Source organism: Lynx rufus, unplaced genomic scaffold, assembly GCF_022079265.1.
Source record: "Lynx rufus isolate CCGP_SWC_20201006 ecotype Redwood Valley unplaced genomic scaffold, mLynRuf1.p SCAF_3, whole genome shotgun sequence".
NCBI lineage: Eukaryota > Metazoa > Chordata > Mammalia > Carnivora > Felidae > Lynx > Lynx rufus.
In genome coordinates this window covers 58,156,852-58,211,861 of record NW_025814845.1, presented here as the reverse complement: position 1 = coordinate 58,211,861, position 55,010 = coordinate 58,156,852, and the positions used below count along the sequence as shown (strand labels likewise).

At 38.7% G+C, this 55,010-nt stretch overlaps 1 protein-coding gene across 2 annotated transcripts; it reads left to right on the top strand.

Annotated features, from left to right (window-relative positions):
- Window positions 1-19,993: 19,993 nt before the first annotated feature.
- Window positions 19,994-54,266, top strand: G3BP2 (G3BP stress granule assembly factor 2). Of its 2 annotated transcripts, XM_047090857.1 has the most exons (12): window positions 19,994-20,188; window positions 36,617-36,735; window positions 38,904-38,985; window positions 39,809-39,982; window positions 41,353-41,443; window positions 42,360-42,462; window positions 43,064-43,244; window positions 44,220-44,318; window positions 48,677-48,779; window positions 49,984-50,112; window positions 50,669-50,787; window positions 51,273-54,266. In XM_047090857.1, exons 2-12 carry the CDS (start codon window positions 36,641-36,643, stop codon window positions 51,543-51,545), a joined length of 1,449 nt encoding a protein of 482 aa, XP_046946813.1. In that variant the 5' UTR covers window positions 19,994-20,188; window positions 36,617-36,640; the 3' UTR covers window positions 51,546-54,266. The 2 variants fall into 2 exon arrangements, with proteins under 2 accessions (XP_046946813.1, XP_046946814.1); XM_047090858.1 differs by lacking the exon at window positions 44,220-44,318 and having other exon boundaries at window positions 19,997-20,188.
- The last annotated feature ends 744 nt before the right edge of the window (window positions 54,267-55,010 follow it).

The following is a 55,010-nucleotide window of genomic DNA, read 5'->3' as shown; positions in this document are numbered from 1 at the left end:
CACCCATTTCTGTGGAAACTCTTCTTTCGAAGGTTGGCCAGTGAGAGCCTGGACATTATTTCAGTCTCTGTCTTGTGTGTCCTTTCTTTAGGAAGTGACTGTTAACAGCCCCCCTGTTTTTAAACTCCTTGCTCTCTTAGCTTGTGATGCTAAATGATTCTGTTCTATGCAGGTATTTCTGTGTGAATCTTTGATTCCTATGGTGGTTGCTTCCTATCCCTTCATCCCTTAGATGTGGATGCTTTTTAGGCTGATGTGCTTCTCTCTTAGCACTGACTTCTCTTGCCCCCAAATCTCTATTTCCAGCCTTCTTTCCTGAACTCCTGACACACATTTCTGGCTAATTTCTGGGGATGTCCGAGACATCTCAGTCCTGCCTTGAACTATAGGGGTGCACACCGGTACCCATTCCCCTAGGCTCAGACCCACCCAGTTCAGGAGACACCATGGCAGGAACTAAAGGATCACAATTTGGCAAACTTGGAATTGAGTCTGATTGCTGTATATATCAGGTGAGCCTGAATGGAGCCGGTGGCCCCCTGCGAGGGGCTGTGGTCATACAACCTTCCCTCTTGGAGACCTGAATGATGCTTGTCTTGCCCAACCAAGAACTTTGTACTCCCTGTAGTGTGAGACCTGTTTTGCGGAGGCCCTGAAGTGTTTATTAGTTTCACCAGTCCCTTCCCAAATAATCATATCCTGTTTTGTTTTATTTTTCCCCAGTCCCACTAGTGCTGTGTTTCCCACCTTCACTGTCAGACTCTTCTGGGAACTGTTGGGGCTTGAGTCACAGGGCCATTTTCCTGGACATTCACTAGGTCTTGACCATTACCCCTTCTGTGTCCTCCTGCCCCCATTTCCTTCATGCCTTAATTACTTCATGCTCAAAATTACTGAAAATCCCCCCAACTGTTGTTTCTGGAGGTGGAGCCTCCTGCCTTCTAGTGCTGTCTTAATTCCTTCCTGGAACTTGGTGAAATATAAAAATATACTTACCTCGGAGGGCACCTGGGTGGCTCAGTTGGTTGAGTGTCTGACTTTGGCTCAGGTCATGATCTCATAGTTTATGAATTTGAGCCCTGCGTCGAGCTCTGAGCTAACAGCTCAGAGCCTGGAGCCTACTTAGGATTCAATCTCCCTTGCTGTCTGCCCCTCCCCTGCTTGTGCTCTCTCATAAAAATAAATAAAACATTTATATATATATACACATATATGTGTACATGTGTATGTATGTGTATATATATGTGTGTATATATGTGTATATCCGTATGTATATACACCTATGTGTATATATACACGTATGTATATATACAGATATGTATATATATGTGTATATATACACGTATGTATATATACAGATATGTATATATATGTGTATATATCTGTATATATATATATATACGTACGTGTGTGTATATATACATACATACTTGGAAGTAGATTAAAAAGTTTTTTTTTAATGTTTATTTATTTTTGAGAGAAAGAGAGACAGAGCATGAGTGGGGGAGGGGCAGAGAGAGAGGGAGACACAGAATCCTAAGCAGGCTCCAGGCTTTGAGCTGTCAGCACGGAGCCTGACGTGGGGGCTCGAACTCATGAACCGCATATCATGACCCGAGCTGAAGTCAGGCGCTGAACCGACTAGCAGGTGCCCCGGAAGTAGATTTTTTAAATCAATAATTATTAGCATTCTTTTCATTATTTAATTTCAACTGTGTATCATGTGTAAGGTTGGAGGGCCTGATTTTACTAGTGTCCCATAAATTCAGGCCGGCACTCCTTTGACAAATGTGCTAGCTAAAGTTGTATGTAAAATATTTTCAAGCCCTCACCTTGATCATGTTGCTGCGTGGGAAAATGCCTTCAGGTAACTTTCACCCCAGGCCATAGTCCACACTTAAATTGGTGTGCTCTTTGAGTCTTCCCCAGTTAAGTCTTCCCCAGTTACTGTCTTTATTATTATTATTTTTTCTCCCCCCACCCCAGATTTATTGAGATATAATAGACACATAACATTGTGTAAGCTTCAGGTGTACAGTGTGAGAATTTGATGTAACTCTTCAGTACGAATAGGGGGACTCTCTTTCTCTTCTTCCTCTTTCTCTCTCCCATTCGAATTGATTAATTAATTATTGAACACTTAAGAGAGGCAAGCCCTAAGTGAAGGGTGAAGCAGGTTGTGGTGAAGGCTGCAGAAAACTAGAGAGAGGAGGCCCCACGCCGAGGGAGTGGCAGCTACTGATCTTCCCGCTGTCCACATGTGGATCGTGTGTCCAGTGGTGTCCAATCATCATCTTTTTCTTTTAAAAAAATTTTTTTTAAATGTTTATTTATTTTTGAAGAGGAGGGAGAGAGAGAGAGAGAGAGCGAGAGCGAGAGAGAGAGAGAGAGAGACACAGTGTGAGTGGGGGAGGGGCAGAGAGAGAGTGAGACACAGGATCCGAAGCAGGCTCCAGGCTCTGAGCTGTCAGCACAGAGCCCAACGCGGGGCTTGAACCCAGAACCGTGAGATCATGACCTGAGCCGAAGTCGGACGCTCAACCTACTGAGTGAGCCACCCAGGCTCCCCGAATCATCGTCTTTTTCAAGAGACACTGGACATCTGAATTTTGATGTGAAATCTTCCGACTTTAAATGTGAGCAATCAATTAAAAAACCTTTTAAACACTGTGAGGGCTAAGCAGAACAACTGTGAGCCGGATTTGGCCTGCAGTCTCCCTGTTTGCAATCTCTGCTCTCCAGAAACCCCTCAAAGCCCTTCCGTGTTCCCTGATACTTTGCGCCTTCATGGCTCTTCTTTTTGTTCTTCACGTTGCGTTATCTGGACTGCCCAACCCCATTCTCCATTGATCCAAATCCTAACTCTTGCCTGATCCTTAAGATCAAACTCAAAGATTGCTATGTGGCATGCTTGGCTTTTCAGCGGCAATAAAGACAGAGCAAACAGGGGAAGCCAAAATCAGAAATGGGTTGACAGGTGGTCTAGATACCAAATCCTGCCAGGCCAGCCAAGGCAAGGATCAGGTTCCCAATCCACAAGTCCATCTAACAGGGAGCCAGAGGACAAGAGGTTCAGTAACTTGGGTTAAGGACCCTGAGCAAGTACTAGGCATAGGACACGGAACATCGCATAGAAGTTGATAATAGTCACATTTTTTTTTCAATAGACTTCTTTAGGTTTTTTTTGCTTTTTTTTTTCTCCATTTCTTTTTTAAAAATTATGTTTTTTACTAGAATTCTCTAGTTTTTGAAGGGAAAGAGAAAAAAAAAGGAAGGACAGAGGCACCTGGCTGGTTCAGTTGGTGGAGCACACAACTCTTGCTCTCGGGGGTCAGTGAGTTCAAGCCCCATGTTGGGCATAGAGTTTACTAAAAAAAAAAAGGTAAAGGCAACTAACATTTTTAAAGTAAGCTCTGCGCCCAACATGGGGCTTGAACTCACTGACCCTGAGATCAAGAGACGTCCTCCACACACTGAAACAGCCAGGCCCCCTGCAGCTACCATTTTTTGAAAACCTACTGTGTGCTAGGTGGGTATGTGCCAAAGTCATACCTGAAGTTTGGAGAAATCAGATAGTTCATTCGTGCCATATAGTTAATAAACGGCACAGTGAGAATTTGGATTTTCCATTCTTTGTGGAAACCACTAAACCGGTGGTTTTCAATTCAATATTGGCTGTATGTTAGAATCCCCTGGGGAGGAAGTGTTTGTACGTGTGTATGTGTGTGTGCGCGCGCGTGGGTGCGCATGCTCACACATGGGTGGATGTTTAGTAGGCAATGTATCAGTGTATCCAGATTTTGATCCCTGGAGAGCTTTAAAAGAATTCAGATGCTGGGGCACTTGGGTGGCTCAGTCTGGTGAGCATTAACTTCAGCTCATTTCATGATCTCAAGGTTTGTGAGTTTGAGCCCCACATCGGGCCCACTGCTATCAGTGCAGAGCCTGCTTCGGGTCCTCTGTTTCCCTCTTTCTCTGCTCCTCCCCCGCTCATTCTCTCTCTCTCTCTCTCTCTCTCTCTCTCTCAAAAATAAATAAAACGTTAAACAAAATTCAGATGCCTGGTGGCACCCCGCACCACTTAAATAGAATCTCTTGGGATGGGACTCAGGTGATAATGATGTGCAGCCAAGGTCGAGAACCACTGAGTCTTTCCTACAATATTGACCCCTGTTGAGCATTGCTCACAGAGGGAAGGGAAGCAGTGAATAATAAATAGGTAGATGTCAGGGAGGCCAGTGGAACTCAAGTAGTGTTATTTTAATTAGCTGTTTCTTAAAGTGGAAATATATATTTGTACTCATTCCACAACCAGATAGCCCAGTCTGGAAGTCTAGGAATACATAGGGAGCTGTCAGTGGAACAAAGCAATGAAGAGTATAAAATACAGTTCTTCAGGGTGCCTGGCTGGCTCAGTTGGTGGAGCATGGACTCTTGAGCTCGGGGGTGTGAGTTCAAGTCCCACGTTGGGTATAGAGGTTACTTAAAATCTTTAAAAAAACTAGTAAGAGTTCTCCAAATATTGGTTTTGTTATTGTTTTTTAACAGTGTACAATTCAGTGCTTTTTACTATATTCACAGAGTTGTGCTACCATCACCACAGTCATTTTTAGAATGTTTTCATCATCTCAAAAAGAAACTCTGTCCTCTTTAGCCATTAACTGTCAGCCCTAAGCAACCACTAATCTACTTTCCTTTTCTAAAGATTTTTCTGTTCTGGATTCAAATGTTGAGGTTTTGGGGTTGTTATTCCTTTTTTCTTTTCTTTTTTTTTTTTGGAGAGAGAGAGCGGAAGTGCACATGAGCCTGGGAGAGGGGGAGAGAGAGAGAGATGTGGGACTCAGTCTCATAACTGTGAGATCATGACCTGAGTTGAAATCAAGAGTCGAATGCTTTACTGACTGAGCCACCCAGATACCCCTCAAGTGTTGGTTTTTAACCCAGGTGCTTCATTGATGCAGGACCCATGATGATCTTTGTTATTTTTATTTATTTTTTTACTTACGTATAGGAAAAAAAGCATAAACCATAAGTATACAGCTCAATAAAATTTTTCAGAGTTTCACAGCTTGTGAGTTCAAGCCCCAGTCGGGCTCTGTGCTGACAGATCGGAGCCTGGAGCCTGCTTCGGATTCTGTGTCTCCCTCTCTCTGACCCATCCCCTGCCTATGCTCTGTCTTTCTCTCTTTCTCTCTGTCTCAAAAATGAATAAACATTAAACATTTTTTTTTAATTAAAAAAAAAAAAGATTGGAACCTTCCTGTATGCCTCCCTCCTTCAGGGGGGTAACCACTCTTCTTCTGCCTTCTACAACCACAGATTAGTTTCGCCTTTCTTAAAATTTGTACCAGTGGATTTACAGACCCTTTTTGTGTCTGCCTTCTTCTACTCAACATTATGTATGTGAGAGTCACCCATATTATTGCATGTAGCCATGACAATCTTTTGATGTTAAATTCACCTAATTTCCTTCAGAACAAATTACCTGGAAAGGTTCATTGTGACTTCAAAATATTCTTCACATGATTTATTGAACAAGCCACCTCCCTTAGGTCGGTATGAAAATAATCTGTATCTGAAGGATTTGTTTGGGAATTTTCATTCAGAAGACTGACATTGTTGATGGCAAATGATAGCATCTCGGTATTGTAGAGCTAGTTGGCCAAGTCATTAAATTTGAACTGAATAAAAAAAAATTTTTTTTAAGGTTTTATTTTTAAATCATCTCTGTATCCAACTTGGGACTTGAACTCACAATCCTGAGATCGAGAGTAGCATGCTCTACTGACTGAGCCAGCCAGGTGCCCCTGAACTGAATAAATTTAAATATTTAGTAACATTGAACAAGCATAAGAGATTGACTTCCTTATCTAGGTCTGTCTTTCTGGGATTTTTTTTTCTTGGATCTTTTTATTTTTATTTGGGGAACTGCTTATGATTTTTCCTCCTATTTAAACTTCTTATTTTTCTCTTTCACATCTAATAATCAGTACTATAGACCAACCTCCTTCTTCGCCTAAGAATGTCTCAGGGTAAGACCAAACATCTACTAAGGAGATACCTACAAGTGTTGGAAAGTGCCATATAATTTACTCCTAGTTTCCTTGGCAATTTCTTCTCTCCTTGCACATTCAAAGAAGCTAGTGGAATGCTTGCTAAACATGGCAAAGTACTTTGCACAGAAATTTGTTCTCTGTGGAATTTCTTTTTATGGGCCAACAAGGTTTGCCCTTAACAATAAAAGCACAAGGAAGATCTTTGTGAAGATCAGGCCTTCCCTAATACATTTGAATGTTCAGGTCTCTTGGGGAGTCTCTGAAAGCGGGGAAGGAAAGCTGCAGGTTTTATGCTGTGCTCTCTTCCCCGAAATAAGCCTCAATGAGTAACTAGGATATGAGGTCAGTATCCTGGCTTGAGGCCAACCAGATCAGAAACATTGATAACAGAGGTTCTGTGGCATTTAAAATACACACAACAAATGTAATAACCAATAAATAAATGTGCTCACTTCACTAGATACTACTTCCTCGTGCCCCTAAAATAGCAATGATGTTTAGGCCTTAGATCAGAAATCTCCAAAAATGATTTGTTTGAAAAATATATCCCTAAGCAAACTGTCAGGCAGCAATCAATTACTTCTGCAGGTTTCTATGACCTAAGCGTTAACTCCAGCTTCCTTTGTGATTCCCTTAAGCTCCCACATTTTACAAGAAAGGTCATCAGACCCCTGGCAGTCCCCAGGGGGAACAAAAAAAAAAAGACTACTTTTAAATGCTTAAAAACTGTACAATTTTCTCAGTTTGCAGAGAAAAAGAGGAAATAAGGAGTTGGTTCATGGAAATTAAGCCCAGCTTTTCCAAGATGTATGTCTTACTATCTTTGCCCATCACAGAAATACACATCCTGTGCTGAAAGTTTGCACAATTATTTTTTCTAGGATTTATATACAGTGGAAAACCTAAAGGAAAAAAAATTAAATGCCATTTACCCCCACCCCTTCCCTTCTAAGATGTCTTGCCTGGCCTTGAACTTCATATTGTAGTTATTTATACCAAACTGTTGTACTTCCTAGGACATGTCCCATCACCTTTGCTGTTGCTGTTTCCTCCGCCTGGGACAGCTCTTGTCAGCCATTGCACTTTCTTCCGTGACTCTTTCTCACTTGGCCTTCCAGACTCTGCTCAGGTGTCATGTCCTGTAGGAATTCGAACCGCTGGTCTGACTTCATTGCCCCTTCTCTCTGTTCTCACTTCACCCTGTGCAGATCTCTGTCTTAAACCTTACTCTGTTACAGTGACATTAACATTCTTCTTTGCATGCATCTCTCCCACGCTACATTCCTCGAAGGCAAGTTATTAATAAAAGTGATAAATTGTATGACCTTTCTTCTAGTTTTCTTTCAAAAAATCATAATATTAGCTCATTTCCAAACTTTAGGTTTAGTTAAATAATCCTTATGGGAAACATATGCTGCTTTGTGAAATGCAGGTTATCATTATTTTGTCTAGTATTAAATAGAAACCGTTTAGATGAACATTCTGTCTAACTTTAAGGGTGCTTAAATACACTGTTGATGCTAACCAAATATGGACTGGAATACCCATTTTTTAAAAAAATGTCTCATTCCCTGCTTTTTCTGTGTGTGTGTGTGTCCGTCCCTTAACTCCTCTATTAACCCTTTATTCACTGCTACACTAGATTTTCTTCCTTATTTCCAAAGAACAGGTCCTTGTTTACGATGTTCACTGTCACTTTATAGATGTGGGCTTCCAAGACTACCCCTAAAAGAGACAGTTTATTTCCCCTTTCAGAAACACGTCTGAAGGCCATGTACCTGGCACCCAGAGAAGGGCAATGTCTGGGCCATGACCACGTGGCCTAACTGTAACCATGATGGCTTTATGTTCTATGAGATTGGAACGACAATGGTGCCTTTTCACAGAAGAGGAAACAGACTCAGAGGGCTTTATAACTTGCCCAGCATCATACAAGTTTTATTTTATTTTTAATTTTTTTAATTTTTTTATTTTTATTTTATTATTTTTTTTAACGTTTATTTATTTTTGAGACAGAGAGAGACAGAGCATGAATGCGGGAGGGTCAGAGAGAGAGGGAGACACAGAATCTGAAACAGGCTCCAGGCTCTGAGCTGTCAGCACAGAGCCCGACGTGGGGCTTGAACTCACGAACCGCGAGATCATGACCTGAGCCAAAGTCGGACGCTTAACTGACTGAGCCACCCAGGTGCCCCCATACAAGTTTTAAATGTAGAGCTGAGATAAAAACCAGACACTACCAGACGGCAGAATTTATGCTTTAAAAAATGTTTTTTAATGTTTGTTTATATATTTTTGAGAGAGAGCGTGAGCAGGGGAGGGTCAGAGAGAGAGAGGGGGGGGGGGGGGGACACAGAATCCCAAGCAGGATCCACACTGCCAGTGCAGAGCTCCACACAGGGCTCAAACCCACAACCTGTGGAATCATGACCTGAGCCAAAGAAATCAAGAGTCAGAAGCTTAACCAACTGAGCCACCCAGATGCCCCCAAAATAAATAAATATTTTTTTAAAATACAGTACAGGGGCGCCTGGGTGGCGCAGTCGGTTAAGCGTCCGACTTCAGCCAGGTCACGATCTCGTGGTCCGTGAGTTCAAGCCCCGCGTCGGGCTCTGGGCTGATGGCTCAGAGCCTGGAGCCTGTTTCCGATTCTGTGTCTCCCTCTCTGTCTGCCCCTCCCCCGTTCATGCTCTGTCTCTCTCTGTCCCAAAAATAAATAAACGTTGAAAAAAAAATTAAAAAAAATAAAATAAAATACAGTACAATACTGGGGCGCCTGGGTGGCTCAGTCGGTTAAGTGGCCGACTTCAGCTCAGGTCATGATCTCGCGATCCATGAGTTCGAGCCCCACGTCGGGCTCTGTGCCGCAAGCTCAGAGCCTGGAGCCTGTTTCGGATTCTGTGTCTCCCTCTCTCTGACCCTCCCCCGTTCATGCTCTGTCTCTCTCTGTCTCAAAAATAAATAAACGTTAAAAAAAAAAATCTGAAAAAAAAAAAGAAAAAAGTATTATAAAAAAAATACAGTACAATACCATAAAAGTGTTTCCTCTTCCTTATGATTTTTTAATAACATTTTCTTTTCCCTGGTTTAGTTGATTGTAAGAATATAGTATAGAATTCATATGACATATAACATCCATGTTAATCTACTGTGCATATTATTGGTAAGGCTTCCAGTCAACAGTAGGCTATTAGTAGTTAAGTTTTCAGGGAGTCAAAAGTTATATACAGATTTTTTTTTTTTAATTAAAAAAAATTTTTTTTAACGTTTATTTATTTTTGAGACAGAGAGAGACAGAGCATGAACGGGAGAGGGTCAGAGAGAGAGGGAGACACAGAATCTGAAACAGGCTCCAGGCTCTGAGCTGTCAGCACAGAGCCCGATGTGGGGCTCGAACCCACGGACCGTGAGATCATGACCTGAGCTGAAGTTGGCCGCTTAACCGACTGAGCCACCCAGGCGCCCCTATATACAGATTTTTTTAAATGTTTTTATTTATTTTTGAGAGACAGAGAGAGTGCAAGCAGGGAGGGGCAGAGAGTTGGGGGGGGGGGACTGATCTGATGCAGGCTCCCTGCTGAGAGCACAGAGTCCCATGTGGTGGTCAAACTCATGAACCATGAAATTATGCCCTGAGCCAAAACCAAGAGTTGGGCGCTTAACCGACTGTGCCAACCAGGCGCCCCATTTACGCAGATTTTTGACTACACGTGGGTCAGCACCCCAATCCCCATGTTGTTCAAGGGGCAACTCTACACAAATACATACAAAATGTTTATGGTTTCACGAACATCCTCTATCTCCACCCCTAAAAAATGTGCAGAGAACTCAGGGTTAAAAACTGGTTTAAAACATTCAAGGAAATACAGTTACTTAAATAGATCTGGAAACTCTTTTTAAGAATTCTTATGAATGCTTTTGTATCTTTTCCCAGCTCTGCTTATAGAAAAGCCCTCAGGCCCTCTTACAACTCTTTTACTTAAGGACTTGAAAGTTCCTTGGGTTTTCTATAGCTTTGGTTGCTTAGGGAAAAAACTTCTCCTTCCAACATTATTGCCCCTATGAACACACTTTATCTGGGACTGCTTTCTTGTGCACAAAAGGTCTTTGGTCACTAACTTTCAGTTGTCTTTCCCTTTTCAGGTCACCACAAGAACTTGGGTAATTGGGGGCCATGGCTCTGGTGTTAGTGATCAGGCCTGTTCCGCTACAAGGGCTCACTCAGCGAGTCTGAGTCAACAAGGCATAGGTCAGAGTGGCAATCTGAAAGAAGGAAGGTAGAGATGTTTTTAAAAACCAGGCTTCTGGCCTGACCAGAAGGATAGGACAGATGTTGATTCTGAGGAGGAGTCTTGCCTTAGTCATAAACCTCAGAAGCTGAGGGAAGGTTTAGAGAAGTATTCCACTGCCATAGCCAGAATCCAGAGAATTAGGTAGCCTAAGTGGTTATACCTGGAAACATGTGGGTAGAAAATAAGGGCTGAGACTGATCCTTTGTGTGTTGCACTCGACTGGTCAAGGTAGAAGAAAGCCAAAATGCTTTTACCGTGTATCAGCTGTATAATTTCTTATGACGATCTTTCCCCAGTTGGAAGAAGTTTCACAACTGCTCTCCTGTCTTTTAAGTTTTCGGTCTGCTGATGAATGCTTGTATTTTGTATACAGTTGGGTTTTTTACTAGCTGGAATAGTTTCTTTTTTTTTTTTTTTTTGTCTTTAGATTTTATTTATTTTGTTTTTAACTAATCTCTAGGAGCGTCTGGGTGGCTCATTCGCTTGAGTGTCTGACTTTGGCTCAGGTCACGATCTCACGGTTTGTGAGTTCAAGCCCCACATCAGGCTCTCTGCTGGTAGAATGGAACCCGCGTCAGTCCTCTGTTCCCTTCTCTGTCTATCCCTTCTCCTCTCGTGCTCTCTTTCTCAAAAATAAATAAACATTTTTAAAATATTTAAAATAAATAAACAAATAAATACATGAAATAATCTCTACACCCAACGTGGGACTCAGACTTAACAACCCCGAGGTCAAGAGTCACATGCTCCACCGACTGAGCCAGACAGGCACCCCACTACTTGGAATAATTTTGTGGCCTGGTTACAAGAAGAGACTTGAGTGTTTTACTAGAGTGAAACAAATTTGCTTTTAAAGGTACCATATGCTTTTCCCGCTCCTGGATATGACTATTTAAGACAGAGACTCAGGCCATGGTTTCTCTGTACTATCAAACCATACTTGACCCAAGAGGAGAATGGAGAGTGAAAGGATGGAAGGTGGTAGACCTAGGCTAATGTCTATAACTTTATGTAGCATTGTATTTCAGTCCCCAGATACTGAAGGTCTGTCTCCGTTTTGTAACAGGAATCAGACCTATATACCCTCTATGCCAGAAACTGTGCCAGGCACTGTCACTAACCCTCCCAACAACCCTAAAGTTGGCTGTTGATCCATGAAGAAATTAAAGTCAAAGAAGTGAACTAACCTGACCGGTGTCAAAAAACTAGTTAGTGAAGGGGGCACCTGACTGGCTCAGTCGAAGAAGCATGTGACTCTTGATCTCCGGGTTGTGAGTTCAAGCCCCACATTGGGTGTAAAGATTACTTTAAAAAAAACAAAAACAAAAACTAATCGGTGAGGAAAATAGGATTTCATCCCTTTTTTCCTACTCCTATGTTTAAGTGGAGAATTGTTCCCCTGCTTTGGCTTCTCCCAGTACGACTTCCCTTCTCTCCCACACAAGGAAGTCTGGCTCAGGGACACTGGTTGACAACAAGTTAATCCGTTGGAGACTGATTAACGACCCACCAGAATACTATATCACAAAGGGAGATATGCCTTTTCAATTAATAGGTTATCTGCTGACCAGGGCCCCTCCTCTGGGTTTAGGGTGCTTGGTGAGCATTCAGTCCAAGAGGAGAGAATTGGATGACCTCAAGGCATCTCATATCCAGACAATAAGCACACTTTGTAGCCAATTAGTGACAAGAATATTTGTGGCTGCCAAACATAATCTACCCTGAGCAGTAAGAGATCAACACTGGTGAAATTTTGCCCCTTTCGAAAATCATCATTTTCTGGACTCCAGGCAACTCAGGGCAGATGACTCCTCTTTTTATTGACATTATCGTTAGTTGTTGTACTTCCCAGGATTACTGTATCTCTTAGATCACTCAGCCTGAGGTGATTTTAGCTGTCATCATAACTTCAGAAGCATTGGATAGAGAATCCATTAGAATTTACAAACCATTATTCAGATGGTTTACTTTTGTAATCCCATAAACTTAATTCTTTGGGTTGATTTTTTTTTAAGGTTATTTATTTATTTTTGGAATCTCTACACCCAATGAGAGGCTCGAACCCACGACCTTGAGATCAAGAGCCCCACTCTTTTCCAACTGAGCTGGCCAGGCACCCCTCTTTGGGTTGATTTTTGATGAGGTTTTTGTCTCTACATTCTGAAGAAGTGACATGCTTCAGGTTTGCAGCCTTTATTCTCCCAATCTCTGGTAGCATTTAGAATCTCCTCTGCTTGAAGACTAATAGATATGATCAAAACCAGTTAGGTAGCTAACACCCACACATGTAGCAGGAAGTCATGTCGTTACATTTTATACTTAACAAATGGGCAAGCCACGCAAATGCGTTATGCACTTTTCTGGATATGTGAGGTATTTTAACACAATGACCAAATGGAGAGGAAGACTATCTCTTTACACCTTAACCTGTCCCAGGTTTACAAAGATAATGGATGGAAAGATTTCAGGGGAAATTAACATTTGATTCTTTCTTCAGGCCATAATAGCCTTTCTCCTTTTCTGCTCTAAAAGGAATAGATTCATCCTACGCTGGGGAGCAGGTTTCTCTTTGCATCAAAAAGCTTTGCAAGGGAGCCAGCTGCACCAAGAGAACCCTGAAATTCCTGTGTAACATGTTTTCAATCAGGAAGGCTTGCTCCAAGGCTGCGGAGGTTCATGGAAGTAGGATGAGGTATAGTGTCAGGAACCCTGGGGGCTTCTGGGGTCTCTTTCTAAATTGGCCACTTTTGCCCTTGTGCAGCTTGCCTACTCTGTGGATTGCTTGTGGAACTGAAATGAATTGTGTTTGAAAGTGTTTTGAAAACTGAAAAATGCTACGCAAATGTAAGTTTTACTTCCAAGCAAATCCACGAGAAGTCGGTGAAGAAAGGATCAGTTGAGAGCAATGGGTGCATATGCTATTTTAAGCACCAGACATTAAGTGCCCATGTTTATTGAGCATTTACCCATGTGCCGGGCACGGCACCCATCTAATTAGCCCATCTAATCTTCACAGTGCTCTAATAAGGTAAATAAATATTATTGTTCCCATTTTACAGATGAGAAACCCTGAAGCACAGAAAAGTGAAGCATCCTGCCTAAAGTAATATACGTAGGTAATATACCTAATAAGTGATGAGGTGAAGTGAGCACACAAATCCAGGCAGCCTGGTTGCAAAGCTCAGACCACGTTGCTGGCAGCATGATCCTTACTGAATTGGTAGCCAGTCCAAGACATTTGGTATGCCAGTCTCAAAAAGGTTAAATGTTATGTAAGTGTTGGAAGGCTAAAATCGCGATGAGTAACAATACTTTCCAAGAAAAACAAGTATCCTTTCAGGATTTGGATTTGACCCCTAATGCCTAGTCTTTGTATTTTGGGGTCCTACGTAAACCCTACCTCTATGGGGATGTGTAGCCTTTAAACATGCATGAAAAGTCATCCCTTACATACCTACTTCATCAGCAAAATGGTGATAATGGGGTTGGTTGGTCTTTTAAGATCCAGTTCGGTTGAAAATGGTCAAATAAGAAGGTTCAAAGGAAAAGCACGGTAAATTAAAATGACAGACAAGTATTTTATGCTGAAGTCTGTAATAAAAACAGGAATCAGTTACTCTAATTCTAGTAATTTTACTTTTTTTAGAAATTCACCTGCTAATAATGATTGGATCTGATTCTCTTTCCTTCTTTTTTTTTAAAGATTATATTTTAAAATAATCTGTGCGCCCAACGTGGAGCCCAAATTTGTAATCCTGAGATCAAGAATCTCAGGCTCAACCTACCGCGCCAGCCAGTTGTCCCCCTGCTTTTTTTTTTTTTTTTTTGTGATAGGAAAAAATGTATCAGAGTCATCCCATATGTCTGGCAGCATCTTTTCTTCACCAACGTCAATTGATAGATTTTTGTCTGATTTGTCTGATTTCTTCTTTTTATTTTTTAGAGAGAATGAGAGAGAGCATGAGTGGGGGAGGGGCAGAGGGAGGAAGAGAGAGAGAGAGAGAGAGAGAGAGAGAGAGAGAGAGAGAGAATCTCAAGCAGGCCTCATACTCAGTGCAGAGCCTGACACAGGGCTAAATCCCACAACCTTGGGATGATGACCTGAGCCGAAATCAAGAGATGGGAGGCTCAACAGACTTGAGTCACCCAAGTGCCCCTAATTTCTTCTTTATTCATTTCTTTTGTTTTACCATCTACATCTTTTGTTACACCACCTGTATTTCTGGTCAGATGATATAAATTATTTATGCATATGTTATGAGAGGGAAGGGAGAGCTGAGAGGATAAAAAATTAATACCATCCCGTAGGTACTAAGGCAATGCCTTCACTGTTTACTAATGTTTTTTATTTTGAAATTAACATATGACTATAGAAGAGTAGGAGGTACAGAAAAACATTAAGCTGACCAAAAGCATGAAACATGTTCCTACTTAATAGCAAATTGAGTACCATATTTTTTATTTAAGATTGCATCACAAATGTTTGGCTTAAGATTGAAACATAAATATGTAACATAAAAATACATTTTTGAGTACTGAAACTTACAGTTTAGACATAGATTTGTCAGGAATATGTGAATTATTTAACCATTCACTTCTGGATATTTAAGATGCCTCTTTTTTCTTAGTTTATTTTTTAAATTTATTTTTAAGATGCCTCCAGTTTTTAAATGATGAAAACAAATAATATCACAATGATATTTTTCAAGATTTTATTTTTAAGTAATCTCTACCTACACACAGTGTAGGTCTTGAACTCATAACCTCAACATCAAGAGTTGCGTGCATCACCAACTGAGCCAGCCAGGTGCCCCCACTATGAACTTCTTGGTGCATATCCTAAGAGGGATAAATACATAGAAATGGAATTATTGGCTTAAAAAGTGCAAACATTTTAAAGGTTTTGATATGTCTTGCCAAATTGCTTTTTTAAAAGGTTGAATTAATATTTACTTGCAACAAAAATATACAAAGGGGCTTGGTTTTGCATATTAGCTGTTTTCACTTACAAATATTTACACTTATTTATGATTTGCCATTGTTTTATTTTAACAGCTCTTTATATGTGCTTAACACTATGTACTTTTTTTCTATAAATTGGACATCCTTTGCATTTTTGTTGATTAGGTTTTCATGTTGATTTCTTACCAAGTTTGTTAGTCCTTTGACTCAAGTTTGTGACAGAAGTGTGCAGGTACATAGCTTGTATTTATTTTGGTTATATTCTCATAATTTTCTTTATAATTGATTCTATTGCCTCTAAGCTTAAAAAGTCATTCCTCACCTATGTAATCACTGGAAAACAAAACATGAAGCAGACCCATGTACTAACATAAAAGGATGCCTAAGTTATACTATCAAGATAAAAAGTAGTGTCCTGCAAAACAGTGTTTAATTATGATCCCATTTCTCTCCATCTTTCTCTCCATTTTTCTTTAAAGATTTTTTTAAGGGGGCACCTGGGTGGCTCAGCTGGTCGAGTGTCCGACTTCAGCTCAGGTCATGATTTCCTGGTTAGTGAGTTCAAGCCCCACATCAGGCTCTCTGCTGTCAGCACAGAGCCTGCCTCTCTTTCTGCCCCTCCCACGTGCGCGTGTGTGCGCACACGCTCTCTCAAAAATAAATGAAAACATTTTTTAAAAAGGCAAAAACACCACAAATACTAGGAGTCCAGGAGAAAGACTGTTGTGTCCTCCCTCTGCTCTCAAACGGTCACTTAGTCAATTCATGGAAGCTCTTACGGGGGCACTTTTATTCAGCCAGTGCCAGGTGCTGGATTAGAGAGGCAAACATGAGTTCTTCCCCCATGGAATTTACAGGGTGCATGTATACAAGAGGGGAAATATCAGATATTGAATTATAAATTGAAATATTCAGTGTTGTGAAGAAGTGCAAAATGCTGTTCAGTATCCCTGTGCAGTATCACTTAACAGTACCCTCTACTGTCATTTTCTCCCTACTGCCTTTCTGTCTCCCTTTTTTCTGTCTCTCTCCCTTTTTCTATTTTTCTTTCCTCTTCTTGTTCTCTGTCTTTTCTTTCCCTCTCTTCCTCTCTTCCTCTCTCCCAGTTCTCTGAAGACACTATGTTTCAATTATTTTTGCCTCATTCTGAGCCTAGTGCTGTGCTTGATACATTGACAATCAATGGTGGCTGCTGAATGAATGAATCCCAGGAGTCTTAAAGGGTGGACTCCTGCAGGACAACCTGTAGATTACCATTGTATTTCTATTTATTAAAAAAAATAAATCTAGAGAATCTAGGAACTATAGAATATATAAAGTATGTAAAATAACGAGAGAACACAGCTGAGATAAACTTGTAGACTGTTTAAGCGGGTGTTAGGTTAATTGAAATTCTAAGGATAGTTTCTGTAAGGGAAAATCCTACCTAACTCACCTTTAGGATGCTTAAGTGAGTTATTTCAGTAGGAGTACTTTGGGAAAAAATCAGTAGATGTAATTTACTTTGCTTTTTCACAGATGTTTTTTGTTTTTAAGTAGGCTTCCTGCCCAGTGCGGAGCCCAACAGAGGGCTTGAACTCATGACCTTGAGATCAAGAGTCAGATACTTAACCAAGTGAGCCACCCAGGCACCCCGTTCACAAACTTGATAAAGGTTTGAATCCAAGGTCCACCCTGTGACAGGATATATGGCTGATGTGTCAAAGGAAGAGTAGAGTGTGTGAGAGAAAAAGTGGCAAGAAAAGAGGCAGAAGTAACATAAGGACTAAATCAGGTAGACCTTGTAGGCCAGACAGGACGTGAAATTTTATTGGGTTGCCTTCGGAAGGAAAATTTTGAAAGTGTCATCTGATTGACAGCTATAAAGGATCTGGTTGTTGTGCCTGTGAGACTAGACTGTAGTAGGATAAGAATGGAAGCACCAAGACCAAGTTGGAAGGCTGTTTCAGTAGGCAGTAGTGGCCTGGACTATAATAGCAGTAATAGGGATGAGAAGTGTTTAATCCAGATTAAATATTGAAGGTAGAGGGAATAAGTTTATTGATGATTGGCTGTGTGGTGTGAGAGAGTCAAGGGTGACAAACATTTTTGGTCGGAGCCACTGAATGAATGCAATTCATACTGGTCTCCCTGCCTTATAGTCTATTCAGGGAGGGGGTGTTTCATGGAGGTTGTATTTAAAGGGCAGGGACATTAGAAGGCTACTGCAATCATTCTGGAAAGATGAAAGGGGCCTGAACCCGAGCAGAGGCTATAAGTATGGAGAGGCATTCAAAGGGCATAGACTTGAGAGATCCTTAGAAGTTAAAATCACCATTTAGAAAACAGTTTAGGGTTTTTTACTAAAATTAAAGATAGCTGAATATTTACCCTAGAGCAGGGGGTGCCTGGGGCCTGTTTTTGGATAGCCCTAGAGCTCAGCATGTTTCTTACTTATTTAAAGGATTAAAAAAGGGGGTGGGGTGGGATATGTAACAGACCATTTTTGGCCCCCAAAACTTAAAATATTTACTATCTGGCCCTTTACAGTGTAAGTTTCCCAGCCCGTGCTTTAGTTCAGTGGTTTTTATTTTTATTTATTTATTTTTTTAAAGTATACAGTCTATTAGTTTTTTTTTTTTAATGTTTATTTATTTTGAAAGACAGAGAATGAGCAGGGGAAGAGCAGAGAGAAAGACACACAATCCGAAACAGGCTCCAGGCTCCGAGCTGTCAGCACAGAGCCCGACGCAGGGCTCGAGCTCCCAAACCGTGAGATCATGACCTGAGCCGAAGCCGGACGCTCAGCGGACTGAGCCACCCAGGCGTCCCAGTTCAGTGGTTTTTAAAGTGTGGTTACTACACAGCAACAGCATCACCTGGGAGCTTGTTAGAAATGTAAATTCTCAGGCCTCAACACAAACTTGTTGAATCAAAAATCCTGGGCTTGGGGGCTCAGCAGTCTTTGTTTTAACAAGCTCTCCAGGTGATTCTGATGTATGTTAATTTTTGAGAACCATTCCCCTAGGGAAACCTTTGTACCTGTGCATCAGGATACATTATCTTGAAGAGTAATAGTGGTTATGCATAAGAACCCCAAACTGGAAACAATCGAAATGTCAATCAGCAGTACAGGAGATAAGTGTAAATCATGGCAGTTAATACAGTGAGCGTATTCCATAGCTTGTGATTAAGGGCTTGGAGTGTGATGTCAGACTGTGTTTGAATCCCAGCTCCAACAGTAGCTGTGTGACCTTAATTTGATCTCTCTAAACTTCAGCTTCCTCATTTGTAAAATGGGCATAAAAATAATAACTACTCTATAGGGTTATTGTTACGCCTAAACAATTACAAAAAGGAATTTGAAGAGTGCTTGGTACAGAAGTATTAGATTTAAAGGGTAATCTGCATGTAATATATTATGCTTTAAAGGAACAACAAAAAAAGTAAAAGTTCATTTCACAAAAGTTATAATCTGCTCAAATATTTTTCATGTAACAAAATGATTAGGCAAACTAAGGTAAAAACAATGTAGTTTTTGGAGATTCAGATGTTGGCACTGCCTCTGGAAACCTCAGTTTGCACATGTGGAAAATACTTTAAAATTGCTCTTAAAGGATTCAGAAAACTAATGAAAGGTCTATGCCCGCTTACGTTTGGTACATGGGCGCGTAATAAATGTATTCTTTCCTTTTCTATTTGCGATTTCATTTCTTTTGCCATTTCCTCAGCTCTTCCTTCCAAAATTCTTCTGCTGTCTCCATAGTCTTTGAGAAACATCGCCAGAACCAAGGTGCAAAGTGGCTTCCTTGACTATAAGGAGATTTGGCTTTCCCCATGAATCAAGGGCACTAGAGTCAGTGTCTAGTGTTGTCCCAGCTACGCCCTGGGGCCAAGTCTGGGCCTAGATCTAGGACAGGGCTGTAATCCTGCTATCTCCTGAGATTTCAGCCTTTTTAGAGGCCTTAGTATGTAACACCCTTATTATGTATTTAGCAACACCTAAATACATAACAGGCACACAAAGAAATAGATTATTTTCCACTCTGTGCAGGCCACAGCATATTTTTCTATATCCCTGGGCCTAACACCTAGTAGGCCCCAGAACGTATTTTGCTTTGGGTTGTTAGGCTGAATTTGACCTTCTCGGTGGAGTTTTAAATCTCCATTTCCTAGGATGGGTTAATAATGTAGGTGAATTTAGGGTACAAATAGCTGAAACCACTGGCTGCATTTTATGTTTGTCTAGAGCAGCAACCTGCAGACACCTAGTTAAAAGAAAATTACTAAATCCCTTCTCTTTTAACATTAATAATCAAAAGGGACTAGAAATATCGGCCTCCAAAAAACGGCGCAAAAGACACAGCGCAGCAGCCAACCGGGTTCGTGTTCGGGTGCGATTCAGAAGGGCGGCGAGGCCAGAGCCTTAGGGCAGTAGAAAGGCAGCCTCCTTGTGACGTCAAATCAGCGGACTCTCGCCCCGGCTTCAGGCCGGTTCCGGTTCCCCGGCTTTCTGGGCGCGAGAGTACGTGAGCGCGGCGGCGTTCTGCGCGTGCTCCGCAGAGAAACGCGAGAAGGTTGGGTCCTGCTCGCGAAGGAGATGCGTGATTGGCTGAAGTCGTGCTGGGGGGTTCCCCAGCCCTTTCGGCAGGGGTAAAACAATAAGAGGGGGCGGCGGCAAAGGGGGCGGGACGTCCGTGTTCCTTGTCGCTCGCCGCAGCGCCTGGCGCCCGGGAAGAGGTGGTTGTAAGGGAAGCGAGCTCGCGACTCTCCGGCTTCCGAGGCTTCAGGTTTATCGGAGGGAGGGGGTGGCGAGCGAGAAGAAGCCACTGCAGCCGGTCCTCGGCGACTCTCCTGTTGACCTCCGCGCGACGTACCGGCCGCCGCTGTTGGTTGGAGGTGTGTACGGGGGCCGGGAAGGGAGGTTGGTGTGGTGGTCGGAAGGGGACATTCCCTTTGCTGGCCGCGGCTCGAGGCAACCGTCCTGTGCGTGAGCCCCGGTGTCGGAGGTGTCGGGTCAGAGAGAGACATTGTTCTTGCAGGCTGCCTACGCTGCCGTGTGTGCGTGGAAGAAGCCGAGCCTTTCCTCGCAGGTGAGGGATAGGAGGCCGCGTGAGAAGGGAGGTGACTGGCGTGCGTTGTGTGGACGGAGGGCTCCGCGGGCACAGGTGGGGCCCGGATTTGTTGGAGATGAGGTGGCGAGCTGGGAAAGGGGACGCAGCAGCTCCCAAAGGCGCGCTAGTGGAGGCTCAATTCGGGACGTGGAGGAGTGGGCTTTCTGGAGAGGATGTTTTAGGGTGGGGAGCCCACCAGCCTTGTCTTCGAGTCGTTTGCGTCTCTTATTCCCGGTTTCAGGGGAGCGGGGAGGCCGTCGCCGCCCCGCCCGTGGGGGAGGGGAAAAGAGGCTGTGTCGGCGGAGGCAGAAGCGACGCAGATGCGAAAGTAGCGGCCTGCGGGCACCATTTCTGTGCACCGAAACAGAATCCGGGTTTGAAAGCAGCCGCCGCTTTGCTTACCCAGTATCTAGTGTTCCGCGGTCTTTGACTCTCCCCTCACCTCGCACCTTGGGTTTATCCCCAACGTGTTCAGAAACCCGGTTTATATATATATGTAACGTGCACCTTCTTCCTACTCTTTTTATGCAGACAATCCTTTATTGATCCAGGAGTAGAAAAGGTGTTTGAGTGCTTTGAGGAATGGGTTTCTTCCTCTTCCCCCACTTTTGGGCGGGGGGCGGGAAGGATAGTCTAGGAGAGAAACATAAGCTTCCCTATATTGTGTTGATTTTTGTTAGTTGAATCTGATTGAATTTTATCTGCGTCTTTAAAAGCGGATTTCTTAAGATGGCTCTGTGCCGATTTGGAGCGAATATAGATTTGCATCTACAGTTTTCCGCATAGATCAATCCCCCCCCCCCAACGCATACCTAATTTCTTAACAGATTTTTTTTTTCCGACGGTAGGTGCTTTTGCTCCCTTTAAAAAAACAACAAAACTCGTGCACGGAAGCTGGAACGATAGTAAAGTTGACCCCCCCCCCATATAATTGTTATGGTTTCAAATTGGGTTAAAATACTGGTTTTTAGGTTCAAGGCTCCACACACCGTGTTAGTCCTCCAAATGTGAGCATTTCCTGTACCTGGATCTCTGAAGCATAAACCGCAATTAGGGAACCCTGTATGTTAGAGGGAAAGAAGATGGGAATTCCTTGTCTAGCTCCATATTTGGCAGTTAATATAGCCTTAGACATGTGAACAAAGTTTCTAAGTAAACATTTAGCCCTTTTAGTATCCAATGTTATTTTGATGTCCAAAATTCTTGGTCTTAAAAGATAGATGGTATGATTAGTTTGAATTTAGAACTGGATTATGTGTAGTTTCTTTGGTGATAGTACCTCCTGCTTTCTTAAATTTTTAGGATTAGTCATGTGTGTCCCTATGTTATAACAATCTCTAGAGGCTGTTTAATTCTGAAAGGCTATTGGGATTGTAGGGAGGATAAGGACCTCAAATGGATTGCTTATTAAGAACTGTTATGGTTCAGGTGTTTTAATATTTGGGGTTGAAATATTAGTGGTGAAGAAGTGTTAAGAGTGAAGAGAATCAGAATACTTGTGGGGTTCTTAGGGATCAGAAGTAGAAGAAAGAAGAAAATAAGTCTTAATTTGGTAGCCTAAATGAGTGTTCAGTAGTAGCTGAGCAGCCAATTCTTGAGTTTCAGTAATATTGGCACTGTTGGTAGCAGGAAATAATTGCCCATATTTTACTTATGAGACATCAAAAATGAAAATTTTGATAGCAGTTGTTGAAAATCTGTAAATAACTAATTGTGTGTTTAGATTCTTAACAGTTTCCTTATTGTGAAGAATTATTCCCATTGATTCCCCGTTATCAGAATCGAAGATTCCTGGGGCGCCTGAGTGGCCCAGTTGGTTAAACATCCAACTCTTTGATTTCTGCTCAGGTCATGACAACAGGAGCCTCCTTGGGATTCTCTCTCCCTCTCTCACTGCCTCTCCCCCCTCAAACACACACTCTCTCAAAATAAACAAACATTAAAAAAAAGTTTTTAAAAAAATACAAACTTTTTTTAAGGATTGAAAGTTCATTCTTAGGTTTCTTTAAGACTTTTCCCCCACATTTTACACTGAGTTGATATGGAGGCAGGGAATGACCCCCCCCCCTTTATTTTAAATTGTTTTTTAATGTTTATTTGTTTTTGAGAGAGAGAGAGACAGACAGACAGAGGATCCGAAACAGGCTCCAGGCTCTGAGCTGTCAGCACAGAGCCTGATGTGGGGCTCGAACTCAGGACTTGTGAGATCATGACCTGAGCCAAAGTCAGATGCTTAACTGACTGAGCCACCCAGGCATCCCATGAGTGATCCCTTCTAAAGGCTGGGTTTGATAGGTACAACTTGAGGGTTGCTTCTGAATTTAAATTCAGTAGAATTTCATCAGCAAACATGGCTTGGTTACATTACTCTGCAGTGATGGACACTTGATTAAGAGCTGCTAAGACAAATTGATTCTTCGCCCAGAACTCTGGACTGGCTTCAGAAGGAGTAGAATCAGTTTCTTGATGGCTGTGCCTCAGCTTATTCACATCTTTTAATTTCTAGGTATTTTACCTTATTTTGGTACAGCATTGTGGGTATTTTGGGATGACTCCTGGGTTTTTTGTCTTTTGTTACTGTCTTCTGTTTCTTAGCTCCTTCCAACGGTACCAAATAAGGTAACAGTTTGACTTAAAAAGAATTTTTTTATATTTTTGCATTTGTAGCTGTTATTTTTCATTTAGCTGTTCTTTTTCATTTACCGTTTTTTTTTGTTGTTGTTTTTTTGTTTTTGTTTTTGATTTTTGAGGGGAGAGGTACAGAGAGAATCCCAAGAGGACTCTGCTCTCTGCTCTGTCTGATGCCGGGCTTGATCTCACCAATCCGTGAGAATCATGACTGGAGCTGAAACCAAGAGTCAGATGCTTAACCGACTGAGCCACCCAGGCACCCCCCCCCCGCCTTTTTTTTAAATTTGTTTTTAGTGTTTATTATTTTTGAGAGAGAGAGACAATGCGTGAGTGGGGGAGGTGCAGAGACAGCATAATACTTGGTCACTTTCAAGAGTTTCTGAACTTTAAGTTTTGCCTCCTTACTTTTGGGGCCTGAGGACAGGCTGAATCTACAACTACCCTTTATTTATTTCTGCCACTGGTACTTGATCTTGTTTGTGATGCTTTCATTTTATGGTCTGCTACAACAAATTGAAGGTTTCTGCTCTAAAGAGGTGTTCATTGTTGGGGCGACTGACTGGCTCAGTCAGTAGAACTTGCCACTCTTTCAATTTTTTTTTTTTTAAGTTTATTTATTTTTGAGAGAGAGAGAGAGCATGAGTTGGGGAAGGAGAGAGAAATCCCAAGCAGGCTCCCCACTGTCAGCGCAGAGCCCGGTGCAGGGTTCGAACTCATGAACAGTGAGATCATGAGATCGATCATGACCTGAGCCCAATCAAGAGTCGGATGCCAAACTGAGCCACCCAGGCGCCCCTAGAACATGCCACTCTTGATTTTAGGGTTGTGAGTTCCAGCACCCCATTGGATGTAGAGATTACTTAAAAATTAAAAAAAAAATCTTTAAAAAAAAAGGAGATTCATTGTTGTTTTGGTAAAGTCACCTGGAGTTTCACAAGTTCCAGTTTTAATATTTGATTAAGTGTTGAGAATGGGAATAGTCCATGGCTCAGTGACAAAGGGGTTAGGCCTGACTACTGGGGAAAGGTAGTTCAGTACCCAGTAGAGATTAGCTATGTTCTAGCATAGACATAGCCTTTGGTAGCATAGTTTCTTTCTGGTAAAGAATTGCATCCTGTTACTAGAGATCTTATTACTTTTATAGGAATCAAGATACAGTACATATAACTTTACAGTAGGCTGAAAAAATATTTTTTGTAGGTTAAAAAAATTTTTGTAATTGTCATTTTCTTTGAGTTTCCTGATTATTTTTTAAATAAGATGACATAGCTCAACTTCTTAGCGGTTTTCATTTGCGTTATTTTTTTCTCCAAGCATTGAAATAGCCACCAAATGTGACATGGAATTTCATGTCTGTAATTTGCAGTGAGTGAAATCTCCCCGCCAGAACTTGGGCAGTTACCACTTTTTATAAATTGTGGTCAGGACACTCCGGGCTCCTCAAAGAGTGAAGTTTTGATTGTGTGTTTTGATGTTTATATACTGTGGTGGTTGCTGGCAGGTGTTTGAAGCTAATAGTTATAGTTAGATGTTATGATTATATGTAGATCTATCACCGTGTGGATAATGGAGACGTTGCTTTAATAAGAATGGAGATGTCATTTCAGAGATCCCTGAGATTAAAGAGAACTGTTGGAATACAAAATTATTTTGCTTGGGGCCTTTTTTTTTTTTTTTTTAAGTTATGTATTTTAAGAGAGAATTGTGAGTGGGGAAAGAGCAGAAAGAAAGGGAGAGAGAATCCCAAGCGGGGCTCCATCCTAGCCCTATAAACCGTGAGATTGAGACCTGAGGCTAAATCAAGAGTCAGACACTTAAAGGACTGAGCCATACAGTGTCTCCCTTGTCTTTTCTATTGTAATCTGCTCTGATAACTATTTTGCTATAGTAGATCTGAAAAATTAATTTTATTTTCTTGTCCAGGTGCATGCATAGCCTTTACATTGTTGAAATCAGGCCTTGTAAGTTTTGAATTGTGTTCAGTGTGTTTTCTTTGGTGGTTTTATTGTCTTTGAAAGTATTTTAAGGACTGCACATGAATTGATGTTTTTTTATATTATAGTTGGGGTTCAGTTTATTCTATCAGGTAAGCATAGCAAATGTTTTATAAATCACCTTTTGGAAACCTTGATGTTAGAGGGTGCTGCTTAGGATCCTAGGCAGTAAGTTCTTTACTAGTCTTTCAGTATGTAGCTGCTTTATTTTATTTTATTTTATTTTATTTTTTAAGTTTTAATGTTTATTTTTGAGAGAGACAGAACGAGCGGGGAAGGGGACAGAGAGACACAGAATCCAAAGCGGTCTCCAGGCTCCAAACTTACAGCACAGAGCCGGACGCAGGGCTTGAACCCATGAATCCCGGGATCATGACCCGAGCCACCCAGGCACCCCTGGTTGCTCAATTTTAATTCCAACATGGTATTAGTCTGTTTCTTCCATCTCCATCTCCATCTCCATCTATTGAAGCCTGTCTTCAATTAGTTAGTGATATTGAAGCACACTTAAACTTCATAAATTGTCACTAATGTACGCATAATGTCAGAGATTGCCTTTTTGTTTTACTAGTAGTGGTAAGTGTATTCACACACTTTTGGCCTTTATTCTAGAGCCGTGTTTTCTTTTTTCTTTCTTTTTTTTCTTAAGCTTATTTTTTTAGTACTCTCTACACCCAGTGTGGGGCTCAAACTTATGACCCCAAGATTAAGATGTTGTTTGCTCTACTGACTGAGCCAGCAAGGCACCCCTAGAGTCCTATTTTGTAACCAGTAACATGTATCTGTTAGAAAGTTATCAGAAACTAAGTGAAAATTTTAATGTCTTAATGTCTTACTAGTGGTGTTAAGAATGGGTATGTAGCTTGCATTCTTTTTCTTGTAGACCCATAACCCATTTGTATGTATGTTTTTATCATGCTTTTTTCCGAAGATGGAGTTTGTAACATTATTCTACAATTTGGTTGTTACTTTTGCAGACGGTCTTTCTTGCCCACATTTATACTTTCCTATCCGCCCCTATTTTACTTTTTTTTTTTTTTTAAGCTTATTTATTTTTGAGAGAGAGTGGGGAGGGACAGAGAGAGAGGGAGAGACCACCCAGGCATCCCTCTCCTATTTTACTTTAAATCAGTGCATAATTTTGTATTTTATAGCTTTCCATTTAATTGTTTTTTTGTTTTTGAGAGAGAGACAGAGCGTGGGCAGGGCAGGGGCAGAGAGACAGGGAGACGCAGAATCAGAAGCAGCCTCCATCCAGGCTCTGGGCTGTCAGCACAGAGCTCGATGAGGGACTCAAACTCACAAACCATGAGAATGGTCTGGGCTGAAGTCAGATGCTTAACCAAGTGAGCCATTTAGGTGCCTCCATTTACCTCTTGATGGAATTTAGACTGCTTTATTTATTTATTTATTTATTTATTAAGTTTAAAAAGTCTTATTTTGAGAGAAAGAAAAAAAAATGAGAGCGGGGGAGGGGCAGAGAGAGAGGGAGACAGAGAATATCAAACAGGCTCTGCTCTGCCAGTGCAGAGCCAGATGTGAGCTTTGAATTCCTGAACTGCTGCAAGATCATGACCTGAGCTAAAATCCTGATGCTTAACTGACTGAGGCACCCAGGCGCCCCTAGCCTGCTTGATTTTCTTTAGTGGCAATGAACAGCGTTAAATATACATCTTTGTTCAATTGTGTATTTCTTTGTAATGTGTCTTAGAAATGGCATTAGTGGTTATATATGTTAATTTTTAATTGATTAAAACTGCAAAATTACATCTCCTAAAGGTTGTAAAAATGTTTATTTTCACTAACACTGTGTAAGAGCCCATTTTCCCCACACCCCTTAACAGTACTGGATATTACCAATCATTTTCATTTTTGTTAATTTTATAGGTGGAAGATACCAACTTTGAATAAATTGCCCTTTTTTTTGAACTGTGGAATGTTCTCAATTTCAGGATATCGTGGTTCCCCTACATTGTGTTGAGGGATTTTCCGTGAAAGTTCGTGAAATAATTGACATAATGAAGCATAATTGTATTGCCAAATTTAAAATTTGAGGAATAATTTACCAACAGTAGAGACTATTCTTCATGTGCAGTTTAATGACTTTAGACAGACATATAGTTATGAAACCACTACCATGGTCAAGATCCAAGATATTCCCTTCACCAGAAGTTATCTCCTGTTTCTTTATAGTCCTTTGTATCTTCAGTCTCTGATATGTTTAACCCTGTAGTTTTGCATTTTGCAGAATGTCCTGTCAATAGAATTCTGTAATACTAACTTGTTTAGCTTTCAATAATGGTTTTTTTTTTTTTAAGTTATGAGAAATCTGTTTTTTTCTGGATACAAGTCCTTTATCATTTCAGACTGTGGTTTGTCTTTATTTTCTAAGTGATGATTCTAAATGAGAAGTTTTACATTTTGATGGAGGTCCAATTTGTCAGGTTTTTTTAATAATTCTTTTTGTGTCTTACCTACTTTATTTAACCTAAGGTTACAAAAGTTTTCTTTTTAAAAATAGTATATATTTTTATTTTTTTATTTTATTTTTTTAATTTTTTAACGTTTATTTATTTTTGAGACAGAGTATGAATGGGGGAGGGTCAGAGAGAAAGGAAGACACAGAATCTGAAACAGGCTCCAGGCTCTGAGCTGTCAGCACAGAGCCTGATGTGGGGCTTGAACTCACAGACTGCGAGATCATGACCTGAGCCGAAGTCAGACACCGAACTGACTGAGCCACCCAGGTGCCCCAAAAATAGTATATATTTTAAAATGTTTATTATTTTAGAGGGCATGCATGTTTGGGGCGAGTGGAGGGGCAGAGAGGGGGGACAGAGGATCCAAAGCAGGCTCTGTGCTGACAGCAGAGAGCCCGATGCAGGGGCTCGAACTCATGATCTGTGAGATCATGACCCGGGCCGAAGTTGGACACTCAACTGACTGAGCCACCCAGGCACCCCTAAAAGTATTCTTCTAGAAGCCTAAAGTTTTAGGTTTTACGTTTAGGTCTGTGGTCCATCAAGATGATTTTTATATGCAGGTGAGAAAGTATGAGGCAGACTTCCTTTTGTTCTTTTATGTTTTTAAAGTTTATTTATATTGAGAGCACACGAGCACATGAAAGGGCAGAGAGAGAGGGACAGAGAGAGAATCCCAAGTAGGCTCTAAACTGTTAGCATGGAGCCCGATAAGGGACTCAGTCTCACAAATTGTGAATCATGACCTGAGCTGAAGTCCAACCCTTAACCAACTGAGCCACCAAGTGCCCCCCTTTTGTTTTTAATGTGTGGATGTCAGATTGTCCCTAAATCTTTTTGTTGAAAAGATAAAATTACTTTGGTACCTTTGAAAGGACTATATTGTGTGGGTCTCTTGTAATGCTAATTTTGGGGGATGGGATTTCTAAAATTACTTAAAGTTCTAAAATTAGAGCCTTAAGTTCTGATTTTAAAGTTTAAAAGTTCTTAAAAGTATTTGTGCCCAAACTGCTATGCTGTATTTGATTGTTGACCTTTTAATATCAAAACACTCTAACTTCATTATTACAGGAGTAGCATGCGTTCATGTAGGTGACTGTACACCTGTACATTTACGTATAAATACGCACAGGAGCATAGGTGGTTGGTTAACTTTAAAGATAGCTTAAAATTGCATGCTTAATGATTTTGTTTAATCTATTCGCTGACATTTGTCTGTAGTTTTATTCATTAGCTATTGAAATATCTTTGTATTTTAGTAGGTTGCTGCTCTTTTTTTTAAGAGGTCTTTAGTATCAGAACAGACGCTTTTAAACAGATACTTTAGTATCAGAACAGATACTTTAATAGTATTATGAGCACAGTTATGGTGGATGCTACAAAGATGTCTCTTGAGCATCTCCTGGAAGCATGACACTGCCAGGCTTATGCTTAGCATTAGCACAGAGGAGTCTTCCAAATAGAGGGGAGTGCCTGTACACATGTACACACATTATTAGGATTAAATGCGTTAATAAGAGCTAAAGAAGAGATACATAATACTAAGGGAAAGAAATGGTTAATCCTGCCTGATGGACCTAGCTCAGAAAGCTAGAGGGAGATTGGAATGAGATCTTGAGCAGGTTTTTGAAGAATGAGAAGGGGAAAGATTCGGTGGTATGAGGTTTCGAGGAGATAGTCATCCCCTAAAAATTGTTTTCTCTTTTAGCTTTGGCTTAGAATATTCACTTCATTTTCTGCATGTCCAATTTCTTCCTGTTCCAGTTTCCAAGTGGTATATTCTTTGTGGTAGCGCTGTATGTAGCATTTATCACATAATTGTGTTTAGGACTTCTGTCTCCCACTGGACTGTAAATTTCTTTGGAGCAGCAGATGAAGTCCTTCATGTTCACCATTGTTTTTCCTTGCATAATTTCTGACACATGTAGAGTGGACATTCAATAAACATTGAAAGAATGCGTGTTGTCTCACCTATTCACCCAGCATATGTTGAATGAAGTAAGACAGTGGCCTAAAGAATGAAAATCGCAGATTCAGGGAATGATGGGGAGTGGCATAGTGTTCTTCAAACACAGAATTTGTTACAGAGGTGAGAAATGTGATGGGAGATAAATTTGAAAAGTTGGTCAGGACCATGAATTTCAGGCTGGATTTTTGTGTAATGCCTTATGCTTCAAACTGAATGCATATGTTTGTATTTAAAGTATGCTGCACGTGATAAGCTTGGAAGACTTGAAGATGTAAAGAATGTGAATTCAGTGGGAGCAGAAAGGATGAGACAAATTGCAAAAGACTTTTGAGTTGTTAGGATTTCACCGTTTGAAGCTTAAAGAAGGAAAATCATTTAGGACTGAGCATTTGAGCCAAGAAGATGGTGCCATTAACAGAAATAAAGTTTTTTGTGTATCTGGGGAGGGTTGCATATATTGAGTAACCTATAAAGTCACATGTGGGTATTCAGCAGGGGGTTAAAAATGTAAAATTTGAGTTTATGGTAGAGACCAGCTATCCTTTTAGGTAGATATGAGAGCTAAAGCCCTTAGATTGTGAAACTGCCAGGTTAGAAGACAGAACTTTGAGAACTTCTGCATTTTGATGAGAAGGAAAGTTGCCTTATCATAGAAATCTAAAAGCATTAGGAGTAGGCTATCAACAATGGTAATGCAGATAAGAGGAAGACTGAGGGAAGGTCATTGGAGTTTTCAGAATTGTGACTTTCTGGAGAATTATATTTAAGGGAGAGCCCAGATTATAATATTTGAGAGTGGAGGAGAGATGAGGAAGACTAATGCACAGTTAGTAATTTAGGGAACAATATGATTAATAAAAAGTACTTTGAGAATCCAGAGGAAAGACAGTTATAGTCTTTTGAATCAGGAAAGGTTTTCAGGGGGACAATACCTGGGCCCAAATAAATGCATGGGGTTTCAATCATTAAAGATAGGGAGGGATGGAGTGAGTATTGGAGTAGGAATCTTGTTTAGTAGACTTCTAGAATCGTAGTGTTGGAGCAACCTAAATGTTGTTAGACATAGACTGTTTTACTAGATTTCTGCTAAATTGTGCAGAATTGCATCTCTGAGATAAATACCTACATTGACTGGCTATTTATGAAGTAGCTCTATTCTGGTTATTCTTGGATTATTTGAACCTAACTCTACCTTCCTGTAATGTCCATTTACTCTTTATCCAGTACTTGTACAAAGTAGAATAGAATTGTCAGCTCATTTTAGACATTATATTGTAGCCTGAGATTGTGTGCTTTAGGGGCAGCTCCATTATACCAGTTAGTGATTTACCCAACCTTTAACCAAAAAGTGAGCAAACAAATCTTAAGTACTTAACTAGAAGCTGAAGTTTTAATCAAGGAAGGAACCAAAAGGTATCAAAATAGCCAAAGGAACCAGTTCCTTTGATTTTTTTTTTTTAACTTACTTGAATTTGAAGTATATTGTAAGATGAAGCCCAATGTGACTTTCTTCTCTTGTGTATATGTGTTAATTTTCTTTCCTCCACTCCTCTCTCACTGGTATTAAGAGATTCAGAAAAGATAGTGCCAGTTGATACAGAGCAATTTCCCATGAGAGCTGGAGTAGCTATGCTTCAGGAATTAGTCTAGGCAAATGGAGAAGAAACATTTTAAGAAACAAGAATGAATAAAAAGATGTTGATGAAGATACACGGGGATTAAGTGGGGTAAAGTTGGAAAGTAGAATGATCTCTGAAGTAGTTGAGGCTCTGTAAATTATATCTCGGAGGCCACATATAATCATGTTGGTATTTGGATGAATAGATAGGACTGATTATTTTTAATTGACATGGAAAAGTGAATTTATATGTGCATCCCAGTGTGACACAAATCTCCACATTTTCAAATGTTCATAGGAAAAAGTGGGGTTTAATACATAGAATTTTACTTTATCCAAAAAGATGTTAGATGATAATTGCTCTTAATCTTTGAAGGTGCTAGAGGCTAACAACCACATGAAGAAGATTCCCTTTTACAGAAGAATCCTTTAATCTCGGCTATCTTTGTTGAACTGTATCGTCTTGTAGGTTTGACCAGAGATCACATCTCAATTTATAAATTAGAAAATTGAGATCCCAAAAGCTAACTCTTTCATGGTCTTAGATAGTTAAAATCTTTCTTAGTCCCATGTTCAGAGGTTTCTTTTTGATCATTAAAAAAAAAAAAAAAAAAAATGGTGGGGCGCCTGGGTGGCACAGTCGGTTAAGCGTCCGACTTCAGCCAGGTCACGATCTCGCGGTCCGTGAGTTCGAGCCCCGCGTCGGGCTCTGGGCTGATGGCTCAGAGCCTGGAGCCTGTTTCCGATTCTGTGTCTCCCTCTCTCTCTGCCCCTCCCCCGTTCATGCTCTGTCTCTCTCTGTCCCAAAAATAAATTAAAAAAACGTTGAAAAAAAAAATTTAAAAAAAAAATAAAAAAAAAAAAATGGAAGGACCCCCAAATCCCAGAAATTGCTTACCTATGAGTTGAATACTTTGCTGTGAATAATAAGAATTGCACAGTTGTTCTTGTAATCACATTTATTCTGAATGTGTAATTTGGTTCTTTTGTTTTTCCTCTTGACTAGATTGTGATATACATTGGCTGTGCATGAATTATAAATGCAAACTTAAGGGTGGCTCAGTGGGTTAAATTTCTGACTCTTGATTATCAGCTCAGTTCATGATCTCAGTTTGTGAGATTAACTTTACCACAGCCCAAGGAGCCTGCTTGGGACTCTCTTCCCTCTTCCCTCTCTCTCCCTCCTCCCCGCCTTGCTCACGCATGCACTTGCTCTCTGTTTCTCTCTCTCTGTCTCTCAAAATAAATAAACATTAAAAAAGTATATATAATTTTCACATTAATTTTACCAGATAAGTACTTCACACTTATTCAAAATAAAAATACTGTGTAGCTTTAGCTTTGTTACTTTAAATATATAGCAAATGAGAGTTCTTTTATGCATTAGGGTTTGTTAATCCTTATTGGAAGTTTTAGGTTTTGGAGGAAACTAATGGCACCTGAAGTGACAGTATCTGATTCTGCTTTGTGAATTTTTTCTTTTCTCTCTCTCTCTCTCTCTCTTTTTTTTTTTTTTTTTTTTTTTTTTTGAGTTGGTTTATTTGTAAGTGGTACAGAATTCAAGGGAGAACAAAAGACTGAAGAACAGACTGGCAGGATTCTAGGTTGGGTTTGCTCTGACCTCAGAGTAAGGTAGAAATAGCTGAGTAACAAGAAATAAAGAGATGAGCCCCCACTGTGTGTTGTTTCTTTTTTTCTTTTTTTTTTCAAAGTTTATTCTTGAATGTACGGAAGGCTCCAACACAACACTTTTTTCTACCTGTTGGTGGCAACAGATTTTATGGCAGAGAATGCAGATGTTTTAAACAGCAGTAAGGATCACCATCTCCTGATGGAGACAGAAGAAACTGCTTACTTTTTGCTAGATTTCTCCATTCCTCCTGTGGCCATCCCCCATGGCCTTTACTTCCCCCATGGCCTTCACTTTACCTCTTCTAGCTGCTTCAGCTTAGAAGCTGCTTCTAGCTTCTTCTTGCCACTGCCCTATCCCTAGACCCTGCCACTGGAAGCAGTGAATTAACTTTTTTTCCTTTTTTTGGATTCACTATTTTTGAAAGCAAGTAAGATGCTATTTAAAAATTTAAACAGATTTGTTGTTTACTATTTCAAGACAGTTGTAAAAGGAGAGAGCATTATGTGAAACCTGAATTGGGAGTCACTGGGATTATATAGAGCTACATTTTTTAAGACTTTTTTTAATGTTTATTTTTTAATTTTTTCATTTTTGAGAGAGACACAGCGCAAGTGGGGGGTGGGGTGGGCAGAGAGAGAGGGAGACACAGAATCTGAAGCAGGCTCCAGGCTCTGAGCTGTCAGCACAGAACTTGACGCAGGGCTCGAACCCACAAACTGCTAGATCATGACCTGAGCCAAAGTCAGACACTTAACCGACCGAGCCACACAGGAGCTACAGAGCTACAGTCTTCCTATAGGCTCTGCTATGGTTGATAACCTGATTTTTATTTAAAAACATTATCACAGTTGTAATGATTATGGCAGCTTATTTTTGGCTGTAAAATTTTTTGTTTAAAGGAAACCTACATTGAGATTTATTTGTTAAGCAGGAATTTAAACTCATCCCAGGTGCCCTGTAGGTACACATAGATACTGTGAATTTTTTCCAGTACTTTTAAGTGTAGTAGGAAAGGATGTTTAATTATAAATATATATTTAAACAAGTAATATTTAACTTCTTACTTTTTTTCTCTTTTCTGATTTTTAATGTTATAATTTTGACTGTTCTGGGGGCTATAATCATGTAAGTAATTTTTTTTTTTTTTTAAGTTTCATGTATTTTGAGAGAGAGAAGGGGAGGGGAAAGGAGGGAAGGGCAGAGAGAGAGAGGGAGCGAGAGAATCTCAAGCAGTCTCCACACTCATCGCAGAGCCCTACTGGGAGTTCAGTCTCAAGACTGCAATATCATGACCTGAACTGGTTCAAGAGTCAAATGCTCAACTGACTGAGCCACCCAGGCACCTTGTAAGGCATTTACTTTAAGTGATTGTATTTCTGGGCACCTGGGTATTTCAGTCAGTTAAGTGTTCAACCTTGGCTCAACCCAGGTCACCATCTAATGGTTTGTGAGTTTGAGTCCTACCTTGGGCTCTGTGCTCTCAGTGCAGAGCCTGCTTCAGATCCTCTGTCTCCCTTTCTCTCTCCCTCTCTCTCTTTCTCTCTATCAGAAATAAACATGAAAAAAGTAAATGCTTGTGTTTCTATTTTTATTTTCTATTTGTTTTCTTTTTAATTTTTTAAGCCCCCTCCCTGTCAGCACAAACCCTCCCTCCCTTGTCTTGATTGTGTTTGTTTTTCTTGATCTGGCCTTTGAGATTTGAGCTTAACAGTACTTTATCATAGTGCCTAACCATTCTGTTCCCTATGTCCTTGTTTATATTCCACGACAGATTATAAACTTTACATTATTACGTTAATTTCAGGTGTATGATATACTGATTCAGTGCTTCTATACCTCACCCTGTACCTGTCCCCCCACCCCTTTCCCATCTGGTAGTCATCAGTTCTCTATAATTAAGAGTCTGTTTGTTTGTTTTCTTTCCCCTTCCTCCCCGCCCCTCATTTATTTATTTATTTACTTATTAAAGTAGGCTCCATGTCTGATGTGCGGCTCAAACTCATAACCCTGAGATCAAGAGTCTCCAGCTCTACCAACCGGCACTCCCAAGAGTCTGTTTCTTGATTTGTCTCTCTTATTTTTTTCCCTTTGCTTCTTTGTTTTGTTTCATAAATTTCACGATTGTAAACTTTTTTTTTTCATTTTTAAAATTTTTATTTATTTTTTTAATTTACATCCAAATTAGTTAGCATACAGTGCAACAGTGATTTCAGGAGTAGATTCCTTAGTGCCCCTTACCCATTTAGCCCATCCCCCCTCCAGCAACCCTCTGTTTGTTCTCCATATTTAAGAGTCTCGTATGTTTTGTCCCCTTCCCTGTTCTTATATTATTTTTGCTTCCCTTCCCTTCCCTTATGTTAATCTGTTCTGTGTCTTAAAGTCCTCATATGAGAGAAGTCATATGATATTTGTCTTTCTCTGACTTATTTGGCTTAGCATAATACCCTTTAGTTCTGTCCACATAGTTCCAAATGGCAAGATTTCATTCTTTTTGATTGCCACGTAATTCTCCATTGTATATATATACACCACATCTTTATCCATTCATCCATCGATGGACATTTGGGCTCTTTCCATACTTAGGCTATTGTTGATAGTGCTGCTGTAAACATTGGGGTGCATGTGCCCCTTCAAAACAGCACACCTGTATCCCATGGATAAATTCCTAGTAGTGCAGTTGCTGGGTCGTAGGGTAGTTCTATTTTTTAGTTTTTTGAGGAACCTCCATACTGTCTTCCAGAGTGGCTGCACCAGTTTGCATTCCCACCAGCAATGCAAAAGAGACCCTCTTTCTCCAAATCCTCACCAACATCTGTTGTTGCCTGAGTTGTTAATGTTAGCTGTTCTGAGGGGTGTGAGGTGGTATCTCATTGTGGTTTTGGTTTGTATTTCCCTGATGATGAGTGATGTTGATCATTTTTCTGTGTTTCGGTTGGCCATCTGGATGTCTTTCTCGGAGAAGTGTCTATTCATGTCTTTTTCCTGTTTCTGGATTATTTGGTTTTTGGGTAGATTATAAACTTCTTTAGCCCTATCTTAATCTTGTTCATCAGGTATCCCCTTTATTAATAGCACCTGGCAATGTAGTAAATGCTTACTTAGTTAATGGAAAGAAATAACTGGACATAGGCCAAATGTAAAACATATTATTGTCTGCTGATTTTTAAAAAAATTTTTAAATATATTTATTTATTTTTGGGAGAGCATTAGTGGGATAGGGGTGGGGGAGGGACAGGACAGAGGATCCAAAGTGGGCTCTGCACTGACAGGCTGACAGTAGGAGGCCCGATCTGGGGTTCAAACTCCCGAATTGTGAGATCATGACCTGAGCCAAAGTTGGACAGCCCAACCGACTGAGCCACCCAGGTGCCCCAGGTTATTGCTTATTTTTTATGGTAATCATTATCATTTTGAAGGCAGTGAAATAATTCCAAGGAGAGAGAATACAAAGAAGATACAAGTTTAGAGTTTCCCATGATAAGTGTAATCTCCTGGTCCTAACTGGTGCCTGTCTGATTTTTAAAAATAAACCATTGGAATCCAAGGACATAGATTATAGTCCCCAAAAAGAGAAAGGTACTGTGGACAGAAAGACTTGGTTATGGTGTTCATTGTGTGAGGCAGCATAGTACTCTCTTGGGAATAAGAGAAAGAACTGTGTGACACTCCCCACCCCCACCCTCCCTGGAGGAATAGAGATGAAGGAACTGTGAATGTTGGAATTTACCAGTAGTTGTTGGGAAGTTATGATTTTGTTGTTATAAATTGCTTTTAAACAAATGCATTAATTTTCTTTATTCCTATTTGTATGGCTAAGAAAATTTCCTTCCTGAAAGTTTATGAACATGACTTTTTAATAGTTAATCATTTTTGTGTTTGCTCCCTTAGCATTTGACATTGTGCAGCAAAGAAATGGTTATGGAGAAGCCCAGTCCGCTGCTTGTAGGGCGGGAGTTTGTGAGGCAATATTATACTTTGCTGAATAAAGCTCCAGAATATTTACACAGGTAAATTCTGAATGGATTATTTGGTATTTTTATTTAGATTATTTCTTGAGTAGAACTACATATATTTCATCTTTCCTGTCTCATGTTCTGATTGTTTCTTTGCAAACCATATCCAATATTTCAACTGCCTGATGGCTAAAACCGATTTTTTTAAAAATGAAATCTGCAGAAAGAAAAACGCTTCACATCATACACACATACACAATTACATTCTTGAGTATTTTGTATAAAATACAACATTTATATAATTTGTATAAAATGTACATGTGTATAATGTGGAGTGTTTTTCTTGGGCTTGACCAACTGATGGATTCTAATCTGCAGTTTGAAATTATGGATGTAAGTTGTCTTTTTAAGTTTCTTATAGCAGTGTTAGAAAATGAATCATTTAAGTGACTGGTGAAAATTTCTTCTGATCTGCAAAATACTGTTCCTTGGTAAAACAACAACAGTAGCCTTGTTTACTATTTTGGCAAGAGTTGGACATCTGTAAGCTTATTTTTTCTAGAATTTTTCTAGAATTTGAAATGAAATTGATTTATATTGTAAGTAGTATTTATAATTTTTGTTCTTCCTGTGTATTTTAGCAGGTGGATTAGGCTTTGCAAGTATTTGTTGTGCCAGCCACATGAGTTAAAGGATAAATCATTGCCACTTCATGTGGGAAAAGCTATTAAAAGGACTTGGATTCTTTTAGCTAGGTCCTCTTCTAAGGACATTCTAAAGTTAGATTTTGAAATATGCCTTGCATTATTCAAGACCTGTTTCTATAACTAATGTCCTTCCTCAAAAATAAAATCCAAAAATAAATACCTGTACATTTTTCTAATTATAGAAATAAAAGACATTTTTGTTGACAGTGTGTATAAAGGAGTTTAGAGTGGGGAGGGGAGAATGGATTTAATAGGGCCTTTCCTTGTCTGAAATTTAGTGTTTATATAACGTAGATATTAAACAGGGAACTTTTTTTGTAGCGACATTAAGGCTCTCTATCATTTCAAATAAAAGTATTTATAATTTTTTACTTTTTAACAGACTTTGGTGAGTATCCTTACACGTGTATCTTTGTGCACCTTTTTAGTTACTGAGATAAGTTCCTACACGTAGAATTGTTAAATCAAAGGCATGATCATTTCTAAGACATTTCTTACATACACTCTACAGCCAAATTGTGCTCCAGAAAAATGATAGAAGTTCACGTTTGCAAGAAAGTTTGCCAGAAGTTACATGTTTGCAAGAAAATAGTGTAAACTTAAAAATACAGGTAGTAGTTAAAAGCATAGACTATAGAGCGGGACTGGGACTGTCTGGCTTCATTTCATGTCTTAGCTACTACCCCACTTGTGTAGTCTTCGGAGAGTTAATTTAACCTCTTGTGAACCTCAGTTTGCTCATTTACAAAAGAGCACTTATTTCATGAGGTTGTGAGGGCAATCAGAGAACTTTGTTTGGCATAGAGGAAGTCTTACATGTTTCATTAACAATAGGAGCTGAGTTCTCTTTATGAAAGAATTAACATTGTGTGTTTGATAATCTTAATTTAGAAGGATATTCTAATTGCTTTAGGTAATGCCATAGAAACACTAGTTTATCGTACTTAAGAGCAGTATAAAATATTAATGATATAATAGATAATGAAATGTAAATTTTCTTATTTGGTCTCTGAATTGTTTGAATTATTATAAATCTAAACTGTTTTAATCTAAGCCTTTGGAATTAGTAATCATTTGGAACTTTGAGTAGAATGTTAAACAGCATCTGATTCCCAAACAAATCTAGATAACTGAGTTACTGTATTTGAAGGGAAAACTGGGTCAGTTACTTACTACAGCATCAGTATTTAGAATGTATTTTGAATATCTCATTCTTTCATTTAAGAAGATTGGATAGGAATTAGATGAGAATAGCAAATGATTGCATGTATATTCAGAGTGCCAGGAACACTAAAAATTCTGTCATTAATCACTTAATCCTTACAACAGCCTTATGGAGTAGTTAACTGTTGTTTTTGATGACCAAGGAAACTGAACTTAAGGACCGTAAGTGACTTCATCAAGATTATACAACTAATGAGGGATGGAGCCAGACATACAAGCTATGTCTCTTTTATACCAGAACTTTGCTGCCTCTTAGATTTGAATGCTAATCAATTATCACTGGCCTTATAGGTTTTATGGAAGGAATTCTTCCTATGTTCATGGTGGAGTAGATGCTAGTGGAAAGCCCCAGGAAGCTGTTTATGGCCAAAATGTAAGTATCAATTTCATACACATTTTAGATTTTTTGTGCCCATGGATGTCTTCTTGAAAGTGATCATTAGTTGTAACTAGAATGTATGTTACAATAGTTTTTAAATGTGCTTTCAGTTCCTATAAATATCCATTTTGTTTGAAACAAGATAGTACACTGGGTTGGGTACCAAGGAGAAGATAGGTTATTATCTATCCTTGATGTATTTTATACATGAAACAGTTGAGAACAATGTATTAAGTTTATAAAAATATGGGCTAAGCCTTCTATTACAGGGATGCACAGAACCAAATGTACCTTATGACCTGGTAGATGATGTGGGACTTTAGCTAGACTCTGAATTACATACAGAATTTGGCCTTACCAGACAACAGGAAATTGAAAGTAGAAGAAATGGCACCAGAAAACACACACTAAAGTAAAACCAGTTTTGAAGTCAAGGAATAGTTAACATAGTTTGTGTGCATGACTAAAGACTTAATACAGAACAGTGGGAGACAGCTATATAAAACTTGTAATACTGCTTAATAGGAGGCAGCCATAAGGATCTCTTCTAGAGAGCTGTGACATGTTGAAAATGGTGGTTTAGGAGCATCAGTCTGGCAGTAATGCGTGTCATGGTGGAATGGATTCAAATGAGGCAGAAGGATTAAGTAGTTAATATTCTAGAGTTCTGAGGAAATCAGTGAATGTCTGCAGTATTAAGTATGAGGCAGAAAGATTAAGTAGTTAATATTCTAGAGTTGTGAGGAAATCAGTGAAAGTCTGTGGTATTAAGTAATGCAGTATCATAAGAGTTTGTATGTCTTTTCTCCTATTAAAGGATATACACCACAAAGTATTATCTCTGAACTTCAGTGAATGTCATACTAAAATTCGTCATGTGGATGCTCATGCAACTTTGAGTGATGGAGTAGTTGTCCAGGTCATGGGTTTGCTATCTAACAGTGGACAGCCAGAGCGGAAGTTTATGCAGACCTTTGTCCTGGCTCCTGAAGTAAGTTTTCATTTCACTTAATTTTCATTTGTATGATTTTGATTGTTATTAGTTGCTTGAAGTGTTCCGAGTTTCTTCTTACAGATTTAGATAGGCATGTAGCTAAGTTGGAGAGCTTGGTATTGGACCCATTGATAAACATGGGCAATGCCAGGGTTAGGGGCACCAACCTTTCATGCAGCTGAAAATCGACACATAACTTTTGACTTTTCAAAAACTCTACTAATAGCCTGTCATTGACCAGAAGCCTTACTGATAGTATAAACAGTTGATTAACATATATTTTGTATGTCATATGTATTCTATACTGTAGTCGTATAATAAAGTATGCTAGAGAAAAGAAAATGGTATTATATGAGAGAAAATACATTTACAGTACATTACTGTGTTTATCAAAAAGTCATGTGTAAGTTGGAGTGCAGTTCAAACTTGTGTTGTTTAGGGTTAGCTGTAATTTGAGCTTTGTGGGTGTGTATACACTTTGCTATTTATTTTTTGATTGTTTTCACTTTGCCTATTTAGAAGTAAAAGTCATGCTGACACAAATGTATAAATAGATTACTAAGATTATATACATAATACAAAAAATATCTTGTTTTAAGAAGTTACGTTAAAATGGAAAAGTTTCATTTGTTAATTAGTCCTAGTTCTCTTCTATTGAGTAGCCATTTCTTGAGTTCCAATATTTGAATGGTCTTTTATAAGTGTACTTTATATTAATACAGCATGTTCAATTTTGGAAAATCACATTGAGTCTATATTATATTTCTATAGTTTTTTTTTTAAATTATGTAGTGTTAAAATAGATAACGCATATGCCACGTAATTTTTATTTAATTTTTTTTTTTAACTTTTTTCACTTTTTGAGAGACAGAGACAGAGTGTGAGCAGGGCAGGGGGCAGAGAGAGAGGGAGACACAGAATTGGAAGCAGGCTCCAGGCTCTGAGCTGTCAGCACACAGCCTGTTGCGGGGCTCGAACTCACGAACTGTGAGATCGTGACCTGAGCTGAAGTTGGACGCTTAACTGACTGAGCCACCCAGGCGCCCCTGCAATTTGTTCTTTTTATTTTTTTTTTAAATTTTTTTTTTTTTTCAACGTTTATTTATTTTTGGGACAGAGAGAGACAGAGCATGAACGGGGGAGGGGCAGAGAGAGAGGGAGACACAGAATCGGAAACAGGCTCTAGGCTCTGAGCCATCAGCCCAGAGCCTGACGCGGGGCTCGAACTCACGGACCGCGAGATCGTGACCTGGCTGAAGTCGGACGCTTAACCGACTGCGCCACCCAGGCGCCCCCAATTTGTTCTTTTTATGCAGTGCCAAATATATTGGTATTTAATGGAATATTTGAATTTTGTTTTCCTGTAGGGATCTGTTCCAAATAAGTTTTATGTTCACAATGATATGTTTCGTTATGAAGATGAAGTATTTGGTGATTCTGAACCAGAGCTCGATGAAGGTGAGGTTACTTTCAAGATAGAAAGATTCTATCAGTGCTCTTTAAGGACATGAAAAGTGCAGAACTTACAGAAGTTTGCCTCTATTGTAACTGAGTCAAAACCCCCCTTTCTCCTTTTTGTTAAAAAGAAATAGATGTTCATTATATAAAAATGAGACATAGAAAGTGAAAAAAATTTCAGTCTTATTCTCTATAAACAGGAGTTTGGTGCCTGTTACAGAATTTTGCTGGATCCTATCCTTAGCAATACTTTTTTTTATAAAAATGCAGTTACGATGGTTCAAAGGTTGCTTTTTTCCACTTAGTGTGTCTTTGTTGACTGTCAGTTTTTTGGCTATCCCAATTCTTTTTTTGATCCTTCATTTATATGTATCGGTTTGTTTCCTTTTCTTATTATTGTACTATTGATTAGCTATGACAAAGGAAACAAACAGTTAAGGCTTAAATGTCATTTATTTCTACCTTTCGTTTTCTTACTAATCTTTTAAAATTAATTTTATTTTTTTAATGTTTATTTATTTTGAGAGAGAGAGAGTAAGCATGGGGGGGGTGGGGCAGAGAGAGTGGGAGAGAGAGAATCCCAAGTAGGCTTCACACTGTCATCGCAGAGCCCAATGCGGAGCTAGATCTCAGAAGCCATGAGATCACGACCTGAGCTGAAATCAAGAGTCAGACACTTAACTGATTGAGCCACCCAGGTGCCTGCCCCTAGATCTTTTTTTAAAATAGAATGTATACCAAATTTCATCTTGCTTGCTTTTCGGTTTTTAAGAGAACAGGGAATACTGCAATTGAATGCCTTAGTAAGGAATAGGCCAATTTTTGAAACCATTGTATCACTTCCTTAAACACTAAAAATATGTATATAAAATTGTTTGTTGAGCCTCTTAAAAAGATGTGTATTATATATTGTCAGAATCAGAAGATGAGGTAGAAGAGGAACAAGAAGAAAGGCAACCATCCCCAGAACCTGTGCAAGAAAATGCTGATAGTGGTTACTATGAAGCTCATCCTGTGGCGTAAGAATAGTGTTTGCATGGCCAAATTTGGTCTAAATTATGATGTAGTTGTAATGTGGTTTTTGTTCTAGACTTAACTGTTAGAAGTAAATTCTTGATAAAGCTACCTGTCAAGCCAGGATTTTAGTACCATATATATATAGTATATAGTGTGTGTGTGTGTGTGTGTGTGTGTGTGTGTGTGTGTATATATATATGTATATATATGCGCAAGAAGTTTGGAAAAAGTTGTTTTATTTATATAGAAAATTGAACATGGTTTTGCCCAAAGCAGTGATTACTTACTGATGATGTAGAATACTTGGGACAACACAGAGAACATTTTATTTTTATAAATATGGGGTTTATTTATAGTTAGTATTGAAGTAAACATTTTTAGTAATTAAGTATTCCCATTTGAAAATAGCGGGATCAAAGAAATGCTGTGCAAGACTGTCATTCTCTTCTGCCTTCCCTTCCACCTTCTAGTTCTTACTGGATTTTTGCTTCAAAACAGTTTATTACTAGTTATGCACATTAGATTAGAGAAATACTACATCTTATTTTAATCAAACTGATTGTTTCCTTCATACTGAAAAATGAATAAACTATTTGATTATAGTAATGGCATAGAGGAACCTTTGGAAGAGTCCTCTCATGAACCTGAACCTGAGCCAGAATCAGAAACAAAGACTGAAGAACTAAAGCCACAAGTGGAGGAGAAGAACTTGGAAGAATTAGAGGAGAAGTCTACTTCTCCTCCTCCTGCTGAACCTGTTTCTCTGCCACAGGAACCACCAAAGGTTAGATCAAAGAAGCTCTTTAGGCCTGTGACATCACACTTTTACATTTGGTGACATTAATGGAGCATGACCTTTGTTCTATTATGTTAAATTGTTTAATATAGTAAACCATGCTTTTTTTATGTATATGAAAGCTGTGGGGTTTTTTGTAATCCTGAGGAAATTTCTTTGTATTCCACCCCCCCTCAAAATATCCCTAAGAGCGAAACTTACAATTAATCCTTGTCTGTGTGCAGTGTTTAGTCTCTTACATGAGATTATTTGAGTCCATGTATATAACTGAGAGTTGCTCTTCATTCTGTAGAAATCCTCTATGCACGAATGCAACTGGAGTCATGCAATTTCCCAACTTAAACAAGTTGGCCTATTAAAAGAAGAGGTACCTGTTATTTCCGGTTTAAATGGGAGCAATTTCCTTACACCACCAATTAAATGATCTTGGAAAGATGAGTGACACCCATAGTGTATCATTTAAGCCTACCTAAAACATCTTTTATCTTTCTGTAAAGTAGAAGGTTAAAGTATATTTGGGTAGTGAGAGGAGGAGATTCCTTGTTCAATTTGTGAATGTCTGTTAAAGTTTCCAGTGAGTACTCTCTTCTTTCCTATCCTTCCCCTCAACACCATCACACCTTATCTTCCCCCAAAAGGGGAAGGAATTGGTTCTATTAGGTTCTTATTTTTCTAGTATGTGTAGTTAGTGGTTTTGTTTGCCATTGCTCATCTCCTTAGAGCATATAGGAACGTGCTTGTGGATTTATGTAGTAGTTCAGACAAAACAGATAATCTTGCATAATGAGATTTTGAAAGCTGGCACATAGACTGGCATGTGTGTGTGTGCCTTTCTTTTGAGGAGTCCTCCGATATAGAACAATAGTTTAGAAATGAAAAGAAAGTATATATTTGGAAGTTTCCCTATAGGAATGTTGGTGGTTTTCCATGATTAGTAGTCTAGGTTTGTTGCATTTCCTGCAGGCTTTCTCCTGGGCTTCAGTGACCAGTAAAAACCTGCCTCCTAGTGGTACTGTTTCTTCCTCTGGAATTCCACCCCATGTTAAAGCACCAGTCTCACAGGTAACCGATCTGTGAACACATTGGATTGTATCCTTGTTACATTGCCAATTGCTTATCTCTTTTATACTTCTTTAAATGAGTCGATCAGAAATTATGGATTAAATATACAAAAATACTGTATTAAATGTCAGTGCACCCACTTTAAATAAATGCCAAATCTCCATTCATCATCTGCATAGGTAGTATCTGGGGTTTGGGTGTGAAATACACACTAAGTTGGTTTTACCAATATAGATAGATAGATAGATAGATAGATAGATAGATAGATAGATAGATAGAGTCATTTAAAAGGCTTCTTAAAATAACAAAAATGTTCCTTTTAAAGTTTTAAATCTTATTTAGTGAAAATGTTTTAGGGAAGAAATCTGGAAAGGCACAAAGTAGTATGGCATTACAAAAAAAAAATCACTGTTTTAAAAAAATAGAAAACTTTAAAAACTACGCTGCCTAAACTCTCAGTCTGTAAGTGGTTCACTCCATTTAATTGAAGCCTGTACCAACTTATGACTGTAGTGTTCACTTAACTGATCATTCCAGTATTCTGCTTTTCATCTGTTTGTCATCTTACCCATTTCAGAGCTTTCAGAACACTGAAAATAAGACACTGGCTACCTGGTGTGTTTATTAGGTATAGTTTAAACTAAATTAGAATTTAGTTAATTCTATAGTACAGATAATGGGTATTCTATTCTTTTTCCTACATTTTGCGTCAGACTTCATTCCACTAGAAAATTACATTTAAAATGGTTAGTGTACATTAACCTCTTATTTGCTGTAAACAGTGAAACTTTGAGGTTTGAAAAAAGTAGTTAGTAATCCTAAGACAGCCTTTATGGTGTTGGTACACACAGTCAGCTACATAATAGAGCACATGGCTTCAAGGTACCTGTTTTTTTTTTTTTTCCAGTTAACATATTCAGGAAATGTTGGATAATGTTGGATAATGGCAGATTACAAACCAGAATTGTGTCTTACTGAAGAAAACTAATTTGTCAGGTGTTGGTTGTGCTTTTCAACCCATCTGAAGACCTGATGAGTGACTTCTGAATTTTCTTTTGAAATTCTTGATTTCTTATCAGATTTGCATTTGAAATCCTTTGGATAGTTACTTCATCTTCTGAGTGTTGGCTACATTAATTTTAAACTTCCAGTTAAGAAATAAAATAGCTAATGCTTATTATGTCTTCAGTTTGTGCCAGGCATTGTGCAAAGCACTTTATATTCATTCTCATCTAATCCTCAGTCACCCTGTAAGGGTGCTTACTGTTACTATTCCTGTTTCACAGATGAGTAAATTGAGGCCCAGAGTACCTCAGCCTAAGGTCAGACAACTGTATAAATAGCATAGGGCTGGACTTTGAATTTATGTAGTTGGACACCAGAGTCCCTTTGTGACTCATGTAAACCTATAGGTTTCTTTAGCCCATTGGAGGGGAATGTATCTCCATTTTCATCAAAGAAGAGTACTGTATTTAAGGCATGTCTGAATTACATTACATGAGATCCTAGCTTTTTGGCCAGGGGGGAAAAGTGTTTTTTTTTTAGTTGTAGGAGACTAGATGGTATTTTCCAACCCATCCCCTTATTAACACATTTTTAAACAGGTACAATTTAAACTTCTGTTTAAAATAATTTTCTGCTCTTTTTAGGCTATATTTAGAATGGATTCATGATTTTTCCACTAGATTTAATAAATCCTTCAATTTTATTTTATTACTTTGGTGTAGTATCCATTTCCTTATCACTTTTAGCACAGTTTAATAAAAAGAATTAAATCTAATATTAGGGTATTGGTAGGAATTAATTTAGAAGTAGGTAAGTTAATTTCATGGTAAAAAGGCTTTGTCTAGAAATTCACTAGTTTATCTAACTTTATCTAACTAGCTTATGTTCAGTTGAAGGACTTAGTAGTGGTTTTACCTGCTGTTGTTGATTTGATGGTTCCATTTTTATTTCATATTCTGTTTGACTTTCATTTGTGAGATTTGTCACCTGAGCACACATTCTGGTTATATGGAATTAATTTTGAGGCTCTAAAGTATAGTATGTGGTATGTTAGCCATTTTATCTCATTCAGAGTAAATCGTTTTAATCATGAAATTGAGCCTGAATAATTATGAATTCACAGCTGGCTTAGTTGACATATATGAATTGTTGAAAGGAATACTGGTCTACATATTTTTTCACACTGGCATCATCAAATATCTACTGACACGTTGCTGAGTCACTATGAACTATTGAAAAGATGTTGTAAATTATTTAAATTTGTTTTTAATTTTAAATCCTTAAAGGATAATGAAGAACTTGTCTATTTTGGTATGTGTAGTTATTTTTGTTTTTGGTAATTAATTTGGAAAAGAATGTAAATCAGGTCAGTGAGGGCACCTCTTAAGTTCTTTGATAACATTTGCATTCAGTGAGTCAGGTTTTTCTGAGAATTTTAAATTGAAAGGTACATTTGCTATTTTTATTAATTTCCCAAGGATACTAGCTTCATCAAACTTTGAGTTTGTCTGTTCTTTAATTGTTGGCACTTTTAGGCCCCCTTTAGTGAAACTTTACATAACTGCCTTTCTCAGGCATCACATTTTGGGTCAAATTACCATATAGTGTTAAACTGCAAATACAGATCACAGTGGTTTCAGGGCTATAACATAGGTCCCCTTGTCAGACATAGAACATTCTCCTACATGCTGGAAAACTAAAAATGTAATTTAATTCTAAATGAACCAATAGTTATTGAACATCTGTGCCTAACATCACTGTGCTTGGTTTTGGGTGATGTAGAAATGAATTAGGATACAGTCCTTATAGGAATAAATACATGTAAATAATTGAGAAAACTGAAGAGAGTTGAAATTATTTTTAAAATAGCAAAATCCTAGAACATGGGAAGCAACTTCATCTTTTTTTTTGTTTTTTTTATTAACATTATTTTTGAGAAAGGGAGTACAAGCCTGGGAAGGGCAGAGAGAGAGGGAGACAGATAATTCTCAAGCAGCACAGAGCCCAGCATGGGGTTTGAACTCACAAACCATGCTATGACCTGAGCCAAAATCAAGTCGGATGCTTAACCGACTGAACCACCTAGGTGCCCTGGGGAGAGCAACTCATCTTGAGGGAAATGGGAAATCTTCATGGAAAAAAAGTTTGGGAAGAGATACACACATCTGTTAAAAACTACTGTTGTACCTTTTGATTACAGAGGGTGAAGTCATTTACAGTAAATCGTCACTTTTGAAAGAAGCGTAACTCTTTATAACTTTCTGTATTAGAATTTGACCTTGCAAGTTATAATAATAATCAGTTATATAAGTGATGAAAGAATTTGAGACACTGGCTGGACTGGGGTCCTCAGAGATGATCAGTCATAAAAACATGACTGAAATCACTAGTTTTCTGACTTGGAGGACATTTTCTTCATATCCTGCTGAGTGTTTTCGGCACTCTTTGAAGGTGCATATGTTTTATCTCTTCCTTGGACCATAAATATTTGGGCAGTGGATGGCCTGAAGAGTTTGGGAATACTGAAAATGCCACTGTATTAAGGAAAAGGTAATAGCAGATGTTCCTTTGTTTTAAAATAGTTATTTTAATTATATGTGTGTAATTTTTGGCAGTTGGCAGAAATTTTTGGAAGGCATCTTAAAAAGTTCTGTTACTCCCTGCCTGAGCCTCCCCTCCCACGGGTGCAGTTAAAGAAAATTGTTGGGGTCTTGCATTCCTTTCCTATATGGAAGAACAGTAGGGTGGTGAAGGACTCCTTGATTCTGAGGTGCTTTACACACGTTTATGTCTTGTTTATTTAATTTTAACTTACAGGTAGTATTTTTAGTTGCTTAGAATAAGCTAAACTATATAATTTGAACTATCTAAATACTTTTAAGGTTTGTGGGTGGAGTTTAGAACATTGGCTAAGCACTGGTAACATTTGAGGGGCAGCAAACTAGATAATTAGACAGTGTGTGTCATAATTTTGTCTAGAATAAAGTTGATTTTTTATTTTGCATATGCATTTACATGGAGTGGCTCATCTTGCATTTTTGTGATTTTTGTAGCAGTACCTTTAATGCTGTCTCAATGTGGATGTAAAGTTATTGAAAAAAACGTGGTTGTAAAAGCAGCTTATTTTGAGTTCTGTATCCTTGAATGGGAAAACAAACCTACCCTACAGTCCTAGATTGGTACAGAATATCTTTGTAAAACTTATTCCTCACATACATAGGACACTGTGTTAAAACTATTCTGAGCTTAAAATGACCATTATGTCTGCTGATGACTTGCTGGTAGTTGCTTTAGTTGTTTTATCCCCTGTGGGATGAGTTTATTTATAATGTATTTTTTTCCTTGTATTTTAGCCAAGAGTTGAAGCTAAACCAGAAGTTCAGTCTCAGCCACCTCGGGTGCGTGAACAACGACCTCGAGAACGACCCGGTTTCCCTCCTAGAGGACCAAGACCAGGTGAGTCAGCCCCTCTGTGGCCTTCAGCATTTAGCAGTTGGAAAGTTGGAAAAGACTGAACTTAAAGAACTATAATGTGTTTTACATGCAGTTCCTTTTAATACCAAATTTCTCAAAAGATTTAACTTGCTAAAGGTACAGGCTGGGGTAGAACAACTGACTTTCAGGGGAGGAGTAGTTGACATGTGATGGAGACATGTATTTTGAAAGTGTAAAAATTTTGAGACAGATTTTATTTGGTTATTGTCACTGGTTCTAAGAATTCAAAACCGAGCTGCCAATAACCTACTCTCTTACTTAGCACTCTTATCTCTTCACAGATAAACAATAAGCACACCCCGATTCTTCTTATTTTGATTGTCTTAGGTATTAAGTAAGTTGCCATGATTTTTGACTTGTTTCCATTGTTAGCTAATATACGTAGCACCTCTATTTGAATTCTTTAAGTATGTTTAGATTGCTTTTGGGAGGAGGTGGGAGATCGTATCCGTCAATAGCCTATGTAATTTTTCCCACAAAAGTAAAATAAAGTGATCCGTTAATAAACCAGAAGTCATGGGAACTGGGGTTTGTCCTAGTTTTGCTATTGCTTGAGCTTATGATCTTGGGTGAGAGCCTTAAATTATGAGCTTCTCTTATGCCATTTAGTTACTACACAAATTTTTCTTGTGTGATGCCTTTTTTATATGCCTCATTGTGTTTTGTGTTATTGAGAGGATCAAATAAAAATTTTTTGTATAAATTTGAGCACGTTAAAATGTATATAGCCTATTTAAATGAAATATTGTTAGTATTAAATTTACTGATTTGGCTATAATTTCATACAACCAAAGATTAATTTGTAAATCTCAAAATGCTAAACAAATACTTAGAACAAATATATCTCACTCTCTGAACTTTGTTTGGTTCTTGGATGATGGCAAGAATTTGGTTAAGGAGGAATACTTGTACTAATGTTGGACTTTCATATAATCAGACCAGTAGATCTAGAAGAAGGAATTTTAGCAATCTAGTCAATACCCTCACTTTATACTTAGTGTCATGTTGTTTTCTAACTAACCTACTAATAATAGGCACTTCCACCTCTGTTCAAGGAGCTCACTATCTTATTAAACTAAAACAGGAATATCTTTTATACATTCATTGCTTTGAACTGGTTGTTATATATTATAAACTTTAATGTCTGTCCTATTCCTTTTCTCAGGCAGAGGAGATATTGAACAGAATGAATCTGACAACCGTAGAATAATTCGCTATCCAGACAGTCATCAACTTTTTGTTGGTAACTTGCCACATGATATTGATGAAAATGAACTGAAAGAGTTCTTCATGAGTGAGTAGTTTATTTGCTTTATTGTAAAATTGAGCAGGGGGGAATAGAGCTTTTTTCATAATATAATTAGGACTTTAAAAAAAAAAAACAACTTGTTATCTCTCTATATACTGTGTGTATCTCTAGGTACCAATCACTTTAATTGGTCAGAAGTGAGTAGAAGGTTATATTAGATGTTTCCCTGTGACTACTGAGTGTTGACTGGCCTAGTGATAGAGGTTAGAAGAAAGAGCTGATTCAGCTCTTAAATTTGGGGATAGGGTTCTTTTGGCAAATATAAGTCAGAAATAGAAAATGTCCTTGTCTTTGTGAAGCTATGCAGGTAACTTTCCTTTTGAAAGGACCAATTCAGAAGGGTAATGTAACAAGCGGTCAGACTAGTTGTTAGCATCTTTATGTGTATGAGTGAATGTACTTTAGTTGTCACTGGGTGTAGCAGCTTGCACCTTATTTGAAATGGTTCAAGTAGATTAAGGTTATTTCTCCTCAACACTTAAAGCTACAAAGTATTCTATTAAAATGTTTAATCCCCTTGGTGTAATACATATTTTCACAGGTTTTGGAAACGTTGTGGAACTTCGCATCAATACCAAGGGTGTTGGGGGAAAGCTTCCAAACTTTGGTTTTGTGGTTTTTGATGACTCTGAACCAGTTCAGAGAATCTTAATTGCAAAAGTAAGTGAAAGGACGTACATAGTTCAAAACTTTATTATTCCTATTGTATGTAACGTTAACTTGGTGCATTTTAAAACCATAGAACATCTTTTCTTAATGGTAAAGCTGAAAGTAGTTTATTAGAAATGGTTTTAATGTAAAGAATAAAGATTTGTTAGTGGCTTTAAAGTCTGAGATGTGGATCATTTAATTTATTTTTTGAAGTTTATTTTGAGAGAGAGTGCATATGCGTGTGAGCAGGGGAGGGGCAAAGAGTGAGGGAGACAGAGAATCCCAAGCAGGCTCAGCGCTATCAGCGCAGAGCCCGATGCGGTGCTCGAACTCCTGGATAGTGAGATCATGACCTGATCCAGGATCAAAAGTCAGAGGCTTAACCGACTGGACCATCCAGGTGCCCCTAGGTTTTTTTTACTTCTGTAAGTAAGGGAATACATTTGTATTGGTGTCTAACCTGCCCATGTAAATGATTTTTTCTCCTTTTAAAGCCAATTATGTTTCGAGGGGAAGTACGTTTAAATGTGGAAGAGAAAAAAACAAGAGCTGCAAGAGAGCGAGAAACCAGAGGTGGTGGTGATGATCGCAGGGATATTAGGCGCAATGATCGAGGTCCTGGCGGTCCACGTGGAATAGTGGGCGGTGGAATGATGCGTGACCGGGATGGAAGAGGACCTCCTCCAAGAGGTGGCATGGCACAGAAACTTGGCTCTGGAAGAGGAACTGGGCAAATGGAAGGCCGCTTCACAGGACAGCGTCGCTGAAGCTCCACTGTTGGCAAAGTCTTGGCAGTGGTACATTATTCATCGTGTTTGCATTCTTGTTAATTTTTTTTTTTGGCTTTGGAATGTGACACAGCCTTTTTGATCATTTCTTTGATGTGAAAAGCATCTTTTGGTTATCAGTTAAATTGAGGTGGACATTATTTCCCCAATTTCACAACAGGATTCACATTGTTAATTTATAAATCTAGACTTGGAGAATTAAGGACTGAGAAATGACCGTATCTTAAACTATCTACAACAAAATGAACTTATAAGGACATGCCCAACTGAATTCAGGTCCTTTGAGTCAAAAAAAAAAAAAATCCTCTGCTGCACATTTTGTTTAAGTGTTACTGTTTCTGCCTGTTAATGTTGGAAACACAAATAGTGCAATTTGTGCAATTGGAGAATCTTGCCTTTTTTCTTGGCTCCCCCCCAAAAATACAACCCAACAGAAACTTGTTATGCACTCATCAAAATGCACTAATGGGTACTCTGAACTCATTAATATTGACATCTGCAACAGGAGGCAACAGGGGAAAAAACCTTTCATCTCTTTTTCCAGTAGAGAATAGTTTGTGAAATGATGAGGGCATTTTATCTGCTTGCTGTGACCAGCGTGTGTACACATAAACCTTAACAAGACTACAAGTATATTCCAGAAGGAAATCATTTAGTTATGAACTAAATAACAGAAATCAGAACTTTAAATGCTATGGTCTTGAATATTAGACCAGATTTAGTAGCTCCATATCTAAGATTTTTTACCTGCCCCTCTTCAGTACAGGGATGGCTGGCTGCTGAACACACTCCTCCTCCTCCCCTTTCTCCTTTCTTTAAGCTGTGTACAGTGAAAATTGTCTTTACTGTATTTTTGTTCTCTGGTAATGTAATAAGCATGATGGTGCCTTCTATTAATACATCATTCCAGTCTTGCTGGTAATTTTGTACAGTATAGTGTATGAATTGCTGTGCTGCAAAGCCAAACAGCTGCAAAATGTTGAAAAATCATTGAAGTGTATAAAAATTGCAGTATCTTTAAAATCAGTAAAATTGACTAGCATATTATTTACCTTGTTCTTCAGTTAACAACTTTGTGTTCTCTGTGGGAGGGAGTCTTGTGTGTGTTTGGGAGGGAGAGGGAAGGAGGAAGTCAGTCATTTGAGTAAGTCTCTTGTTGACTTTTCTCTTAGCATGAATGTGAACGTTGAAGCGTATCACTTGAGAGATGCTTGGAAAAGTCAATCAATTTGATGTACATTTTTTATGACATTTTAAAAGCAGTCAGATTCCATAAACGGCAAGTAAACCTGAAGTGAGGATACTGCAATTTTCAGAGAAGAGAACAGCAGCTCCTAAGTGTTTGCATTTTCTATTTGGGGGGCAGGGAACTGTCATTCATTTTGCACAATTCTTGAACTGATGTCAGCACCCGAGTGGCTCTGAATTTAAGTCTGGGACGACATCTTTTATTTTTACATGAATCTCTAAACAATTCTGTGAGCAAAGTTTGTAGCTGCTGGATTATTGTCTGTCTTTATAGCAAGTTCCAGTAAACCGCAAGTTATGGCAAAGGATATCCAATTTTATGCTTGGAGCATTTGGTACATTACAGTTCCTGATGTTTCAGGCTAGGAGTGAGGTAAATTAAGTGTGACCACTTAAAGCTGCTTGTTAGCATGGAAGACTTCTCCATTCTTAGTAAAAACAAACAAAAAATGCACTTGACATAGTAGCAAACTGGTTCTGAATTATGGAACTGTTTTGCTATTTAGTAAACTAGCAAATGATGCACATATTTTGTTTTTCATGTACTGGGCAATATAAGTGAAATCTCTCCATTTTTCCCCCTTGAAAGAGGTCTTCCATGTTTGGGGAAAAGTCTTGCACTATTGCATATATTTGGGGGACACAGATTTCTCATAGTTTCCATTGGGGGGGTGCTTAAAGATTTTTTTCCTGTTTGAACACTTTTACACTTTCTGATGTATAGTACTTGAAGTTCTTACCAGAAAATTACTTTTGAGTTTTGAAGCCTTTATTCAAACTACTTTTAAGTAAGTGGTTTATTGTCAGTGTTTTGGGTTTTTTTTTATAGTATATTTCCCCTCTATTCTTTTATTTCTTTCTCCTTCCCTTTTTAAATATGTATGTAATTTCCAATCTAGGATATTGCCCTGCCACCCATGAAAACTGTTTTCTGGCACCAAAAGCAATGACAAATGTTAAGTGTAATAGAAAATTAGAGTAAAGAGCCATTCAGCTTCAGTCTTTACATACCATGAAAAAAAAAAAAAAACATTAAAACATCACATGGAGAAGTTTACATGGTGATTGTTCACCTGCAGTACTGTGGACTTTTAACATTTTGTCCCCTTTTCAGTGAACCAGAGTAAAAATATTCATTGACCATTACTGTTATTTGCTGGTTTTTGTTTTTGATTTATTTTTGTTGTTTTGTTTTTGTTTTGTTTTTGTTTTTGTTTTTTTTGATGGTAATATTCTATCCTTATGACACTATTGCAACCAAATTGGCTTTACCATCTTGGCTTTAGTAGGTATAGAAGACAATGGATTACCATCTTTATTGCTGTAATGTGTTAAGCATTATATGCTAGTAGAATCTAGTTTAATTGTTTCAGGTGGAAAAGTATTCTTTGAGTTTCCATTTTGAATGTGTTTGGACTAAACAAACAATAAACTACTGATGTCTGCAGCATTTATCTATGTCCCTAATTTAATCTGTAGATTTGTGTTCCAGAGTATTTTCTCCCTATTGCATTTCAAACAGCCAAGGAATTGTTCTAAAACCAACTGCTGCTTGTTTGTGAAATTTGATGCATAAAAAAGTAAAACATTTCAGTGTAAGACTTGAACATGGTTAGAGATCTGTCCCATTTCTCTTAGCTAACTGGTGTACAATTAAAGAATATTAAATTATTAATTTAAGTTAAATTCAGTGAAGGTGAGAACGATCTAAAGCAGACTACTTACTAAACATTTATATAAAGAAAAACCAAAACTTGAGTTTTCCAAAGGATTGCTACCTCCTATTTCAGAAGGAAAGGAAAAGAGGGATGGGAAGATTGAGGTTATCTGAAGTTAGGGACAGACCCACGTCAGAAATTGGAACAAATTTGTCAAGCTCTAGAAGAATATTAAAGGGAAAGTAATTATTTTAGTCACATTTACAAGTATACATTTCAAATGAAAAATGAGGTCCTAATGCATATGTAATTTTAGAACTTGAGACTTTTCTTTTGTTAAAAGGGATGGTTATAAATGAATTTTTCCTGATACTGTTTATGAAGATTCCTTCAGTCAGTCTTCACAAGTTTGTACTGGAGCGAAGTCATTATTTCAGTACTCTCAAGGAAGTAAGACTTAAGATTTTATGAATTTTACTTATAATGTAGTAACTTATCTAACTTTATAGCTGGGGAAAAACATTTTTTAGAAGGGATA

Excerpts from the sequence above, each read along its gene's own strand:
- G3BP2 (XM_047090857.1), top strand. The coding sequence starts at position 36,641 with ATGGTTATGGAGAAGCCCAGTCCGCTGCTTGTAGGGCGGGAGTTTGTG. Across the intron at positions 48,780-49,983 it reads TCCTAGAGGACCAAGACCAG|GCAGAGGAGATATTGAACAG; the intron begins GTGAGTCAGCCC and ends TCCTTTTCTCAG. Across the intron at positions 50,788-51,272 it reads AGAGAATCTTAATTGCAAAA|CCAATTATGTTTCGAGGGGA; the intron begins GTAAGTGAAAGG and ends CTCCTTTTAAAG.